Below are 72089 nucleotides of genomic sequence, written 5' to 3'. Positions count from 1 at the left end.
GAGTGAAAATTCCCTCAAAGATAAGGTATCCAAATGGGGCCTGATTGTACTTTCATTGGGTCATCTTGACAAAATATTCCATATCTCCTCACTCCTATGGAATTAGAGGGAGTGTCATATACCATTGGAAAGGTCTTAGAATAATATTTCCAACCATATATCCTATTATCTTATTTTACCTGGGTATTAGAATTTAAATTCCTTTAAAGATATGGTAGAATCAAAATTCCAAAAACAATATTTCCAGAAGTCTTCATTTTCCACTCTCTATCTTGGATATAAGTAGTCCATATATTTGACATTAATGAAAATAATTTTTCGAACAACTAATTAAATAAATTTCTATTGGGTGATGTTACTGTGTACTATTATCATTTACATAGTCTATTGGATTAATAGATAATGATATGCTCTTGTTAGTTGATCAATTGATTAGACCATGTTGTCGTGTTATCTGGTAAAATAATATGTGTCTGTGCTTTGGATAGAAATTGGGAGAAGCACAAGTTTAGGGGAACCATCCTTTTGTAATTGATGTCAAAAGGGAAGAGTTGCAAACATGGGTAATATTGCATCAAAGGGGACAATTATTTCTATTCCTAGTGGAGTATGTATTTCATTGCAGAATTGCCATCAATAACAAAGGGGGAATTATTGAACAAATTGTTATCCTTGACATCAAAGTTATTATATCATTGATATTATATATAAGTATCCAAGTATTTTAGAAGTAGGTTTCTCGTGAAAAATAAGGAGTCAAGGAGTGAAATGGTCATTCCAAACCCATGGTTTAGGAAGCCCATGGTATTTCTCATGGTTTTATCCCATGGTATTTGGAAAAATGGTATAAAAAGGGAAATTAATTATTTAATTAATAAATTGACATTATTTTTTGAATTAAATGTATTTTCATGAAGGGTTATGATAATATATAAAAGGAAAAATAATTGGAAGGAAAATGAGTGTAAGAAAAAATGTAATTCGTAGAGTGAACGAGTTAAAATGTTGAAATTTTTGCTATAACTATTTTTTTGGCCTCTTCAAATGGTGAAATTTTGAGCATATTGAGAAGAGAATGAGGATAAAATTTTATTAGAATTTAACACCTTGTTTCACTATACTTTGGAGATATACACTCTGGAAGTTAGGGTTTATGATTGGTCCTGAAATATGCTTCAAGTGAGTCATCTCAAGATTTTTTCTATAACTTATTATATGTGATGTTTTATACTGCAAAATTCTATGGAGACAAAGCCAATATATTGAAATGCCTCCACCCTAAATTTACCTAATTTCATTGGGCTGCCACGTTAAACATGAGACGAAGAGTTACTTTGACATGACCTGGCAAGGTCCTACAACTAAGACTTAATGACCACAAACTATCATCCTACGGGGACTACAGATCACCCAAGAGCTAAAGAAACACCCAAAGTCGTCAATCCCTGAGTTGGAACCTTGTTTCATAAACCTAGACCCCCAACCGCATGCATGAAATGCATAGGTGTGATTATAGGCATCCAACTGCATGCACAACATTGCCTCAATGCAGTTGTGACCCAACTTGCTCAGTTTAGAGGGTGTTGTCCTGAGATATGAGCCATAATTTTCGGTTAGCCTCTAGAACATTGCATAGAACTACCTGAGAATTTCCATAATCATAATAGACATGACAAAAAATCTAAGCACTCAATCTTGAGTTAGAAACTTGACCTAGATTGACCAAAACCTACAAGCCATTTTTCCAAACACATGATAAACATGTAAGCTACAGGTCATGAATGCATATCTGAGTGTAAATATTTATTCCTTAGTTTTGAATCACTAGGAGGTCTAATTCTCTCTCAAGTAGCTACAAAAACACTTGTTAGCCCACATAGTATTCAACCATTCATTAACTAATCAAAGCATAACAAGAGTCATAGCTAGAACATGTTATAGAACCATGCTTATAACCAACATATAATCATAAACCATGAAACAAAAACCATCAAAGCCACATAATAACAAGTATAAATTCTCATATAGTACAATATGAAAATAACTCTTTATTACTTATGCAAAATCCAAACAAATTAGGGACTTCCATGTACCATCCAACCATAGGTTGATTTGAACAAAATATTTCTTTTAGCCATTCAACCCCATGCCATATTCCAAGCATGAATGTGGGATATCATGGGATAAACCAAGACATAATCCACTAAGGGAATCCATATGTTAAACCACCTCCAACGTCAAACTACTGCAATCTTTCCAAAACCGGTTAAGAGATCGCAAAACTAAAACAAGCTTGGATGCCTCATAATTTCTTCACCATACCTTGAGGAATGTTCCTGTCTCCACCCACCTATCGAGGGATTCTAGGAGAAAACCATCTCCACCCCCAGCCCTTGGTACTTTTCCTGAGACAACCTCACCTGGTTCCAAAAACTTCAAACAATCCAAAGCTAAACCAATAATGAATCCCATCAACCATGACTATATAGGAAATGGCAAGCCAAGGATGAAACCACTGTCAAACCCGAAAAAACCCATGCCAATGACAAAAATTAAACCAAATAAATAAATGTATGTACCATGCATTCACACCTCAACTAGGAAATCACACAAGAAACCTATTACATGTAAAATACTCATGCCAAAGATGTAGATCCAACCTTCCCCTTGCTCCCTTTGCCTTCCTTGCTTGCTCTTGGTTCTCCTTTTCCTTCCTTTGCTTGCTCGCTTTCTTTGTCCTTTTGGTTCTCTTGTGTCTCTTTCTCACTAGTTCCAAAACAAAACTGACAAAAGGCTGTGAAATGATCCTCATAAGCCTTTTTGTCATTGAGGCCTCTATTTTCTTCATTTCCCTTCATTTTTCCTCTAATTTCCCTCTCATGCAAATATGTGTCTCTTCAACTTCCTTTTATCCTATTTCCCTTATTTTCATAAACAAATTACAATTAATGCTTCTTTCCCTTTTTCAATTTCCCTAGCCATTAATAAACTAAAATTTATTCCCACTATAGTGCTTTGGCAAACATTCAGTTTGGAATATGTGTCCCATGACCTTGGTCTTATTCTCTTTTCCCTGATTATCCTTTATTACATGAAATTTTAACCTGGGGTTGTTACAAACCCCTCCCCCTTAGGGGAACACCGTCCTCGGTTTTATATGACACATATGACCAAAAAACCATTGAAAACAATATATATTTCCCATGGAGCTTTATAACATAACACGATGCAATATTTACAATGAAAAACTACTGCAAACCATGATCAACATGACAACCATACTGATTATTGGAGCTTTATAACATAACTCATTGTGGTATCTACAACCATAAGCATATATACATACATATACCAAAACTCATTTTCTTTACCGAGCAAATAATGAAGGATACAAAGCTCGCATCTGATCAGCCATCTGCCATGTAAATTCATCGGGCCCAAAGTGCTTCCACTGCACTTTAACTTGATCGATTGCTCGGTTTCAAAGCATGAGTTGTTTCTACAGCAATATGCACTAAGGCTCTGGTTGGAATTCTCTCTCTGGCTCCACCTGCAATACAAACCAGTCAATCACATGATCAAAATCCTGGGCATGCTTTTTAAGAAATGAAACATGGAAAACATCATGGACTTTCATTGTCAAAGGTAGTGCAAATATGTAGGCCATTGGTCCAATCCTCTCAAGGATCTCCAAAGACCTGCAATACTGAGGTGCTAGCTTGGCACATTATCCAATCCTCAAGGATCTCCTCCTGGGCTTGATGTGTAAATACACATGCTCTGAAACCTGAAACTCCTTAAATACCCTGTCCACTGTATCACTCCAACTCATAGGAGTATTACAACTCCACCCATAAAGTGCCTCAAGCGAACTCATCTTCAAGGACTCCTAATACCCATTATTATATGCAAACTCTACAAGTGGAAGATACTCTTCCCACTTCTTGTATTGATGCATAACATACATCCTCAACATGTCCTCAAGAATCATGTTGACCCTCTTTGTTTGTCCATCTGTCTTCATATGATAAGCTATGCTGAAAGCCAACTCGGTCGCCAAACCTGCAAACAACTCCTTCCATAACCTGGAAGTGAACTTGGCACCTCTGTGTGATATAATCCTCTTAGGAACACCATGCAATCTCACTATCTCCCTTATCAAAATATGAGCTACCTCACTAGTTGAATTCGTAGATTTTATCGCAATGAAGTGAGCTACCTTACTTAACCTATCAACCACAACCATGATGGAATCATGCTGCTTCGATGTCCTTAGGAAACATGTAATGAAGTCCATGGAAATGACCTCCCATTTCCACTCTGGAATTGAAATTGATTGCAATAAAGCACCTAGATGCTTACACTCTTCTTTTACCTACTGAAATTCCAAATATCTTGCAACAAACTCAGCCACCTATTTCTTCAAGTTTGGCCAAAGGTAGAATTTCTTAATTGTTGTCAGTGTCTTCTGATATCCTAGGTGACCTGAATATGACTTGACATGAAGCTCCTTCAAGATAAGCTTCTTGAGCTCACTATCATCTGGCACGTAAATCCTGTTCTTAAATCTAACCAAGCCATATTCTCTGAGATGATACTCCTCGTCCCTATCACCCTCACCCTGTTGTTATAACCTATGCCTTAACTATTGATACATGTCATCATGTTGTCCTGCTACAATATTCACTTATGTAAGTATGTCCCATAAGAACTCACTGATGCAATGTGATTCACATGCACTCTCATACTAAGATCATATGCAATCTTGTTCTCATTTCTCTTGATGTACATAATCCAAAGTCAAACTCATCAAATAAGTACCTCAACCCACTATGATCACTCATAAATATGAATCGCTTTCCAAGAAGATAATGTCTCCACATACTCAAGGCATGAATGATAGCTTCCAACTCAAGATCGTGAGTCACATAATTCTTCCCATGCTCATTCATCTTCCTTGACTCATACCATACCACCTGTCCTTCGTGCATCATGAATCCAACAAGTCCCCTCTTGCAAGCATCTGTACATACCACAAACTCTTTATCTAAATCTACAGTCTTCAAGGTCAAATCATTTGTAAGAAAATGCTTCAAATTCTCAAAACTAGTTGCACACTCCTCAGTCCATTCAAACTTCTTCCCTTTTCACTGCAAAGATGTAATAGGATAGGAAATCCATGAGAAGTTGTTGATGAACCTCCTGTAATAACTTGCTAGTCCTATGAATGATCCAACCTCATCCACATTCCTAGGAGCTGCCCACTCCATGGTAGCTCTGATATTTTCCTAGTCTACTCCTATACCTTCCTTGGAAACAACATGCCCCAAGTAATGAACTCCAGTCTGAAAGAAACTGTATTTACTAAGCTCAACATACAATTGATTCTCTCTTAGTAATCTTAGCATTATTGTTAGGTTTTCTGCATGCTCTTCCTCATTATTAGAATATATCAATATGTCATCAATGAATACTATCACAAACTTGTCCAGATAAGGCTGCAACACATTATTCATAAAATATATGAAAGTAGTTTTTGAATTAGTAAGACCAAACTGAATCAATAAAAACTCATAATTCCCATACCTAGTGCGAAATGTTGCCTTGTAGATGTCCACTTCTTCTATGTGTACCTGATGATATCCTGATCTCAATTCAATCTTTGAAAACAATGTTGCTCCCTTTAACTAATCAAACAAGTCATCATTCTGAGGCAATGAGTACCTATTCTTGATCATCACCTTGTTCAACTACCTGTAATCAATGCACAACCTGAGAGCATCATCTTTCTTCTTCAAAAATAATACTGGTGCACCCCAAGGTTATACACTTGGCCTAATGTATTCCTTATCAAGCATTTCCTTAAGCTGCAACTTTAGTTCCACTAACTCTGGAGTGCTCATCTTGTACGGTGCCTTTAACGCCAGTGTTTCTCCTAATACCAAATTAATAGAAAATTACACTTCTCTATGAGGCAGTAACTCTGAAATATCTGCTAGAAATACATCTTGAAATTGTCATAAAACTAGACACCTCTTCAAGGCTTCAACATCCTTCCCTTTGTCACTGGAAATATGAGCTACAAACAATACACACCCTTTCGTGCAACTGTGGTTAGCCTGCATAGCTATAACCATTCTCACTAATGCAGGCTTCTTCTTTCCCTACAAGATTTCCTTCTCTCCATCATCATCCAAGCACTCTATAGTCTTCTCATGACAATCTCCCTTAATCCTATGAAGGTACAACCAATCCACACATAAAAGCATATTGTATGATCCCAAAGGAAGCACATCTAGATGTGATGATCTAGGAATACCATTAAACACAAATGCACAAGCTCTCACCCAATGATGAACTTTTTTCTTGGTCCTTGTAGCCAACTGCACCAACCAAGACTCTTTATGCACTTCTTTACTCAAGCCATACTTATCCACTAGGTTAGGATTAACATAACTATAATTAGATCTAAGATCAATCAAAATGGAAACAACTCGATGACATAGCTTACCTTTCATCTCAATAATGGATTCTAGGTGATCTGCCTTCTTGTTATCAAATGTTGCATAAATTTAAGGAATGCTTTGTCCAACATCCCCAAATATCTGTGCCTCCTGAGCACTGTAGATTTGAGGTCTACCACCCTCAAACAATGGAAAATCCTTCTTATGATGATCCTTGCCACATATCCAACACTATGATGGTTCTCTACCACTACCTTTATTATGCTTCTCTTCTGGCTGAGTTCCATGTCCCTTCTCTATTGTACTGAACTTCTTGTAAGGAGAAACATTCTCCTTCTCACCTGCATCCTGAGGTATTTCCTACTTCAGAGGCCATTTTCATTTAGTCTTTTCATTACATTTCCAATTGCACTTAGGCTCAGACTTATGCTTTGACTGCTCATAACAATGCTTCAATTTCCCATTGACTTCCTCCAATGACCGGGGCTCATCATACTCAATTTGATCCTTGAATGCTAATCAAAGTCCACTGATGAATATCTGAAATTTCATCTTCTTATCCTTGAGGTAAGGCATATGCCTCAACAACTACAAAAATTTAATCCTGTACTCTTCATTTGTCATAGATCCTATCTTCAACTCGTAGAATTCCTTAGCCTTACCGTCATAGTATCTTTATGGTAAGTACTTCTTCTTGAAGAGTCTCTTGAATTCATGCCAACTCAACTCCTTTGTCGTGATGCCTCTGACACGCTTCATATCTTCCCACCAAATTTCTTCTTTTCCTTTGAGACTGAAAATAACTATCCCAACCTTCATGTTCTCTATGTAGTCATGCAACTTGAATAACTTCTTCATCCCAAAAAACCATGCTTCTTAATCTTCTAGTTTCATTAGCTCTATATCAAATTTAGGAGGCTTGGCTTTCTTGAACTCATCTGGAAAGTATCCCCTCTCACTCCTCCAGAACTGGAATAGAACCCATAACCACTACCTCTCCTATTAAGTGTATTCATCCATCTGCCATCTCTAACCATGTCATCCATGTCTGACCTGTATCAACCATGACATCTACTACCATATGCCCCATTGGTCCTTTCCTCCCGTTCATAACTAATATGTTATTGTCCTTGTTTATGAAAATCTAATAAACTATGAAGGATCACCACATTGACCTCTGCTTCCTTTCCTTGTTCCCTGTAAATTCTTTCCCGTGATTGAATGATCTTGTCATTATCTGCTTTAAAACTTCTGATTTCTACCTTTGGACTTCTCAAGGTATCTGTTATATCAAAAGAGTACTCACCTTTGTGCTACTCATCTAATCTATAAAGAGAGTCACATGAACTATAATCCACCATTCTACTTGTCATTTCTGATCTTCCTCCTACCAACATACCATGTCAGATAAATCAAATATAAACATAATCCAATATACTTGAGTGACGTTCAAGGGAGGTTATCTCTTCTGCACAAATTAGTCCAGATTAACACAATACATATATATACATATTCATATCAACATATAAACATCATTCAAGATAACACTAACTACATATAATGACCTCATGCATGACAACCATAACCATGACAATGAATGCATAACAACATGCATCTAGCCCCTTTAGTTCAAGTATTTGAACCTGGAAGCTTTGATACCACCTTGTAATTCCTCCACCCCAAATTTACCCAATTTCATCGGCCTCCCAGGGTAAACATGAGATGAAGAGTTACTATGACATGACCCAACCTCCTAGTTCCAGTTAAGGAAGTGGGACCTACAACTGAGACTTACTAACCACAAAGTAATATCCTATGGGGACTACAGATCACCCAAGAGATGAAGAAACACCCCATGTGGTCAATCGTTGAGTTGGAACCTTGTTTCACTGAACTAGACATGCACAACATTGCATCCATGTGATTGTGACCCATTATTCCCAGTTTAGAGGGTGTGGTACCAATATTTTTGCTACAATTTCGGGTTAGCCACTTGTCCACTACCCAGAACTTCCGAAGACTTTCCTGAATCACAATAGACATGAAAACAAAGCTAAGCACTCAAACCTGATTTAGAAACTTGACCTAGACTGACCAGAAGATACTAGGCATTTCGTCAAACACATGGTAAACATGTATGCTATAGGTCATGAATGCATATCTTAGTGTAAATCTTTGTTCCTTAGTTTTGAATCACCGAGAAGGTTTAATTTGCTCTCAAGCAGCTACAATAACACTTGTTAGCCCATGTAGTCATCAACCATTCATCAATTAATCAAATCATAACAAGATCCATGGATAGAACATGTTATATAACCATGGTTATAACCAACATATAGTGATAATATTAACCATGATATAAAACCCATCAAAGCCACATAATAAAAAGTATAAATTCTCATAGAGTACAATAGAAAAATATCTCTTTATTACTTATGCAAAATCCAACCATTCAGGGACTTCCACATACCACTTGACCATAGATTGAGCTGAACCAAATCTTTCTTTCAGCCGATCACCCCCGTGCCATATTCCAAGTATGAATTTGGGATACCATGGGATAAATCACGACATAATAAACCAAGGGAATCCAGAGGTTAAACTACCTCCACCCTCAAACTATTTTGATCTCGCCAAAACAAGTCAAGAGAACACAAAACCAAAAAAAGCTTGGATACCTATGAATTTCTTCACTATACCTTGAGGAATATTCCTTTCTCCACCCACCCTTCGAGGGCTTCCTAGAGAAAAACATATCCACCCCAACCCATGGGAATTTTCTTGAGACCACCTCACTCAGTTCCAAAAACTTCTGGCAATCCAAAGTTCAACCAATAATGAATCCCATCACACCATGGTTATCTAGGAAATGGCAAGGAAAGGCTCAAACCATTGTCAAGCCCAACAAAGCCCATGCCAATGACAAAAAATGAACGAAATAAATAAATGCATGTACCATGCATTCACACCTCAACTAGGAAATCACATATGCAACTTGTTACTTGCAAAATCCTCTTGCTGACGCTGTTGATCCAAACTTCTCCTTTCTCCCTTTGTCTTCCTTGCTTGCTATTGCTTGTCATTTTCCTTCCTTTTCATTCTTGTTTGCTTTCTCCTTTTGGTTTTCTTATCTCTCTTTCTCATTAATTCCAAATCAAAACTGATAAAAGGTTGTGAATTGATCCTCATAAGCATTTTTGACATTGAGGCCTCTATTTTCTTCATTTTCTTTCTTTTCTCCTCTAATTTCCCTCTCATACAAATTTGTGTATCTTCACCTTCCTTTTCTCTTATTTCCTTATTTTCATAAATAAAATGCCAATTAATTTCTCTTTGTCTTTGCCAAATTCCTTAGCCATTAATAAACCTAAAGTGATGCCCACTATAGTGCTTTTCCCAACATTCAACTTGGAATATGTGTCCCATGGCCTTGGTCTTATTCTTTTTGCCTTTATTATCCTTTATTATGTGAACTTTTAACCTGGGGCTATTACATATATCTAGATACATGTGATCAAAATTTGAAAAATTGATTCATTATACTTTCTAAGATATTCCTTGTAGAAGTTATAGTTCTTGAATGCTCTTGAAATCAATTTTAAATAGGTCAATTTGAAATTTTCACTATCAATTACCTTTTGGGATGTTTCATACCATGAAATTGTGTAATTGAGGTGATATCTATGGGTACATGTAGTCAAAAGTTTAGACATTGTTTCATTGTACTTCTCAAATATGCCCTGTGAAATTTAGGGTTCCTAAATGCTCCTAAAATTAGTTTCAAACATGTCAATTTAGCATTTTCACTATAACATGTTTTCTTGGAAAATTCATAAGTGAAATTTTGAGGAGACAAGGGAGAGATATTTAAGTACATATTGTAAGAAATTCAAACTCGATTTCACTACATTTTCATAGATATTCTCTATGAAAGAGAGGGTTTATGAATGGTCTAGAAATCATTTTCAAATAGGTTAGATTGGGGTTTTTGATATGACTTCTTTTCTGGTACTTCATATTATACATTTTTTGGAGATATGACAAGACATATAGAAGTGTCTCCAAGTTAAAATTTCATAGTGAGATTTGCAAAGTTGGATATGTGACATTTTTTACCAGTTCATTCTTGGGAAGAGGCAAAAAAAATAACAAGCTTTAGGAGAAAATAATTATTCTGGATTAATCACACCAATAATTTTGTGTCAATATTTTGAACCAACCAATGTGGTTCATCATCAAGACATAAATGGAGAGTATGATCTATTCATAGGACTAAATAATGTAGAGATGCATCTCTACATTATTTAATCCTATGGATAGATAAGATTCTCCATGTATGTCCTAATGATGAACCACATTGGTTGGTTCAAAACGTCAACAAAAAATTGCTAGTGTGATTAATATGGAAGAACTATTTATAAACATTATGAATCACTTAAGCTTGAACTTAGAGAAGCTTTGGGCGGGTTACCATAAATTTCATTTGCAGATTCAAATTTTGGTTAAACCTAGTGAACGTAATGGTAGTAAGTAAACTTAGTGAAGGAAGAAGTAGCAAGTCGACCTAGAAAAGGAAGAAGTAGTGAGAATACCCTGGGAGGGAAAAAGTAACAAGAAAACTTGATGAAGTTAACATGAATGTGATTATATAATGAAGAATTTACATGCACTAAAGAAGATTTTTAATTGAAGGTTCTCGTTCAATCAAAGGGATTGTTGTATCTTGCTAAGTTGGTGCTTGGAAGTGGGGATTGGTGTCCCTAGTAGGTTGGTGCCTATGAATATTTGTGATAGTGGGGATTGGTATCTCTAGTAGGTTGGTACCTACGAATATTTGTAGCAATGGGAATTAGTGTTTCCAGTAGGTTGGTTCCTATGATTTTTTGCAATGGTGGGGTTTAGTGTCTCTAGTAGGTTGGTTCCTGTGAATATTTGTAGCAGTATGTGTTAGTGTCTGAAGTAGATTGGTGTATACAAATGTTTGTAAGAGTAGGTTGGCACTTACTAGAGTTTGTACCAATGGGGATTGGTGTCTCCATTAAGTTGTTGCCAACAAATATTTGTAACAATAGGTAGGTTCCTACAAAGAATTATAAAATTATGTTTTGTGGTTTTCTATTCAAATGATTTCAACATAAATCCATGTTTCATGTTTTATAGTTGATGTATCTCATATGTGATTGTTTTCTTATGGTTCATGAAGTTTTAAATAATTAAAAATTGCCCATGTTAAAATGATGGTACAACACATTCTTCCATACTTTATAAGAAATGTCCCCATTTATGGTACTTTATGGATATCATCCTCCATTCATAATATCACCCTTGGAAGGGACTATAAATGTTTAGGAAGTGGAATACCATAGAGGGCACCAACAAGAGGTTCTCAAAATATTGAAGGATAACTTGGTAATAACACAAAATAGGATGAAACGCCAAGTAGATCAACATCGCAGTGAAATGAAATTTGAAGTGGAGGATTAGCCTATATTTGTGAGACTACAACTATATAAACAAATGTCCCTCAAGAAAGAAAATAATGACAATAAATTAGGACCATGGTATTATGGCCCCTATAAAGTGTTGTAGAGAATTGGAGGTATGTCTTACAAAATGGAGTTTCCTCTTTCTTCACATGGACATCCAATATTTCATGTTTCTTGGTTAAAGGAGGTAATAAGCGACAAGACCCTAGTTTAAACTATTTTAACAGAGATTAATGAAGAAGGAAAAAAAATAGTAGAATTATAAACAATCCTAGAAATAAGGGCTAAGTAGTTGAGAAATCAAACACATACGAAGTCCCTCATCAAATGGAAGAATTTGCCAGTGGAAGGGGTGACATGAGAAGATGAGTTTTTCATGCTGAAACACTTGCAATTAGTCAAGTGTTAAGGAAAAAAAATATTTGAAAGGGAGTGGCACGCTAATCCCTATACAAGCCCCATGTTAACTTTAAAACCCCTTATTAACTCTAAAACGTTGAGTTAGTTTGTATGCTACCTTTTGTAGGGCATTGGTTATATTCTTTGGAATTCTCAATGGAAATTTAACTTGACAAAAAGATGAGAGATAAAAATTATGATAATAATTAAAATGAGAAAGCCTCAATGTCAAGAAGAAATGCTCATTTTCTTCTTATAAATAATGTGCAAGATTTCAAGCCATCATTTAGAGTTAATGAAATCAAACCCTGGGTTGGTTTGTATGTTATCTTTTGTAGGGAACAGGTTATATTCTTTGCATGTCTATCTCCACGTGTGATTCGTTGTGCCTAGTGTAGCAGGGGAAAAGCTCTCTTACATGAGGGTTAATGGGCAGCATTTTGTATCCTTTTTTGCGGTTTTTAACAAATGACTTTTGTTTTTAGTGATATGGGGTGCATAGTGATTCAACCCATTATTTTGTGATTACATTTAAGAAATTATGGTTTTATTCTAATCCAATATTAATGGATTGTGGGTTTATGAATGTTACACGATATGCATATTGTATTGTAACATTGTAAAGAATGTATATACTAAAAAAAATCTTTTTGATTTTTCAATTTATATTTTCAAAGTAAAATTTTTATGTTAATATATATATGTGTGTGTGCACTCCATTACATCTTTTATTGTTTTTATTAAAAATATTTGCAATAATTAATTATACATAGTTAAAGCTTATATATTTAATATTGATATTTTATTTGAAAGTAATATTATTATTTTGTTATTTCTATTGTTTATTTGTTATCTATATTTTGACTTTTTCGAAAATATTGTAAAGTAGTAATATTATTATTTATTTTTTATTTATAGTTAGATTTTTTAGGGGGGAAAAGTATTGATGTACTGTAATATTATTGAATTATAATAATGTTATCCATGTTGTTTTCCCTTATATATATATATATATATATATGTATGTATGTATGTATGTATGTATGTATGTATGTATGTATGTATGTATGTATGAAATTTGATTCATGTTTCCTGTTAAGTTTTTTCCTTTTTCTTTTTTTGAGGTGAATTGTATTGTCTTCAAAAAATTGGGATTTATGAAATGACTTAAAATAGTCTTGTTATAACAAGATCTAGAAAGAACTCTTCATAGAGAGGACAAAGATAATTGTATATTAAATACCATACAACGTGCATTCATATGGGGGGATATATATTGAGGAAAAAATGACATAGTATATTGAGGATATAATAGGGGGTAAAAGGTTTTTATATTGGAAGGTATAAAAAATGGAGCTCAAAGTTAATGAAAAATATAAAGGAGTATAAAAAATGTTAATGAAAACATAGGTACCTATAATATCTAGTGAAAGTAAAATTGGGAAGGTATATTGGTAGGGGGTTAAATAATGCAGTTTTTAGAGGTATTTTCCAATATATAGTCAAATTAAAGGTATTGTTTAGTATGCTATGAACACACGTGATATGTCAAAGGTTCATTGAGTGAATCCCCCATGCTCCTCCTTTGTAGCTAGAAGCTCCTCCTCTAGTGGTATGCTCAGCTCTCGCTCTAGAGAACTCCTCATGGATTTCTCTTCATCAAATCTCACATCTCTCCTCATAAAAATCATCCTGAGTGAGAGCATGTACACCCTCATAAATATGAGGTGTCTCAGAATGGCCCACAGATATCCCACTCTTTGTAGTGGGCTCCAACTTTTTCCTGCTATCGTTGGAGACATGACAATAGACTATGGATCAAAAAAAGTGAAAATGTGAGGCATTTGGCTTCCTCACATTGAAAGCCTCTTCAAGTGTAATCATTCCAAGAATTTTGTGAGGGTTCTTGTTCTGCAAGTAAAATTTTGTATTGCAAGCTTATGCCCACAGGGATAGTGGCAACCCCTGGTCGTGCAACATTACTGTAGAAACTCCTACAATACTTCTATTTTTCCTCTTTACAACCCCATTTTGTTGTGGGTTGTGGAGTGCAATCAACTCCCTTCTAATACCCTCCTTGGCACATAATTCTTTGAAGGCATTAGACACAGACTCTCCTCCATTATCACTTCTCAAGGATTTAATTTTCTTTCCAGTCTCATTTTCAACTATGGCTTTAAATTCAACAAACTTTGAATAAAACTCATCTTTCTTCTTCATAAAGTGGTTCCAACATTTGCAGAAAAATCACTTATGCTTTGTAATTGAGACTGTGGAAAGAGGTCCACACACATCTGAGTGAAGTCACTCCAAGATGGCTCCAACTCTACTATCTCAACCCTGGAAGGAGGATTTAACATATTTCACAAGAATGCATCCCTTGCAAACATCATGTTGATCAAGGGTGCATTTTGGATATCCAATGGTGATCTGTTGCATTGTTTTCAAAGCTCGATGGTGTAGGTTTCCCATGCACATATGCCAAATCTCTCCAACAACTCAACCCTCAATATGTTGTTCCTTCCTACTTAATGTAACACATGCATCAACCTCCAGCTTGTAGAAATTTTTAATCCTAAAACCAATCTGCTTAACCTATCCATAAGCAACATGCTTCAAATAGGCCTTCCCTTTACTAAGCACCACTTCATATCCTCTTTCTTCAAGTACAACTACATAAACTAGATTTTTCTTCAGACTAAGAACATACATTACATTCTTTAGGTGAAGATGGGAGCTTGACTCCCTCTTAAATGTGACAATTCCAATATCTTTGGTGTTATACCTTCCATCATCTCCAAGCTCTATGTGTAATTGTAGGTCTTTCTCCTCTAAGATGTTGAAGAGTCTAAGTACCACACACCACCTCGAACAATGCATGTCATACAAGCAAAGAGGGTGAAATACAACTTGAATTGTGATATGAGAGCACCACCTCCTCCTCCTCCTACATGCTTCTTACTTGATTTCTTATGTGGAAACTTGGTTGCATAATGTCCATACTCATGGTAGTGAAAGAATTTAATTTTACTGAGGTATTTCTTCTTGCCATGTTTCTGGTTGGATTTTTCCTTGCCTAATTGGCCCTTCTTTCATTTTCCAGCTAAAGTAAAGTTTTCTTCCTCATTAGTTCTGGATGAGACTCCATCTCTAGTGTTTCTTCTAATCTCCTCCTGCACCAAGTCAAACCAAAGTCTCTCCCAATCTGGGAGCTTATCTCTTCCATTAAATACATCTTGATAGTTGTGTTAGGACTTTGGAAGACCGGGGAGTGCTAATCTCACAAGTTTAGGTGGTTGCACAATCTCTCCAACTCCTCCAAGTTCATGTCTCGCATGAGTGAATCTGGATAGGTATTGACCAATAGTTTCATTTTTATTCGTTCAAATGCTCTTGACCTTATCTTTCAATGCCAGCTTCCTATCACCACTATTGCTTTCAAATAACTTAGTGAGGGTTTTCCACATTGCATAAGTAGTCTCCTTTCCATGCAAATTTGAAATCACATGGTGTCTAACTCACTCTAGGATAATCTTCTTGGGTTTTGTTGTATCTTTCTTCCACTGAGCCAGTTGTTGTGCATCTCATGTTGCTGGTTTTGGAATATTTATTTTTGTGTACTCTCATACTCCATTGTCATCCAGCACAAATTCCATTATGTCTTTCCAAGCACATAAATTCAAAGTTCCCTTTAATGCATACTCAAGCCTCAATTGATTGAAAGACATTGTTCCCACACTGAAGAAATACCTGCACCACAAACTCGGTTATTCGAAATTTCTTTGAGAGATGATCAGGAACCTGGTTTCTATGTAGTTTTCAATAGCTCTCATACCATGTAGAAAAACTCAAAGTTTTGTAGTCGCTACTGAATTCAACTGAAATCAAAAGAAACAGAACTTCATTTACTCAATCTACGAAAGGGAAAAAATAAAATAAAAACATAATCAACATTCAATCACCTTAACACAATTTTTATTAGGGAACCCAAATGGGAAAAACCCCTCCTCTATTTGTATTATATCATATGAGAATAATGATTTATTACAATGAATGCTTTAGTGCTTGAAGCTCCCTCAACACTGCAATATTGATCTCTCTCCTTGAGTCTGCTCTGCCCAATACTTAAATTAAATAGGCCTTCCTACTTCCTCCTATTTCCCTGCGTAATTCATCTCCTACAGAATAGGTAAAACTCATATTTCCTCGCACAATTCCAAAGGAAAATAGCTCACCTGCATGCAAAAAACTCTGTACACTCTCTAGTATACAATAATAATTACAATATGTCTTTTCCCCCAACTTCACTATGTAATTCAAATTGCATGCATGACTACGGATATTTTTAGTAAATGAACTAGATAACTCAGAGTTAGTTGAGTTTACAACAGTTCCTCTACTCAACTGAACTCCTAACTCACTCTATTCAAGACTAGAGCTCAGGCAAATGTTAAACACTAAAGATAACACCACTAGATAGCTAGAACTTAGCCATCAACTTGTACACAATTCTACCACTGGCCACAAACTCAAATTGACTGACTTAACTGAGTGATTTGGCTATGTCACTCCTGCTAACTGCCTGTCAACTCATCATGCTTGAAGCTGAATTTGAATTTCCTCATTTGACTAAGGCACAAGTCAAATGAAGCATTTTCTTGCTACAATTTAACACTTTTCTAGAAAAAGAGACACGGGACATGGACATAACACAACTATAATAAGGGATTTGAGTCCAAGAAAATAACGTGGATGGATTCTTTTGGTTCCTCGAATGTTCTCCCTGCCACAAGAAATATATCGAGATGTTGATCTATTCTCTCCATTTTGTGATCTAAATACCTCAAATACTGATGCAAGTGCTCAAGGGATTGGAGAATGACCACATGGTGCTCATGTCAATCTAAGAGAGTACACCTCAGCATAAACTTATATTCTAGTAGAGGTCCACAATTTACATATATTGATTGAACCAACCCTTCTTGTGCCCTATGTCCATGATCCAATCTACCCATTCTATAAGAACCTCTATATCTAAGAGGGGAATTCTTTGAGTGGAAGCTTCCCTCTCAGCCCGAGTGAGTTCTTTCTGGATGGGTCTTGGTATGAGGTCACAATAGCGTGTAGAAAAATCCTCCAATCGATGGTGCTCGTGATTATTTACACTGTGGACCCGCTCTTGGTAATATGTGGCCCCCCTTCGAACCCATACCCATTAACGAGGAATGGAGGAGAGAATAGCAAGACAGGAAGACTAGAGTAGAGGCCAGGAGAGGCTAAGTATTTTAGGAGTATAGGAGGGATGCCACATAAGATAAGTGATAGGTAAGATATAACTACAAGCAGTGGGGATGCCTAGGAGGGATATCAGAAATGCCATCACAGGAGTGAAGGAGAGAAGGAGGATGAACCCCCACATGCACCAACTCACCACTAGACCTTAGAAAAGAGGCTTACAAGGAGTCTAGGTTGAGAGCAGAGTGAGCACCACTGAAAAACCAAAAGAGGGACAAAGACTCAACACCACATGGGAGAATTAAATCTCATATCCATTGGAAACAAAAAGGCACTAGGGAAGAGAGATAAGACCACAAAGAACCGGGGGGGAGGGAGAAGACCTTGCAAAGCGCCCAGGGACAAAGAACCAAGACAAGAAAAGGTAAGATCTCAATCACCCAAACAAAGAATGCGCTGACAATGTGCAAGTTATCAAAGAAGATTGTTTGAAAAAAAATATGAGGAAAATTGAAATTACCAATTCCCAATCAATGCTACATAGCATGGGAGAAAATAACGTCAACAAATTTTTGGAATCCCATTTGGTGAGGTAGTTTCACGATAATTAAGGTTACTTCATGATTTTTATAGTTGCATAACCACACTGGCTCTGCTCCATAACCTGCATTCGCTACCCACGACGTCCTCTATAAGCGTCCCACTATAGGAACACTCGCAAAAAATGTTTGCAAACGAAGTGCCATTGGAGGAGTCTTAATGTAATGTCAATTTCCATCACCCGAGTGCCCAAGTCGATTGGTACGAAAACGTCATGCCACCAACTATTGCTCGATTTCAATCATGGTTTTGCAGGCCTTAATGATATTCACCTGTAATAACTCCACTACGTTTAACATTCGTGAGGGCATGTTGCCACGTCAAGTGTTATTTAATTAAAAACTATATCAGTAAGACATCAAATGTGTTAAAAAAATGTTAAAGAGAATATTTTTTTATGTGTATCTTCATCTATATTCATATTTAATTAAAAATATTAAATTATGGAATACACAATTAAATTTTAATATATATGGTATGTTGTTTTGTAAATTGATTTTAAAAATTTAATAAAAATTAAAAATTAAAAATATTAAATTATGGAATACACAATTAAATTTTAATATATATGGTATGTTGTTTTGTAAATTGATTTTAAAAATTTAATAAAAATTAAAAATTAAAAATATTAAATTATGGAATACACAATTAAATTTTAATATATATTATAGGTTGTTTTTTAAATTTGTTTTAAAAATAAAATAATTAAAATAATAATAATAATAATAATTTAATTTAATTTTAAAAATATATTAAATGAAATTTAAATAATATAATTTATTTTAAAGTTATAACTAAATTTAGATTATTAATTTTACAAAGATGAAAATATTTTCTCCAAATTTTAACTTATGATTTATTACGTTTATATAATAAAAAAAATTACTTACAATTTAACATTTAAATTATTAAAAATATAATATTTTTTATGATTAAATATTTAAATCATTATTATAAAATATAAAATATATTTATACTAATAATTTGAAAATCGTCAATGATGTATTAGATTTCAATCCATCGCCATGTCCTCCAGATTTCCATGGGAGAAGAGCGAAATCAATGACATGGAGATAGCCGAATTCACGTAAACTCCTAGACTCAAAATGGAATGTCATATTTGCATTCATCTGTGTGGGTTTCGAGTTTAACATTTGATAGTGAGATTAGAATGAAAATGAAAATTAATCATTGAACATATCTTTGTTTCATCTAAAATTTTTCATTCAATTTTAATATATATCCAACTAAAATTTAAATAAAAATTACAAACAAAACGCCTAATCTAGTAAGACTCATCGTTTTGCCGACAGATGGAGTAACACTTTTTTCTTTGAGTGGCTGTTTTAAAAGAGGGTGTAGATTATTTTTTTAATAAATAAACATTCTAGTTAAGAAAATATTAAACTCTATATACTAAGTCAATAATGGGTTCGGTGTCCTTACACTTTTTTCATTGTATGAGAATAAATTGATGTTGGATATACTAGATGAAAAATGTAGTGAACTTATTATTATAGTATAGCGCTTAGTATTTACTTTTTAGCTATCTCTTTATACTCTAACTTTACTTTAGTCAAATAATAAATTTTATTTCTCTAAAAATTGTTATTATTATTAAAAATATTGACTTATTTTTCATAGAGAATATGTTTCAATGTTACATTTAATTAAAAAATAATAAATAAATAAAAAATTAAATGTAGAAATGGAAATTTGCCAGTTAGAGAAGGACAAGTACAAAAGGACTACGTATCTCACTTCGAGTAATGATTAATGTCTTATAAATGTGGAACTCGTTATTAAAATATTGATTAGTTAGACAACAGTTAAGTAATGAACGGCGTCCTGTTCATGTGGAATTCGTTATAAAATATTTTCGAACACTATTTCCACCTCCATAGAAACATAAATGCCCGTGCTTACACCCCTCCTTATGTCAACATGCGATGGATGCATGGTTGGGAACATGCGATGACGTAAGGAGGAGGGGTCTCTGGGCTATAAAGGACGGGCATTTATGTTTCTATGGAGGTGGAAATAACGCTTGCCTAAAATATTGATCAATTGGCCAAAAGTACGCATACATCTTGGAAAAAATAAAGTTTGAAAATGGGAATTTTCAAGAAGCACACATCCTCTGATGTTAATGTTTGAGGTTAATGTTGATATTTAAACATAGAATTTGTCATTTCAATATTGAACAACTGGCCAAAAGTACGCATACATCTTGGAAAAATGGAAATTTTCAAGATTGAGGCGTAGTAGCCTCTGACTTTTGAGGTTAATGTCTATATTTAAACATAGAATTTGTGATTTCAAGATATAGGATGGTTGAATTTGATTGTAAGTTTTAGGAATAATTTAGAATTTAAGGAATGAAAGTGAAGTTGATTGTTTCACGTTATTCCTATCTATTATTTTTCAGAATATAAAACAATTTTAATATTCCTTTAGAACGTTTTTTTGAATAGACATTATTCACCATGTTACAACCCATTTATTACAACTTAAGCAATACACAGAAATTTACAGCTCACATGTTACCCTCAGGTGCAGTAAATGTAAATGTGCTGCAACCAAATGTTTATTGTTTGCTATTCTCCCTATCATCTTAGGTATCTGCCAAGCAACAAGAGAGTAGTGCGGAAAGTTACTGAAAAACGAACGTGCAAGGCAGACTCTATCTTCAGCGAAGTGTTGAAGGTCTGAGATGTCTTTCTGAACTGTCTGACTTTTTCCGAAAACAATAATTTCTACAAATATTACAAGAGATACAGAACAGATCAACTACAGAGGGTGAAATATCAAGAGCCACTCCTTAGTAAATGAAGGGCAACAGGAATGCTATTGGCATCCAAAATCTTTGTCCTTAGACCAAATGGATAGCTACCTCTCTCGCTGTGGCGTAGCCAGCTTGTGTAGGGTTCAAGAATTGAGTTAGTTATTTTATACGATGCGAAAACAGTGACCATCGTAAACACAGTAGACCCTCAATGATTAGAGATTCAGTGAAGTATGAAACTTCCCATCAAAACAGGGAGTGTAGAACAAAAGCAAAGAGAGATAACAAAAGCAAAGAGTAGTTCCTGCACTGAGTTTCCTTGGCAATATATGTGCTCTGAAAATTCACATTAGGAAGCTATATTGTATATATTCCAATCTTGTATATATGTTATAGCCTAATTACAATGAACGTTGCTTTGCGGGAGTGATAAGAATGTTAAGCTAGATATACAGAAAGCAAAGTCCCAGCGATCTCAATATTAATCGTGAATACCAATTTTTTTAGTAGTCTGATCATCTTACTGTAATGGCATATCCATAAGGTGAAATTTTGTTCCACCTTTATACTCTCATTCCTTCTATGATCTCCCTGAAATTAATGACGATGGATTCCTTAAACTTAAGGATGATGAATTACCGTGAAAAAGTTCCAAGAGACAAGTTTCGAGCTCCTCAGGTGTGTACTTTATATACATCTCATAGTGTCTCCCACTTTCCAACCACTTGCGCACTCTACCCAAGAAGGACGGATAGGCTAGTATCATTTTCTCAGCGATTGAAATCCTAATCTCCTCCCGGAGCTCCATATCCGGCACCAGCCAACCAGAATGCCTCATGAGTGCCTCTTCAATTGCAAAATTGAAACCCTTGAATCAATCTTTGAGGGCCTACTGTGACATCCAAGTGGAAGAACTCCCACTCACATGAAACCCATCATCCCTTACTGTGACATCCAAGTGGAAGAACTCCCACTCACATGAAACCCGTCATCCCTCAAACAATTGAGAAGCTTCATCCAGGCCACTCACTCATAATTTGCCGCATATTAGAAAATTTCGCAATTCAGAGGAGAGGAGTTTGGCTCAGTTGCGAAAGGTAAGTTTTATGTTGCAGCAAGGATATCGTAACTACACATAAGCTTAAATAATACACAGGAAATAACTCATGGCAAAGTAGAAACAAAAGGTTGCGGTAAATTTACTCATAAAGGTTTAAGACCGCATCGCAACCTAACATACTTTGTATTATATTTCAAAACATAGGAAAATACATTTGCGTGATAAATGGAGGTTGCAGCTCCAAGTGAAAACACAAAAGACTTTAATACATGACAGAGAAAATATTTAATACACAACATGGACGCTTTTTCATAATAAATGGTTTTGTGAACTTGCACGTGTTGTGGAGTGTGGGCAACAGTCGCAGAGTGAATGCTTGCCCATACTTATTTACCAAACTTCATTAAGTGTCTTAACTTCTCTGTTGTATTGTGGAATGGTGAGCGATGTACTTCTGCCCAGACTTTAGTCCTTCCGCTTGCAAACAAAATCGCAACCCTGTAGTAGTTGACTAGGCAAGCATGGTGTTTGTCAGTGTTTTTAAGATGGTGGTTGGGATTATTATTTCCAACACTCCCCCTTAATCACAACTGCCACCATTGACAATTCCCAAACAGTCTCTGAGATAAACAAAACTTTCACGTGCCAATGACTTTGTGAAAATATCAACAAATTGTTCCTGTGACCTGCAGTGCTGCAACACAATTTCATCATTGTTAATCAACTCTCTGATAAAATGATATTTAACATCAATATGCTTGGTCCTCTTGTGAAAAACAAAATTATTTGACAATGCAATTGCTGAAGTGTTGTCACAGAAAATAGTTGTCGTTCCCCCTTGGTCGTGGCGAAGATCCCTCAACATCCTTCTCATCCAAACTGCTTGACATGTTGTTGCTGTTGCAACAACATATTTAGTTTGAAACTATTGGTTGCTTCTTGGAGGCCCAAGAAATGGCTCCGAAACCTAAATGAAAAACATATCCTAACGTGCTCTTTCTGTCATCGACACTTCCTGCCCAATCACTGTCATTATAACCAACCAACCTGAAATCATTTGGTGCAGCGTACAAAACGCCATATTGTTTTGTCCCATTGACATACCTTAGAATCCTTTTCGTTGCTTGTCAATGTGTTTCCTTGGGTGTCTCCATGAACCTCAACACTAGACTCGTTGCATACATTATAGCCGACTTAGTGGTGGTCAAATACATCAAGCTGCCTATCATACTTTTGTATAATGTCGGATTGACATTATTGCTGCAATCTTCTTTGCTCAATTTCAACCCCGTGACAGTTGGAGTTGTTGCAGGCTTGCTTTTTTGCATATTAAACCTCTCCAAAATGTCTACCACATACTTTTCTTGAGAAATAAAAATGTCATTTTTTGTTTGCTTCAATTCTATGTCCAAAAAATATCTTAACAATCCCAAGTCAGTGGTTTCAAATTCATTCTTCATGACATGTTTAAAATCAGTGATGAGGAAATCATCACTGCCCGTAAAAATCAAATCATCTACATATAAGATGACAATAAGAATCTTACCATCTCTCTCTTTGACGTAGAGGGTAGGCTCTCTGTCACATTTGTCAAAACCATTGTCCAACAAGTAGGCATCTATCCTATTGTACCATGCACGAGGTGCTTACTTCAACCCATAAAGAGCTTTCCTCAACCAATACACTTTGTCTTCTTTGCCTTCTACCTCATAACCAGGCGGTTGCGCAAGATACACTTTCTCTTTCACCTCTCCATTCAAGAACATTGATTTTATGTCCACTTGATACATTTTCCATTTATGTTGCACGGAAATCGCCACAACTGTACCCACTGTCTCCATCATCGCGATTGGCGCAAACGTCTCTGCATAATCTCATCCATACCGCTGCTTGTATCCTTTGACAACTAGCCTTGCTTTGTTCCTTTCAATCTTACCATCGACATTGATCTTGGTCTTATAGACTCACTTCACTCCAATGACTTCTTTTCCTTGTGGAAGGTTCACTAACTCCCATGTGTCATTCTTTTCTATTGCTTCTATTTCTTCCTCGATTGCTACAACGCATTTTTCTTCTTTGACTGCATCTTCAAAATGGATTCGGCCATCTACATGACAAAATAATGCAAATAAGGAATTTAGACCAACACTGTTATCAACTTCATATTTCTCATCAATTTCATTTAAATTTCTGAGTTTTGGTCTTCTTGTGTTTGCTGAAGATGGGCTTGACACGTCACTTAGTGTTGTGCTTTGGGGCGTGCTTGGAGAAACACTTGCTTGACTGCGCGACGTTGTCCTATTATTTGTTGATGGTGTTACTTGTTGCCTGTTTTGTTGCACTTAAATAGGTGTAGAGGGAGTCACTGTTGAGGAATTACTTGTTGCTGTCAATTCCTCTTTGTCCTCATGTGGTATACAGGCTTTGGCATTAACTGTCTTCTCTAAACTTCCATCTCATGCTTCCTCTTCTATGAACTACACATATCCGCTGATTATAACCTTCTTGGTTAATCAATTGTAGAGTTTGTATGCCTTGGATTCGTCACTATATCCAACAAATATACATTTTCCCCCCTTGTTATCCAACTTCTTCCTCAACACATCTGGGACATGTGCATATGCCACACATCCAAAGACTCTCATGTGAGTGACACTATGCTTCCTTCCACTCCATGTCTCTTCAGGAACCACATTCTGGATGCTTTTGGTTGGACATATATTCAAGATATATGTTGCACAAGCAACAACTTCAGCCCAATAATCATTTGGCAAATGCTTTTCCTTCAACATACTCCTTGCCATTTCAGTAATGGTCATATTCTTCCTTTCCGCGACACCATTTTGCTGAGGTGTATATCTTGTTGTAAATTTCTTGTGAATTCCATGCTCCCTGCAAAATCAAAGGAAATCATTTGAGATGTATTTGCCACCTCTGTTAGTCTTGAGGACTTTGATGTAGTGTTCACTCTGCTTCTCAACAAGAGCTTTGTATCAGTGAAAGCGCTCAAACTTTTCACTTTTCTGTTTTAGGAGATAGACCCATGTCTTCCTTATGTAGTCATCTATGAAGGTCAATAAATAGTGGTTGCCACCAATTGATGGTGTTTGCATTGGTCCACATAATTCTGAATGGACAATCTCCAAAGGTTCCTTTTCCCTTGCTGACTTTCCTGCTGGAAATGTCCCTCTATGTTGCTTGCCCAAGATGCATCCTTCACATAGGTTGTCTAGTTTTTCTATGAGTGGCAATTCCTTCACCATGCCTTTCCTATTCAGAAAATTCAAACCTCCAAAGTTGAGATGTCCAAATATCAAATGCCATTACCAATTTTCATCTTTGACCTCTGCTTGATAGTTCACTTCTGTGGCAGCTGCATCTTTTCTTCCATCCTCTTGTGAGTTCATTGATAGTTGTTCTTGTGCACCTTCTTCCTTCAAATCTGATCTTATCTTTAGGGGAAACATTCTATTGTTTGTCATCTGAACCTTTCCAATCAACTGTCTGCTTGGAGGCCTATCCAAAATTGTGCACACATCATTTTTGAAAACATTGTAGCCCTTTTGCATGAGTTTTCCAATGCTTATGAGGTTATGCTTTAGACCGAGGACAAAGTAAACATATGAGATGTACCTCTTCTCCCCCTTCTTTGTTAGGATATTAACTCTTCCTTTTCCCATGATAGAGACTTTGCTATCAGTCCCTAATGTCACTTCAGATTTCAGACTTTCATCTAGGTTGGAAAACATTTCTATGTTCCCTGTGTATAAATTCCCACTGTAGATCAACAGATTATGCAATATACTAAAGAAAAATACAAGATCTACTTCTACAAAAAACTTTGCGGAAGCTTAATCGAATATGAGCAAGATCAATTAGAACACATATAACTGAGAATGAGAAATCGATCACACATGAACATAGAAGAATAACCCGGGAAAGCCTGAGCCTAAAACCCCAATCTCTGTATTATCATGCAAGTGGAAATATGTTCAAGTTACAAAAAGAATCAGCTCTCAAGCTATCCTGCTCTCTCTGCAATCAAAACAATACATCTCACAGATTGAATAGACACTCAATATGCCTTCCCTCATCCCTCCAAGCCTCCTATTTCCTTGCATAGTTTTCCTTGGGGTCCAGTGATGCCACATGTGTGAATTGGCCTCATCACATTCACTAAAACTGAAGAAGTAACTGTGCAATCTCCAAGGAATGAATTCCTTCTGCATGCAAGAGATATTCACAATGAAATATTCCTGCAACTGATAGTACGTTGTCCCTCCATCTGATCTCAACTGGGTCTCTGTCTGAACTGACATGCATGAGTTATTTATGAGAGAATATTCAATTATCTAAAGTGCAGCAGTTACATGCAAGCATGCATTAACTAACTGAACTCACAATTAATTCAACAAACTGTTTGAATTAATCTAACTGAACTTGACTCAGTTAACTGAGCCAACTAATTACAACTCATCCTTATCTCTTTAACCGATGGATAAATTCCTCAATCAATGGAGAAACTGTTGCATGTCCCCACATAGACTTCATGTTTGATTTTCTACAACTAATTAACTCAAGATGAATTAATTAATTATTTTACAAATAGCTGCTAAGATCAAATTCGAAATTTTACTTCTCTATTTTAGTTCAGGGACTAGCTAAAATAGGAAGGTATCCCGAAATGCTATTTATAGCAATACTAAATTTAGCACTTCTATATTTAGCATTTCGTGTTGCTATTTTCAACACTCCCTCTCAACAAGAAAGGGATTATTAGTAATCCCAATCCTGTCTCTGTGGAACTCGAACTTGCATTTTGACAATGCCTTCATCAATATATCTGCATCCTATTCCTTGGTCGAAACATACCGCAACAACATGATCCTCTTGACCACACAGTCTCGAAGATGGTGATACCAGATATCAATGTGCTTGGACCTGTCATGAAAAATTGGATGCTCAGAGAGTTTGATACAACTCTGATTATCGCAGTAGATCATAGTTGGATCCATTCTCTAACCAAACAATCCCACTAGAATCTTTCGCATCCAAATGGCCTCACATACAGCCTAACTAGCAGCCATGTATTCAACCTCTCCTGAGCTAAGTGCAACTGACCTCTGTTTCCTGCTATACCAGGAAACTGCAGCTGAACCAAGGTTGAAGATTCCTCCAGAAGTGATCTTCTTGTCTAATGGACTCCCTACCCAATCTGCGTTTGTGAAGCCTTGAAGCTTCACTCCCTTTGTCCGTCTGTATCACAATCCAAACTGAGATGTGCCTCTGAGGTATCTCGGTACATGCTTTGCTGCCTTCCAAAATAGCTTGGTAGGCTGAACCATAGCTTGACTCAGCCGGTTCACTGCAAAGTATAAGTCAGGTCGTGTGTTCACCAGATACATAAGTGAACCCACCAGCTGCCGATAAACAGTGGCAGCTACTACCTCACCTGAAGTAGCATCCTCCTTCCTCCAGTTCCCAGCTAGAGGAGTCTGCATGGGCTTGCACTTCTCCATGTGAAAGCGCCTGAGTATATCATTAACATACTTGCCTTGAGACGCAAATACTTCACCATCTTTCTGCCACACCTCCATGCCTAGAAAGTAGTGCATAAGACCCATGTCTTTCATTTTTAACTCTCTTGCAAGGTCCTCCTTGCAAGACTAGATCAGCTGATCATCACCTGTCAAAATTAGATCATCAACATAAAGAACAATGATCAATGGCTTACCTTCTACCATGATGTGGTAAAGGTTCGCATCTGCTTCACTCTTGGTGAAGCCCAACCTGGTGAAATAGTTATCGATCCTGGTGTACCAAGCACAGGGTGCTTGCGTCAACCCATACAAAGCCCTCTTGAGTCGGCACACATGCGACTCACGATCGAAGGTCTCGAAACCCTCTGGCTGCTTAATGTACACCTCCTCCTCAATCTTCCCATTGAGGAATGTTGTCTTCACGTCCATCTGATGGATCTTCCAACCCATCTGAGCTAATAGTGCCAACATTGATATGATAGATGAGTACCTTTCTACAAGAGAAAAGGTCTCATCATAATCAATCCCCTTGACCTGTGAGAAACCATAGGCAACAAACCTTGCCTTATGTTTCTCAACACTGCCATCAGCTGCTTGCTTTACCTTGTAAAGCCATCTGGAACTCACCATTGGCTTGCCCTGAGGTTTTGGGACAACATCCCACACACTGTTCCAAATGATAGAGTCATACTCCTCTACCATTGCATCAACCCAGACTGGTTGTTGCACTGCCTCCTCGAATGAAGAGGGTTCGGTATCTACACACTCCCCAACCAAGGCCATGTACCCAGTGTAATGCTCTGGTGACCTCCTCTGTCTGCGCTGAGAAGATGGCTATCTCACATTCTCCCGCGCATCCAACATCAACCTGTCAGCTTCCCTTGAGCATTTCCGCCCATCTTTGGAAGTCTTAGCATGAGTGGATGTCTCCGCTCCCAAATCCTCTGCACGTGGTTGTTCCGCATCAATCTGAGGCTCCTCCTCCTTAGGGACTGAAAGTTCCTCCTCTGCATGAAACTTGAACTCCCTCTCAAGTGATACTCGCATGGCTTTCTTCTCGTCGAACTTCAGATCCCTGCGTACCACTGTCCTCTGACTAGTAGGTAGGTACACCCGATAGTTGTGGGGTGTATCCGTGTACCCCACAAGTATTCCTAACTCAGCTGTTGGATCTAGCCTCTTCCGGGCATCTTTGGTCACATGATAGCAAATTGATGATCCAAAGATTCGGAAATGACTCACATCTGGTTGCTTCCCGGAAAAGGTCTCCATAGGTGTCTTCATTCCCAGTATATGGTGCAGGCTTTTGTTATGCAAGTATACTACTGTATTTCATGCCTCAGCCCACAAATGTAGTGGTAGGCTTTGGTCATGCAACATCGCTCGAGCTGCCCCCACAATCGATCTGCTCTCCCTTTCGGCCACCCCATTCTGTTGTGGGTTATGCGGTGTCATCAATTCCCTTTTAATTCCTTCTGCAGCGCAGAAGTCTTTAAACTGTTGGGAGACATACTCTCCACCATTGTCGCTACGCAAGGCTTTTATTTTCTTTCTAGATTCTTTCTCTGCCAAGGCTTTAAACTCACAAAACCTCAAGAAGGTTTGATCCTTCTTTTGCATAAAGTAGATCTAGCACCTACGAGAAAAATCAACAATAAAAATAACATAGTACCTTTGTTTAGCACTGGAGGCTGTAGAGAAAGGTCCAAAAACATCTGAGTGAGCTTGCTCCAGGATTGCTCCAGCTCTACTGTCTCGATCAGGAAAGGAAGATTTCACATACTTACCCAAGGTACAACCTTTGCATGTATTCGTCTACTCTAGTTTTCCCTTGGGAAGTTCGGTAGAAATTTGCTGCATGATCTTCAAGGCTCCATGGTGCAAGTGGCCCAATCTTCTATGCCATAGCTCGCTAACATCTTGGCTCTGCATCATCTCAGCGTTGGAACTCAATGCAGCACAGTGGCCTACCTCCAGCTTGTAGAGATTCTTTACTCGAATACCAATTTTCTTAGTCTGTCTAGTGTCGATATGCCTCAGGAATACCTTTCCTTTACTAAAGACTACATCATAGCCTTTATCTTCTAGCATAGCAATGGACACAAGATTCTTCTTCAGACTTGGTACATACTTTACATCAGTCAGGGTGAGGGGAGCTCCATGCTCCCTCTGAAACACAATCGTACCTTCACCTAAAACACGATACTTTCCATCATCGCCCATCTCGATCCGCATTTGGAGATCGTTTTCCTCCAAGGTACTGAAAAGATTCTTGTCACCTGACATGTGGAATGAAGCTCCACTATCTAGGTACCACACACATCCCACCATGGATGAAACCATGCATGCGATAAGAGAGAAATCCAACTCGAACTGTGAGGCAAGTGCCTCAGCATCAGATCCCTTCGAGGAACCCTTATTGGATTTCTTCTATGGACAATTCATAGCATAATGGCCCACTTCATGACAATGAAAGCATTGCACTTTCGATTTGTCAAACTTCTTCCCACCATGGGAAGAACCGGATTTGGGATGGGACGCCTTCCCTTTCCCTTTCCTCACCTTACTCGCTAAGGCTAGATTTTCCTCATCATCTTGCTTTGATGAGGGTCCATCTCTGGTGCTTCTTCTTATTTCCTCCTGCATCAGATTTGACCAAAGTCATTCCCAATCTGGCAGTTTTTCTCTTCCATTAATCGAGTCTTGGTAGCTACGCCAACTCTTAGGAAGACCGAGGAGTGCAAGACTCACCATGTCATCATCGGTTGTGATGATCCCTACATTTCCAAGCTCATCCCTGCAAGTGGTGAGCTTGTTCAGATATGTAGAGATCATCTCGCCCTTTTCACACTTGATTTTCCAAAGCTTGTCTTTCAGTGCCAACTTCCTCTGATCGCTTCTATTCTGATATAGATCTTTCAATGTTTTCCACATCGAAAACAGTGTCTCCTTCCCATCGAAACTCAAGACTATGTGGTCTCGAACTCCCTCCAGAAGGATTCTCCTTGCTCTAGCCACACATTTCTTCCATTCCACCAATTCTGTAGCATCAGTCGGCTTGGGGACTTCTTGATCAATGAATTCCTTTAGACCGTTATCCTCTAATACTGCTTCCATGCGATCCTTCCAGGCTATATAATTCGAGCTGCCATCAAGGGCATACTCAAGTCTTAAACTGTTGAACGCCATTGGTGAAATTGAGATGTGATAAGAACTCGATTTCTATATTCAAGAACTTCAAACTTCGAACTTCTCCCTTCTTGTATACTGTTCTTTGCTTTGATCACCTTTGCTCTGATACCATGTAGAAATTCCCACTGTAGATCAACAGATTATGCAATATACTAAAGCAAAATACAAGATCTACTTCTACAACAAACTTTGTGGAAGCTTAATCGAATATGAGCAAGATCAATTAGAACACATATAACTGAGAATGAGAAATCAATCACACATGAACACAGAAGAATAACCCAGGGAAAGCCTCAGCCTAAAACCCCAATCTCTGTATTATCATACAAGTGGAAATATGTTCAAGTTACAAAAAGAATAAGCTCACAAGCTATCCTGCTCTCTCTACAATCAAAACAATACAACTCATAGACTGAATAGACACTAGATATGCCTTCCCTCAGCCCTCCAAGCCTCCTATTTCCTTGCTCAGTTTTCCTTGGGGTCCAGTGATGCCACATGTGTGAATTGGCCTCATCACATTAACTAAAATTGAAGAAGTAACTGCGCAATCTCCAAGGAATGAATTCCTTCTGCATGCAAGAGATATTCACAATGGAATATTCCTGCAACTGATAGTACACTGTCTCTCCATCTGATCTCAACTAGGTCTTTGTTTGAACTGACATGCATGAGTTATTTATGAGAGAATATTCAGTTATCTGAAGTGCAGCAGTTACATGCATGCATGCATTAACTAACTGAACTCACAATTAATTCAACAAACTATTTGAATTAATCTAACTGGACTTGACTCAGTTAACTGAGCTAACTAATTACAACTCATTCTTATCTCTTTAACTGATGGATAAATTCCTCAATCAATGGAGAAACTAGATACCATATATCACTTTGTTTTTCTTGTGCTACATTACAAGCTAAAAAATGCTATCATGGCTCTGATTTTCTTTTGTGAAATTTACACTTGGTTTGTTACTAATGTCATATTGCTTCTTTCTACATTCATTTGCATAATGACCATACTTCTTACATTAATGACATTGAACTTGAGATTTATCATTCCTCTAACCTTGTGATTGATTTTGGCTTGGGCCTTGACTTGGATTTTTATTGCTGTCTCTTCCACTTGAGCTTCAAGGGTTGTTTCTTCCATCTCTATGTGGGCTTCTTCCTCTTCCTCTAGCATATGATCTTCCTCTGCCTCTACCTTAACCAAATGAAACTTGTGTCTTGAAGGCATGCTCCAATGAGGAGCTTGTTGCTCTATTCAGTCTATGTTCATGAGAAATTAGTTATGCATGAAGCTCATCCACTGAGAACTGTGAGAGATATTTTGTCTCTTCTATGGCCACAACAGTGGCATCAAACCTTGTTGACAACTTCTCAAAACTTTCTCAACTATTCACCTTTCCTCAAGTGTCTCACCATGAGACTTGATTTAAGTAACCAGCCCAATTACATGTGTAAAAAAGGAGTCTAGATTCTCAGACTGTTTCATACAAAGTGTTTCAAAGTCTCTTCTCAAAATTTGCAGCTTTGTTGTCTTGACTTTTGCCATGCCTTGGTAGGCTGTCTGGAGGGTGTCCCATGCTTGCTTGGACTTCGTTGCTGCTACAACCCTTGGGAAAATACTTTCATGAACTACTTGAAAAATGTAGAAGAGGGCTTTTGCATCCTTCTTCCTGTTGTCCCTCAAAAATCCCTTTCTTCTTGAGACAAGGCATTGTATGTTGTTGCATCTACTAGTTCTTGAAAATCATTCTCCACCAAATCTCAAATGTCTTGAGAAGAAAACAAGGCCTTAATTGTAATATCCCAATAGTCATAATTTTTGCCATTAAACTGAGGTATCTAAGGATTAGTCAAGATTTTGGTTGAAGTTTCCATTTCTGAGTGTAAAATAAAACTTTATACCTGCTCGTAAATACACTTCAAAAATTTTCCCTCAAAACAATTTTAATTGCTAGTAAAAAAAACACTTGTTTTTACACTATAAAAGTTTAACCTTCTTTGATACCATATTAGAAAATTTTCGCAGGGGCAGAGGAGAGGAGTCTGGCTCACAATTCAGTTGCAGCAAGGTAAGTCTTATGTTGCAGCAAGGATATCACAACTACACAAAGGCTTAAATAATACACAAGAAATAACTCACGACAAAACAGAGTAGAAACAAAAGGTTGCGGTAAATTTACTCATGAAGGTTTAAGACCACATCGCAACATAACATACTTTGTATTATATTTCAAAACATAGGAAAATACATTCACGTGATAAATGGAGGCTGCAGCTCCAAGTGAAAACACAAAAGACTTACTGCGATTTACGCATCACTGGGGTTGCAGAGTAAATGTCTATAAAACTCCGTAAAACTGGTTTTCACATGCCCACCAATATTTCCTCCACAATTTTCTCCTCACTACCTCACAGACTTTCACCCTCTCTCGCTCTCTAACTTTCCCAACTATGCAAATGACTTTTACATTCATATTTATCTCAACATACAAATTTGACATTAATACATGACAAAGAAAATATTTAATACACAGCATGGGTGATTTTACATAATAAATGGTTTTCTGAACTTGCAGGTGTTGTGGAGTGTGGGCAACAATCACGGAGTGAATTCTTGCCCATACTTATTTACCAAAATTCATTAAGTGCCTTAACTTCTTTGTTGTGTTGCGAAATGGTCAACAATGTACTGCTGCCCAGACTTCAGCCCTTTCGCCTGCAAACAAAATCACAACCCTACAATGGTTGACTGGGCAAGCATGTTGTTTGTGAGTGTTTTTAAGGCGATGGTTGGGATATTATTTCCAACATATTTTTCCTAAGCCGACCATAACATAACAACCCTAAAAGCTTTGAACCTTTGACCTTCTTCACAATGTAATGAAGATTGTTCATGAGAAACATGTATGACAGAGCAGCATTCTTGTAGAGGTTAGATTTTGAACCTATCTTACATTGGAGGATTTGGTGATAATACATCCCAATTTCGCAAACAGAGCAGAGGTCGGGCTACCCGACTCATTATCATGATGGCTATCCAAGTCCCCAAACATACCATGAGGCCATCAGGCAGGGCCAGCTTGGGGATATCAATTGGTGCATTGGCCATTATGTTCCTGAGAGCCTCCTTGTAATCAGATAGAAAGCTCAGATAATTCATAGCATGCCTTGTAAGCGGATGAATTGTCCCTCCTGGGACCGAGGTTTTTGAATTTTTCATGTGGACTGCATTCTCGAATTGCTTCAAAAACCCTTGTGCCAACTCCCGGAGCCGAATTATGATCTTAGAGACTTTCATCCTCACAGTTGCGCACAATTCTTGGCTTAACACGGTGTCGATGTCAGGCATAAGGTCTAATAGAAACACATACATGTCAAGCACCCTGAAGATCCTTTCGTTGGAATTTTTTCTGATGGCCACAGAACACCAAAATCTAGAATCTTTGTCGTTAACCCCTTGACATCCTTAGCAAAACAGGAATCCATGACGTTATTAAAACCTGAAAAAAATCTCGTCAAAGAGACGTTTCTCACTCGCGAACATAATTCTCACTGCAATTCTCATGACGCGTATCCAGTTATTGATCCTATTGTCTAGAATTCCCCATTCCATCTTCTGTACATCGCTCGTATTAAGATGGTCGACGCCAATTCTGTTGAGACACCCTTCAGTGACAGGGTTTCTAGTCATCCCATAGATTTGAACGGACTCCCTCCCGTACCCGCTGATAGCCATGCGCTTCGCTATACTGTGCAGGTCTAGCATGGCTTCCAACGGCATCATGTCGATTTCACAAATTTCGTCTGCGTTAGAACTTCAAGTCCAACGGGGTTTGCCGCTTCTCCCTTCTTCATCCGTCAGCTCCTCACCCTTCAAGATTTCGTTGTCCAACAACATGATCGTCTTGACATTGGCCAACAGAATTCCGTGAAAGTCTACTTTCATCAGGACCATCGACATCTCCATGAGGCACTGCACATGCATCAGTTTGGTTGAGCTGTTGTCAGTGACAACTAGATTTTCCATGAGTTTCCGGAGACTGTCCACGACGACGATATACTCGTAGGCTTCCTTTTTGTTGCTCTTGAACAATTTCATGGATTTGGCTTCGTTCGAGTTCCTAGAATGAAATTATGCAGTTTGCGAAGGCCAAATTGTCCCCCAAGTTGGCCAATTTCCCAGGTCGGTTGTTGAGATTTTGGTGACTTATGGCGGAAGGCTACTTGTTGGAGGTGGAAGGGACCATGAGGATGTCTCTCATTATGTGATCTGAGCAGCACAAAGATTTCACAGTATGACGTTCAGTGGCCACTACTTTGCCTTCTCCTTCTCCTCCTCCTCAATCTGTTGTTGCTTCTTCTATTTCCATTGATGTATAATGAAGACACATTATCAACATAATGCCTGTGATGCTTCAGAATCCAGCAGAGAATCAAGGGAATGGAGAAATGAATAGTGAACGGAGAAATGCAGAATACTCTGGTTGGTTTTATACAAAGGGTGGTTATGAAAGGTCTAGGGTGTCGATAAACATGAGAGTGTGGTGTGACACTCAGAGTTTTAATGCTTCTATTTGAAGTGGTCTAAATGTTTTGGGGTGATGTGGTCTACATAGTTTGTCCCCCTTTTGCGTGTGGCTGAGCTATTAGTCCCATTTTAACTCTGCTACAGTAAGAAGTTGAAAGAGGTGTCGTTGAAAGATTCTAAGTCAAGTCAAATTAATAATATAAATAATATTTGGTACTAGGGTGTCGAGTCGTGCGCAATTTTAGTGTCTGCCCCGTACACTTGAACTCTCATGAATATAACGGTATAATGTTTGTTGATTTTTATGCATTACTTAAGCTAACATTAATTGTTTGAGCAGAAACATTGGGCTCAAACATTATTGTTGATGTTGATAATGAGACATCAAACATTATTGTTGATGTTGCTAACGAGTCTTTCCGCGATCGTCTGAACCCTCTTTCCACAATCCCCTAAGCCCGCTAACTAGTCTTGCCACGCTCTCCTGAGACCTCTACACGCAACTGCCTAGATTGGGAACATGTTCTTGGGAAATATTGTCTCTTCTTTTCTTCACCTTATGCTCAAGCTATCTTAAAATTAGGGAGATGGAAAGCGAACATCTGAAGCTCAGGGAACATTTGAAATTCCAATTGAGGACTTGCCTTGTAGAGTTTGTGTATTGTTGTGAAACTATTAGTGCTCGGTGATTGTTCTAGGGTGAATGTTGAATGTGAGGTAAGTACGAGTACTATAATAGTTGGTACTAGTTTTTAGTTTTTCTAGAGTACAGGTGAGAGTGTATTAAAATCCTTCTCTGAGATGCTACCTAGCGAGACTGTGTGTTGTTGTTCAAGGCGTCACTGGCGAGTTTCGTGCTCAAGGCAGTGTTCCAAGCCTAGCTGTATTTTGTCTGAGCAAGTTTGGACATATTTTGTCTTTGAAAAATCTATGTTAGGAATAGAAATGAAATAAAATGGAAAAAATCCATAATGCAATCAAACTAATGAAAAGCATGTGTTCTCTCATGTTTTCATTATTTAAACTTAGGTTTAAAACAAAAATGTCTCATAAATTTCTCATGAATTTAAACTAAAATAAATGAAATCTACACTAAATATTCACTCTTAAGTTTGCCAACATAAGTCTATGTTCATTATTATGTTTTCTCATCCTATATGTATATTTTCTCCATTTACATTTAGATTTAAAACAAAAATGTCTAGTAAATTTCTCATGAATTTAAACTAAAACCAACGAAATTTGCATTGTTATGTTTCTTCATCCTCAACATATGTTTTAAAAGAACATTGTTCCCTACATTTTCACTATTTTAAACTAAATTACACTCTTCGAATTTTTTGAAAGCAAAGGTAAGAATCAACTACCTCTACTAAATTATGAACTCAACTATACAGCAAAACAATATAACCGTACACTACAAAGCACACTAACCAACCTACAAGCAAGCAACCTTAGACCAACTACTAGATCAAAATAATCGAGAAGATCGACTAACTCACTTTTATTTCCTGCTGCTGCTGGTCTGGCTAGTTCTAGCAGTAGCAACCTTTTTTCCTTTAGCTGACTTTTTGGCTTCATGTCTTTTCCTATTACACTGAGAAGATATATTCATGTTCTTTCTCCCGTCCTAAATCCTATTTTATAGCTAGTAACATCCCTCCTAGATCAAAGCTTGTTGAGCATCCAGTGAGAGCTAGCCTATCTTAATCTTATGCTGCCTATGTCAAGACGATCGACTATCTTGGCGTATTAGCTAGGATTCCAAATTGAATATTATGATAAGTTGTTGTGGTTCAATTTGATACGACACACCCTTGATTTCATGCCATTAGTTGGGGCGGTTCATACTAAAGAGACATTTAGTTAGGGGAACAGCTGAACAACCTCAACAAAATACCATGCTTTTTTGCATTGTCAGCGTGTAATAAAGAAAAATCCCTAAACTGACTGTCAATTTAAGTTCATTTTCTGGACACCAGAGGGCACTTCGCGCTAAATCCCAAACACTATTTAGACAAGCGAATGAACAGGGAAAATGACTTTGCGTAAGGATGGATTCCAGATAAAGCAGGATGATAGACCGGATAATAAATTGGCCATTTCGTTCACTTTGCCGGCCACCTAGGAATCAATGTTGATTTGGACTATCCTTCATCTATAAAATCCCTCTCGATCTGGGTATTGATCTTGATAGTGTCAAACCGCCATCCAATGTTGCATTTTCAAAGAGGATGTTATCAATCACAACTCTGAAATTAAATCAAAATAGAAAGACCTGCTCAAAAATTAGAGTTGACTTTTATTCAAAACACTGTAGTACGTTATAATGTTGTGAAGCGTCTCAACATTATATATATTTAAGATTGGGTAATTTTTATATAAACTAAAATAAATTAATTATTTTAATTAATTTTATAGCAAACATAATTTTAAGTTTATTAATATATTTATATTAATCTTCAATATAGTTAAATTTTTGTAACTATAAAGTTTTAAATTAACCACCTTTACACTTTACATAAACTAAATAAGACATCATATTACATTAATATAGTAAATATATTTTATTTGGTTTTTGTTTGAGTTTTGCATAATCTAAATTAAATTGTATTTTTTTCTAATCTATATATTGAAATTTAAAAAATAACAATTTTTAAAATTAACTAAAATTTTAAATTAATAATAATAAATAAATCATTATTTTTATATGTAATACTTTATTATATTATTACATTATAATTATTATAAATAAATTATATCTATATTTAGATTTATTTTAATATTGGATTTAAAAATAATGTAAATTTTTCTTAAAATTTTCAATTTAAAAATAAAAATAAAAATAAAAAATAAAAAATATTGTTGATATACTTTCATAAGATAATTATATATTGAGTATATAAATATGAAAATAATTATATTTTTTTTAATATATAAAATATTAAAATTAAAATAGTTTATATATAATAAATATTAAAATTAAAATAACTTATATATAATAAATATTAAAATTAAAATAGTTTATATATAATAAATATTAAAATTAAAATAACTTATATATAATAAATATTAAAATTAAAATAGTTTATATATAATAAATATTAAAATATTATTTTTAAATTTTCAATTATATATAAATTAAAAATAGAATAACATCTCTTTTATATTAAGAAAAATGAAACTTATTAAAATAATAAATTTTTAATTCAATCCAATAATAAAATTTTAATTGAAGAAACAATTTGATAACCTAGTTTACATTTTAATGAATTTTAAAAATAAAATGAAGTTATGTTTAATTAATTATATAAAATTAAAAATTAGTTTAGATTCATCTTTATTTTAAATCTATCAAACACTTAAAAGGATCAAATCTTTGAAGTTGCAAACATCTCTAATGTTTGCACTTCTAGAGATTTTGATCTCTCTCAACCCTTGTCCTGAACCTAAACTAGTTTAATAGTTATATATTAAAAATAAATTATTTTATTATAAATTTATATTTATATATTAAAAATAAATTATTTTATTATAAATTTATATTTATATATTAAAAATAAATTATTTTATTATAAAATTATATTTATATGTTTTTTATATAAATATATTTAATATAGATTAAAATATATATGTAATTATATCGAGAGTATACCAAAAAAAAATTACGTCTTCTTAATAAAAAAATTTAAGATAAATATAAATTAATTATAAATTTATATTTTTTTTAAATTTCAATTTATTAAAAAAACTTATATATTAAAAAATATGTTTTTAAGATAAAATGAATTTAATTTTTAAAATATTATCAAATATATACATAAATATTTATTTATTTTTTATTTTTAATATAATAATAAATGGTAAATCCTGACAACTTGTTTCTATAATCATAATATAAACTAAGTATAAATACATCTCACCTCTCCTTTAATTGCCTATTAGGCATAGAAGATAACTCCTAACGAAGTTCTAATTAAGTAAAACATGACACAATGAAATAATATATATGAGCATTATATGGATTTGCAATATATTTATTTATTGCGTTATGTTTCCATGAGTTCGTTTTTTCCATTTCATGAGGTTGTTTTCGTTTCCGGCTGCTCTCACGTCTGCTGCTGACGTGCAATTTCGTTACTTCAATCATATCAAAGCTTTTTATATATATATATATATATATATACACTGATAATATTTTTCTGACTCGTTGCTTTCCTGCGATACGGTGGATAAGTTTGGGATATATATATATATAGTATGCGCCTTTGCGTAAAATTCAGTGATCAAATATTTGTGAAGTACCGACTTGATAATATCACGCGGGTATAACACCCTGTCTTCTCAACCTAATATTTTAAAATACGAACATATTCGAAAATAAAATTTGCATGTTATTGACATACACTTATGTCTGTTTCTACGTTAAAAGGGTTTGAAGAAAATACCGAAACTGAAGTCCTCGATTCTAGATATTTCTTACTTTGACTCTGGCCGTGTAAATATTTCAAAGTTAGGGATTACGGCTCAGTGCCCAGAGGAGGTTTCCTGATAAATCATGTGATGTATATTTTTTATAATATTTTCTTTCAACCGTAGAAAAAAATAGTCGGAAAAACTTAGGTTGTTAAAATTTCGAATCCGAAAACGCTCATGCTTATATAACCTAAAAACATTCTTCTGTACTGAGTTGGATAATATCTCATAAAATGTTGGTTGAATTGAAAGCAGAAACGGACACGATTAAATATTTTATAAATAAATTTTATCGAATTTAATAGTCTGTAGAAATCTAGATTTGGATGTATAAAATATTTCGATTTTTTTAACTTGCGGATCAATTTCCACACCTCATTGTGTTTGTATCTCTCGAAAGAAAAGTCAATGTGTGCGTGAAAGAAACACCTAAAAAAAGTCAATGTGTGTAAGAAACACCAAAAATGTGTAATTACATTATCCAACTTCTTATATGGTTATTAATTTTATAAAGATGATGAAGTTCTAGAAACACCTTAGCTATTTCAACCATGCAATTAAATGTATAAATATGTTTTTGTTTATTTCAACCATGCAATTAAATGTATATTTTTTGTTTTTTTTTTTATAAAAAAATTAATTAGTTTAGATAATTTTAAATTCGGATTTATCAAGTTTTAAATTCGGATTTACCAAGTGTCAAAAGAAATCAAGTTTGGAGATGAATCTAAGCCGGTATTTTGCATTTTATAATAGATTTCCAGCTTCATCATAATAAATATCTAGACAAACACCATAGCCAAAATACCATAAACTTGTATAAACCCATCAAACTTTTATTCTAATTTTTTATTTTTTAAATTTAATTTTAACTGAGTAAATATAACATTACATTATATTACACCTTAAATAAAGTTTTATAACATGACTTCCATAATGGGTTGTAGTGCATCTCTCCACACAATTAACAAATGTATTTTGAAGTAGGGGAAGGAGATGTCTAAGAGAACAGATTGTGGATTAACTGTAAAATGGAAAGTGAAGTGTATTTTTTATAATAATGGATCAATGCATCGCATGGAAAGTATGTAGTTTGTCAAGATAATAAGAAAGATGTTTATGTAAAATTCATAGTGAGACATCAATTATAAAAAATATGGTTAAGTAAATCTTATGATATTGTCAATATTGCAAAATTGATAAGTGATGGGTACTTACCAATTCTAATGCAACACTTACCAATAGACCAATGGATCACATTATTTAATAGTGAAAGGGCTATACTTGGGTAGGGCAATTTTCCCCTCTTACAAGAATTATATATATGGTCACATGGAGATGAAGATAGAACAATGAATAAAAACAATCTTATTCAAACATAGTGTGTTTTTGAGAAGAAACATATGGATGCCCACATGTTAATGGAGTTTCAACTGATTACATTAGGAATTTTGATCACCCACTTTCTTCACTCTCGATTACCTTACCAATTTATAATGCGAATGGGGAGGAGAGATGCATTGAATTCAAATTAGTGAAATGAAAATGGTTAATTCTAGCATGTAGCAAGTAACATATTGTCAAGCCAAAAATGCCAATTGTAAAGCTAGTGTAACATATTATCACACCACCAATGCTAATTTCTTAAAACATGTAAAATATTATTACACCATAAATCTTGACTAAAAAAGAGAATAATATTTGTTTAGATCTCATAATAGATGTCAAAGAATCATAGTCCCATATATTTCAAAAGGGGTTTCCAATCTTTTATTGTGATAAAACCACAAGTTCTTAGTTTAAACACAAATCTTAAAAAATATTTTAAAACATTATAAAGAAATATCATAGGTTTGTTTGGTTTGTTTTTGTTGAAAATTCTAATTTAGAGATAAGACACAAGTGAAAAATGACCAAAGCATGCATCTATCGCATGAAGTTGAGAAATTGTAGGGGAGATCACCAATTGACAATCATAACCCTCTCTAAACTCCAAGATGGAGTAGTTCATCTCAACTCGCAAGAGTCCCATACATTTATAATGGTTTACCATAAGATTTATACTATGTTGAAAGTACGGGATATATCTGAATCCTAAAAAGAGTGTATTTTGTCTGAGGGAAACCTCCTTGGGCATATCATCGCCAAGAGTGGGATCAAGGTTGATCCGGACCAAGTTCGGACTATCACGCAGATTCCTCACCCAATCAACAAGAAAGCTATGTAGTCTTTCTTGGGAAAGATAAACTTCCTCTGGAAGTTGATCTCACATTATGCACAACTTGTTAAACCTATCCAAGACATGATCAAGAAGGATGTGGTCAACAACTGGGGGAAGAAGGAAAAGGATGTGTTCACCTATATAAAGCAAGCAATAATAGATGCACCTGCCTATACAACCAAGATTTCAACAAATATTTCTTGCTTTATACTTTCGCTTCTGACAATTCACTCACTTCAGTGCTCACACAAAAGGATAGGTTGAACAACGAACTCCCATCTCCTTCATGAGGGCGAGCATGCAAGGACCCGAGCTCAACTTTCCCGCCATGGATAAACAAGCATATGTTGCATACAAGGCGGTAAAACACTTAAGACCATACCTGCTGAAAAGTCATTGCATAGTCTTTGTGCCACACCCAGCAGTCAGAGCGCTGCTTGTTCAAAAAGAGCTGGGTGAGAGACGTGCGAACTAGATGAAAGGACTGCAAGAGTATGATATTTATATCAATCCAGTTCACACTATTAATGGTCATGGTCTCTGCAAACTTATTGCAGAAGTGGTACACACGCAAGAGGAAGAAGAAGAGCTCGTCGATTGGGAGCAAGAAATCGACATGTACAATGTAGAGCAAGCACTACCCACTTTGCATGAAAACTCTTGGTATGAAGAAGTGTGCTAGTACCTTGAGTACGACAACATGCCCTCTCACTTTTCCATGTGGCAGAAGAGGGCACTTCGACTTAAATCCTTATCTTACCAGTTGGTGCACGGAGTGCTTTACAGAAAGCACAACAATGGAATTTTGCTAAGGTGCCTGGAGGCACAAGATTCAGAGAATGTGTTACACAAAATACATGATGGACAATCCGGAGGTCATCTCACGGGTAACACAACTGTGCACAAAGTCATGAGAGTCGGTTTCTACTAGCCCACTATTTAAAGATGCACACGCTTATGCCCACAAGTGCCCATTTTGTCAGCAATGCGCTGGCAGAACTCGAAGCTCAACAATCCTGCTACAGCCTGTTGCAGTGGATGAACCATTCCAATAGTGGGGCTTAGACATCATTGGGTAAATCTTCTCACATTCATCAAAGAAGCACCACTACATTCTGACTGCTATAGATTACTTCACGCGGTGCACAGAAGCAGTTCCACTTAAACAAGTGAATGACAAGGAAGTCATCGCTTTCCTTTAGAAGAACATCATCTCGAGGTTTGGCGTTCCTGTATCACTTGTTTTTGACAATGCAACTTACATCTCTTCATTGAAACTCTAATATTTTGCATTGCAATATGGTATTGTGCTAAACATTCAACTAAGTACTACCCACAAGGAAATGGTCTTACCAAATCTACAAACAAGAATCTCATTCACATCATAAAAAATACCATTTACTCTGAGCAGCGAAACTGGCATTCAGCTCTGGTGAATGCACTTTAGGCTGACCGAGTTACACCCAAGCCCTCTCTGAACACATCTACATACTTCCTTGTATGTAGAAAAGAAATCATCCTTTCACCTAAGATCTACTTGCCTGCTCTCAAGTTATCCCAAGAATCCTGAGGTAAGCCGTGTCTCTTAGTTCAACGTAGGATGGACACATTACACAAGTTACAGGTAGAACAGATGAAAGAAAAATAATTTTTTTCACTCCACCAAAAATGTATCAAGAGATGGTTCGACCAAAAGTCTGCAGGGAACATGAGCTTCACTATGGGTGAATTAGTCTTGAAGTGGGATAAACTCCATGAAGACAAAGGAAAATATACGAAGTTCTAGTATCTGTGGATTGGTCCATACATGGTTCACGAAAAACGTGACCCACACATGTATCACTTACAATCACTTGACGGGAGGTTTGACAATCTTATTTCCAATAGCCAAGATTTAAAATGTTATTTTCAATGATCCGGGGCCACACCTCGCCTTTGTACATAGCATGCTTACTTTTTGTTATGTTGTTTTACTTTGTTGTTTTGATTCACTTCTCTTTGATTTGTTTTGTTTGTCTTTTCATTTTTGTTTTGTAAATAAGTGTTTTCCTATACTGCGTTCTGGCTTTTGAATAAGTATGTGGCTAACTTTAAAGAGCATTGTGACACTACAGCACTTGGTCAATCCTATGTCTATCTTCTCTGTGATTGGTTGTAACTTTTGGCCGATGAAGCCTTAACGGAAAATACGATCCGTCTGTAAGGGAAGCTTTGGTCAAACCATGAACCTACGTCCAAACTAGGAAACCCCATGCCTGTACTCAGTCTTCTGCTCTATGTGTTCAAGCTTATCCAACTAGTAGAAACAGAGAAGGGGGAAAATCTAAATGAGCAAACCTAAATAAGAGGTATTACATGCTTCTCTAAAGGAAGAACCTCTTATGCTCTCGATAATTTTGGATCCATATTCCGCCCCAAAAATAAATAAGTGCCTATGCACAATCCTCTTTCAAAAAAAAAAATTACAAACACGAAAGAAGAGAAAGGCTTCATACGCAGAGAGGTGAAGCAGAAAACTCCATCGGGGTACTGACCAGGCTTGTTGGTAGTGGAGCAATGTTTGTGTTCCTGCGTGACTCTTCCAAGGTACTGTCTAGGCCTGCTGGCAGTGGAGCAACACCATAGATGAAAATTTATACTCTACAAATCCTAAGCTCGCAAATCCAAATACCCTTCCCAATTTTGAAACACTATGATGTAGCCGAAAATTTTACTGTGTTTGACTGAGTTGGTCCAAGGTGAACCATGTATGTCCATGGGGTAAGTGGGGAAGCCAAATTAACCTACGCAATGAATCAATACTCCTTGAAAGGCCAAGGCCCTATGCTATAAATGAACCGAAACAGAGAAGTTGGTATTCAACCAGTGTGTCGCCAAGTGTTGTAGCGACTGCAACACCCTCCAAAAATTTTGGCCTGCATCCAAATTTTGGAGCCTTCCTTGGTTTTTCCCCTTAATGGTTGCAAACACTTGGGCTCATCCCATTAGCTCTTGTCGAGTATTTTCACCCTTTTTGCTTGATCGCCAATCAGTCATGTTTTGGCATGCTGATTACTATGTCATGCTTGTGAGTTTGTTCTAGAAATTTTGAAGGTTTGTCTTTGTGTTCATGAGAGTTTTTCACTCTGTTAACATCATTCGTACTCACAAACAAAGTTACATGCACTATCGCGCAAGTGTCGTGAAATTCGTTTGAAGACATATCTGAAGTGTCGCACTTAGTGCTCTTAACCTTTGAATCAGTCTCACTGAGCACAAGTTTGTCTTGTTGGTTTGAGGTATCTTATTGTTAAGTCGTGCTAAGTGTGTGATCACAATGTCATGTGTGAATAAGTCCACTTGCTTTCACACTTAGTCATTTTTCCTCAAAATCTGTCGATTAGACAACCCTCCTTCAACCAGGCCTCGATCTCAATGACCTTGCACTGCTGCCCAGAACTACACAGAGCTTGAGGTTGTCCTCCTGGCAGTCTACACTAAACAATTCTGGAAATGAGCCAACTTACTGTCTCCTAGAACTACGCAGAAGTTTTCCTAGAACCCGATTCATTCTATGCTTCCCACAAGATCACCCATCAAGCCTCCCTCTAATCAACCGAAAAAAACTGACTTGAGTTGTAACCTAGGGCTGCACTAATATCCAAAGTTGCGCATAACTTGGCTAGCCTTTCTACCTTGCATTGCTTGCAGAAACTACCTAGACATGTGGGACAAGCCTCTGTTGCCTGTCATTGCACTTCCCGGGAAATTGCACAGATCTGACAGGCAGGCCCCCCTGCTGGCCTGCTCTGCTCTCCCTCACAAAATTGTGCAGTTTTGACTGGAAACCTCTATGTTGCCCCACTCTGCACTCATCCCGAAAACTGCGTAGAAATGACTACCCAACACTGTCTCTCAGAAATGTGCAGTTCTGACTAGTAGCTCCTGTAGCCTGATCCTGTCCTCCTCTGGAAAACTATGCAAATTTTCCAAGCAGGGCCTCTTACTGCCTGCTCTGTCTTCCCTAGAGAAACTGTGCAGATCCTAGCTGGATGACCTGCCCAGTGCTCCCCTTCAAAATTATACAAATTGGCTCAACAGTTCCCCAACACCTTGTCTGGTCTTCCTCCCAGAAACTACGCAATTCTACCTCTCAGCTGGATTTTACCCCGCAGGTGTCACTACTATCCCGGATTGCACAAATTTGACTTCCAGTGACATCTGCGCAATTTTTCTTGACAATGCTCTAGAACCTCACATCCAGGCCTGAATTGTGCTCTATGTAGTTTCAGTGCCTTGTCCCTCTCCCAGTCACCTGCACCGAAATGAAAAGCAATGCATCATGTTAGACTAGGATATTTTTGGATTTAATGTCGTCTCGTCATGAGCGATTGCAGGAACAGGTACATTGATGAAACATGGTGCGATGACGAATGAGATGAAGAAGGGGTGCATGCTAGAAGGCTTGCTAATAGTTGAACGAACGCACGAAGCACATTGAGCAGCGAGCGAAAGGGACACATACACACGCACCATCAAGCAAAGACCAAGACCATCGAAGACCCCACGTACTTTACCACGCGGACGTGAAAACATGTTACATTGAGAGCACACCATCACTTAGTAGCACAACAACTCAAAACGGTCACCACAGTCAGCTAGTACATGTCAGCAATGTCATGTCGAGTTGTGTCATGAGTTGTCTCGATCACATCACTACTATGGTCCATACTTGTTGTAATCAAATGTAATTTAATGTGAAAGTACAAGAGACACACATATGAAGTTAAAGACTCATGTAATTCAAAAATTCGTAGGAAGTCAAATAGTCATGAGGGAAGTCGAAGAGTAGAGTCACAAGGGTCAATTATTCCCCCTTGGCTATATATACCCCTTCATTGAATAAGAAAGGGGATTTTCACCTTGGCTCCTCCCACATAGTCTTGAGAGTCCGTGGTATGTTCTTTGAGGAGCGAGGAGTGACTCCAATGTCCCACTACTAGGGCTAGTGATGTATGGAGTACAGATGTGTCTTGGAAATTTTTCTTAATTCAAAAGCCTGTCTCAGGCCAGCACATTTTCACACATGTTTTGTATCTGTTTGTAAGACTATTTTTTAAACGTTTGTAATGCATGTTTGTTTAACCTATATTAAAATAGTTGAGGGGGTCGGCTGGGTGTGGGGGCGAAGGTTAGGAGGGGTCGAGGTGGGGGGAAGAGGGGAGGGCTGGTGGGAGGGGGAGCGGTGGGCCCGAGTTTTTAATATTTTTTTAATTGTTTTTTTATTATTTATTTTTTTCTTTTTTTTCTTTTTTTTAATGTTTTTATATTTTTTAATTTTTAAATTTAATTTATTTATTAATTTATTTATTTATTTTATTTTTTAATTTTTAAATTAAATATTTTTAATTTTTTTACAATTTAAATTTTATAATATAAATTTTTTTATTTTTAACAAAATCTTTCGGTAAAAATCACATCCAAGATATTCTCATTGACGCGTTTCGAACCAGCCAGTGTGGTTCATCTTCAGGACAAGATGCAGAACCAGATCCAGGCAATGAGATAAATAGATGAAGAGAGCAGCTAACTAGCCATTAGCAGGTAACAACTAGTTTGACTAAGGGCAAAAAATAGTCAAGGTCTGGACCCAAAAAAGGGGAAGGGAAATGAAGAAAAGAATAATTTTGATCAAATAATATTATAAAAAGTTATAAAAATAATTAATTAAATATTTTAATAATTCCTTATAACCATATTAATGAATATTCTAAAAAGAATTAATGGTTTAATCTTATATAAATATTAAATAATTTTAGGGTCATGAATTAGAAAATATTAACATATCTTTTTATATATAATATTCTAAAAAGAATTAATGATTTAATATTATTCTTATAAAAATAATAATAGGGGCTAAACAAATAATAGAACTATAAAAACATATAAAGTATAATATTCTAAAAAGAATTTAATGATTTAATATTATTCCTATAAAAATTAAATAATAGGGGCTAAACAAATAATAGTATTATATAAAGTAATAATATTGTTCAGGGTAATAAAGTTAGAAAGGGTTTTGACCGAAAAAGTTAAGGGAAAATTATTTTGCTAGAATAAAACTCTAAAACAAGACGTTATATTAAGATGATTTAATTAATTATTGTTAAAAAAAATTTAACCCCTAATAACATTATTAATGAATATTCTAAAATATTAAGGTCTAATCTTATTCATATCCAAATATAAAAACCAAATATAGAGAGCACTAAACTAATCGCAATGTGGATTAACCAATAATAATAATAATATAAATCACAAAGAAAAGAGACAAATTATTATTAGGAAGAAATCGTAGGAATCTAGCGTCTGCTGATACTCCAGCCATCATCCCTATTTAAATTAACATATCTCTTTTCAATTTCTAAGGCCTCCCTAAATTTATGATGATGAAAATGGTCAATCCTTGCAATGACCTTAGCCTCTTCAATGCAGATGTGATGATTGGTTTTTTCTGCATGCTCTGCCAAAGCAGAGGAGTGAGACCTTCCATGTCTGATGTCGGCAGCGTGCTCACAAATCCTTTGGTTTATGGATCGACCGGTCTCACCAATATAAGGAGTTCCACAAGAACAAGGAATGATGTAAACACCCTTCCCATCTTTAGGGTTAATCGGGTCCTTAACAGAACGAAGAGAACTCCGGATAGTGCTAAGGGGTCTAAAAGAAGAATGAATCTTATGTTTCCTCAAGATCCTAGCGATTTTATCTGTGGTCCCCTGAATAAAAGGGAGATGGACACTAGAAGACCAATCCTTGGGGTCAATCTTACTCTTAGGAACTTTTTCAGCATTTAGAAAAGCCCTAAGACCTTGAGACTTACTATAACCATTCTTATTAAGAAAATTAAGGAGGTAGGTTTTCTCACCTTGAAGGTGACTTTCGTCAGAAACTCACTTACTTTATATAATACTATTATTTGTTTAGCCCCTATTATTTAATCTTTATAGGAATAATATTAAATCATTAAATTCTTTTTAGAATATTATACTTTATATGTTTTTACAGTTATATTATTTGTTTAGCCCCTATTATTATTTTTATAGGAATAATATTAAATCATTAATTCTTTTTAGAATATTATATATAAAAATATACATTAATATTTTTCTAATTCATGACCTTAAAATTATTCAATATTAATATAAGATTAAACCATTAATTCTTTTTAGAATATTCATTAATATGGTTATAAGGAATTATTAAAATATTTAATTAATTATTTTTATAATATTATTTGATCAAAATTATTCTTTTCTTCATTTCCTTGCCCCTTTTTCAGGTCCAAACTTTGACTATTTACTGCCCTTAGTCAAACTATATGTTACTAGCTAACGGCTAGTTAGCTGCTCTCTTCATCTATTTATCTCATTGCCTAGATCTGGTTCCGCATCTTGTCCTGAAGATGAACCACACTGGCTGGTTCGAAATGTGTCGACGAGAATATCTCGGATGTGATTTTTACCGAAAGATTTTGTTAAAATTATTATGGATCACAGAAGTCTTAATTCAAATTTTTTTTTTTATTTAAAAAAAATAATAATTGCTTTGAATATATATATATATATATATATATATATATATATATATATATATATTATTTAGTGGTTATTATTCAACTTTTTTTTAAATGATTTTTTATTTTTTACTTAAAAAAATGGTTTTTTTTTAATTATACATATTTTAAAAAATTTCATATATATATATATATATATATATATATATATATATATATTATTTTTTGTTTTATTTATTTTTCATTTTTACAAGTTAATTCCGTTTTTTTCTGTTTTTTCTTTTTTTCTTTTTCTTTTTTCTCTTTTTATGAAATTTAATTTATGTTTTGTCATGAATCGTCCCCTTGCCAACCCGAGCTGGTTAACCTGCCTCGGGGTGGTCAGGGAAATTTATCTTCTTTTTTTAATGTTGTATTTTATTTTTGTAATTTGTAATATTTTTTTTAACTACATGGTATGGTTAATTTTTTTACATTTTATAATTTTTTTAATTGCTTTTTGAAATAATTTTTTTATGTTTTTTTTTTCATTATTTATTTTTAATTATTTTTTTAATCTTTTTTTGTTTTTTTGTTTTTTATTTTTCTAATTTAATTTTATATATATATATATATATATATATTATATATATATATTTATTATTATATATAATCTAATTTTTTGGTAATTATTTAACATTTTTTTTAAATGATCTTTTTACTTTTTATTTTTAACTTTAAAAAATGGTTTTTTTTTTTCTTTTTTTTAAATCCCCTTTCCACCCCTCCGGTTGGGCCTCAGGGTGGTCGGGATTTTTTTTAAGTTTTTACTTTTTTTTTAATGTTGTATTTTATTTTTTATTTTTCTTATTTTTCTTGTTTTTTATTTTTTATTTCGTTTTTATTTTATTTTACTCTTTGTTTTTCTTTTCTTTTTTTAATTTTACGTGGTATGGTTAATTTTTAACATTTTATAGTTTTTTTATGTCATTACTATATATTTTTTATATTTGAATTTTTTTGTCATGTTCTTTTTTGTGTTTTATTACTTGTTATTATTTTTTATTTTATTTTTTTTTCAATATTTGAATTTTTGTTTTCTTTTGTATTTTTGTGTTTATTTTATTTTTATTTTTTTCAATATTTAAAATTTTGTTTTCATATATATATATATATATATAGGGTCCGTGTCGATGGTTGTCTAGCAAACCGATTCCATTATGTGTAATTTGATAGTTGATTTAAAAATTTTCTTTATAATGAATCGAGTCTGCTCCATAATGTGTTAATTTCATGGTTGGTCTTTAAGTTTTCATTACAATAGGTTAAGCTCACCTACACTGCGTATCAATTTGATAGTTGATTTTTAAATTTGTTTTGCAATGTATCAAGTTGTCTTAGTCTAAGATTTTAAAATCGTTATACATTTAGCATTTAAAAAAATTACTCTTGGTATAATAACTCTTTCATTCAAGTGTTCATTTTTAAAGTTTTTTTAGTCATAAAAATTTTTCCATAATGTCATGCTTCAAATATTTTGAAAATTTAAGATTTTTTTGTAGTGATAATCTTTGGTTTTAATTCCATGGTTGAAAATTTGTCAAGATTTTAATATTTTTCTAAGTCGTGATATTTTATCTTTAATGTTATGGTTGAAAATAGTTAAAAATATTTTTTCCTAGCACCATTCTTGAAATTTTTTGGAATTTTAAGGTTTTTCAAAGAAGTGATATTTTAATTTTAATGTCATCCTTAAGAATCGTTGGAATTTTAAGGCTTTTCAAAGACGTGATATTTTATCATTAATATCATGCTTGAAAATCGTTGGAAATTTAATGTTTTTCAAAGTCATGATATTTTATTTTTAACGTCATTATTAAAAAATGTTGAAAATGTACCCTGAAAAAAAAATTAAATAAATAAATAAAAATAAAATAAAATGATGTTGTTCCGGCATCAACACTTTTTGATTTCAAATTGTTTTTTGCACCAAAGAAAATGGATTTTATTTTTTTTTACTATTATTTTTAAAAAATATTGAAAATTTACTCTGAAAAAAATGGTGATCCAGAATCAACACTTTTTATTTTTGGGTTGTTTTTTCATGTTTTTTTTTTTTATTTTTGAGCTCGATTACCCATTTTGAGGTAATAGTTCTCGTTTGATCGGTAACTATTTTCTACTCAAAGGGAAATGGTCTTGTCGAATCTATAAACAAGAATCTCATTCGTATCATAAAAAATACCATTTACTCTGAGTAGTGAAACTAGCATTCTACTCTTGTGAATGCACTTTGGGCTGACCGAGTTACAACCAAGCCCTCTCTAAACACATATCCATACTTCTTTGTATACGGAAAAGAAGCCATCCTTATGGCTAATATCTACTTGTCTACTCTCCAATTATCCCAAGAATCCCAAGGCAAGCCATGTCTATTTGTTCAACGGAGGATGGACACATTACACAAGTTACAGGAAGAACGGATGAAAGCAAAAGAAAAAAATTCACTCCACCAGAATCGTACCAAGAGATGGTTCGATTGAAAGTTTGTAGGTAACGCGAGCTTCGTTGTGGGTGACTTAGTCTTGAAATGGGATAAACCCTACGAGGACAAAGGCAAACATATGAAGTTCCAGTCCATGTGTCTGTCTTCTCTGTGATTGGTTTTAACTTTTGGCTGATGAAGCCTTGACGAAAAATATGATCCATCTGTAAGGGAAGCTCTAGACAAACCATGAACCTTTGTCCAAACTAGGAAGCCCCATGCATGTACTCAGTCTTCTACTTTGTGTGTTCAAGCTTATCCAACTAGTAGAAACAAAGAAGGGGAAAAATCTAAACGAGCAAACCTAAATCAGAGGTCTTACATGCTTCTCTGAAGGAACAACCTCTTTTGTTCTCAATAAGTCAGGATCCCTCTTCCACCCCAAAAATAAATAAGTTCCTCTGCAAAATCCTCTTTCAAAAAAAAAATGCAAAGGGGAAAGAAGAGAAAGGCATCCTGCGCAGATAGGTGAAGCAGGCAACTCCACCGGGGTACTAACTAGGCTCACTGGAAGTGTATCAAGGCTTGTGTTCCTATGTGACTTCGCCAGGGTACTGTCCAAGCCTGTTAGCAGCGAAGCAACACTACAGATGAAAAATTATACTCTGCAAATCTTAAGCTCGCGAACCCAACTACCCTTCCTGATTTTGAAACATTGTGATCTAGATGAAAATTTTGTTATGTTTGACTGATTTGGTACAAGGTGAACCATGTATGTCCATGGGGTCAGTAGGGAAGCCAAAATAACCTACACAATGAATCAATACTCCCTGGAAGGCCAAGGCCCTGTGCTGTAAATGAATCGAAACAGAGAAGCTGGTATTTAACTAGTGTGTCGCCAAGTGTTGTAGCAGCTACAACACCCTCCAAAAATTTTGGCCTGTATCCAAATTTCAGAGCCTTCCTTGGTTTTTCCCCTTGATGGTTGCAAACACTTGGGATCATCCCATGAGCTCTTATTGAGTCTTAACACCCTTTTTTCTTGATTGACCATCGATCATCTTTTGGCATGTTGATTGTTATGTCATGCTTGCGAGTTTGTTCTGACAATTTTGAAGGTTTGTCTTTGTGTGCATGAGTTGTTTTCACTCTGTGAACATCGTTCGTGTCAAGAAAGTATCGTCACATTCTTTCGAAGACATATCTCAAGTGTCGCACTTCTCCCTCTTAAACTTTGAGTCAACCTCATTGATCACAAGTTTGTCTTGTTGGTTTGAGGTGTCTTGTCGTCGAGTCCTGCTAAGTGTGTGATCATAATGTCATGTATGCACAAGTCCACTTGCTTTCACACTTAGTCATTTTTTCTCAAAATCTGTCGACCAGATAACCCTCCTTCAACCGCACCTTGATCTTAGTGATCTTGCACTGCTACCCAAAACTACGTAGAGCTTGATGTTGTCCTCATGTCAGCCTGCACTGCGAAATTCCAGAAATGAGCTAGCTAATTGTCTCCCATAACTACATAGAAGTTTTCCCAGAACCCGATCCATTTTGCGCTTCCTGCAAGATCACCCATCAAGCCTCCCTTTGGTCAACCAGAAAAAACTGGCTTGAGATGTGACCCAGGGCTGCACTGATCTCCGAAAATGCACAGAACTTGTCCAGCATGCCTGCCTTGCACTGCCTGCAGAAACTGCACAGACATGTGGGACATGCCTCTATTTCCTGTCATTACACCTTCCCGGGAAATTGCATAGATTTGACAGGCAGGCACCCTAATGGCCTGCTCTGCTCTCCCTTAGAAAATTGTGTATTTTTGACTGGAAACCTCTTTGCTTCTCCACTCTACACTCATCCTGGAAACTACGTAGAAATGACTACCCGACACTGTCTCTCAGAAATGCATAGTTATGACTAGCAACTCCTACAGGCTGATCCTGTTGTCCTTTAGAAAACTGCTCATGTTTTCCTGCCAGTGCCCCCTACTTCCCACTCTCTCTTCCCCATAGAAACTACGCAGATACTAGCTAGATGACCTCCCTATTTCTCCCCTTGAAAATTGAGAAGATTAGCCTAACAGTTCCTTGACACCCTGTCTAGTCTTCCTCCCAAAAACTACGCAATTCTGCCTCCCAGCTGGGTTTTACCCCGCAGTTGTCACAACTATCTCGAATTGTGCAAATATTCCTCCTAGTGACATCTGCGCAATTTTTCCCAACATTGCTCTGGAGCCTCGCATTGTGGCCTGAGTTGTGCTCTGCGTAATTTCAGTGCCTTGTCCCTCTCCCGGTCACCTGCACTGAAATAGAAAACAATGCATAATTTTATACTAGGTTATTTTTGGATTTGATATCCTCTCGTCATGAGTGATTGCAGGAACAGGTATATTGATGAAACATGGCGATATGATGAACGGGATGAAGAAATGGTGCATGCTTGAAGACTTTCTCATAATTGAACAAATGCACGAAGCACATCGAGTAGTGAGCGAAAGGGGCACATACACATGCACCATCAAGCAAAGACAAAGACCATCGAAGACCCCACACACTTTTCCATGTGAAGGTGAAGACATGTTACACCAAGAGCACACCATCACTCAATAGCACAACAACTCAACATGGACACCATAGTCATCCAATACATGTCAGCAGTGTCATGTTGAGTTGTGTCATGAGTTGTCTCGGCCACAGGAAGTCAAACAATAATGAGGGAAGTCGAAGAGTCACAAGGGTCAATTATTCCCCCTTGCCTATATATACCCCCTCATTGTATGAGCAAGGGAATTTTCACCTTGGTTCCTCCCACATAGAATTGAGAGTTTGTGGTTTGTTCTTTGAGGAGCGAGGAGTGGCTCCAATGTCCCACTACTGGGGCTAGTGATGTATGGTGTACAAATGTGTCTTGGAAATTTTTCTTAATTTAGAAGCTTGTCTAAGGCCATCACGTTTTCACACATGTTTTGTATTCGTTTGTAAGACTATTCTTTAAATGTTTGTAATGCATGTTTGCTTAACCTATACTAAGATAATTGAACTACTTTGGTTATTTTAGTATTCTATTGTTGTAGATGTCTTGTATTGTTTATCGTTGTTGTCCCATCCATGTGGACTACTCCGCCAAACATTAGACAAACCATCTTTGTGTTTTCATATTTTAACGACCATCACCCCCGTGTTGACTACTCTGTTGGACGATGTATGTTTTTTTCCCTTGAACTTTTGTTTTCACGACTGCCGCATCCTTTGTGGACTATTTAGTAAGATACTAGACATATGCTTGTTGTTGTTCACGTGTGTTTCTTCTTGTGTTGGGACTATTCCCTCTCATCAAGAGGCTCACTTTAATTCCCCCTTTTGACGGTAAGAGAACCTGGACATAGAGTTACATTACACACTCACCAGGCATACTCACCTCGCTTTCTTGAGGTTACAAGCATAACACTCTCATGTGTTGAACAATAAGAGCAAAGGAAAATCTCTAAGATAATGGCAACCGGGTCATCGTACCAGATGGGACTCCTACACCAAACAGTGTGAGGTCTAGTTGGAACTTCATACCGGGGAGATCCCCTTAATGTTGGCGGGTCTAGCACCGTCAATAGAACCAAATAAAAAAATCCATGTACCATGCATTCACACCTCAACTAGGAAATCACACATGCAACTTGTTACTTGCGAATTCCTCTTGTTGAAGTTATTGATCCAACCTTCTCCCTTCTCCCTTTTCCTTCCTCGCTTGATCTTTCTTGTCGTTTTTCTTCCTTTTCTTTCTTTCTTGCATTCTCCTTTTTGTGCTCTTCTCTCTCTTTCTCACTAATTCAAAAACAAAACTAACAAAAGGTTGTGAACTGATTCTCATACCCATTTTTATCATTGAGGCCTCTATTTTCTTCATTTTCCCTCTAATTTCCCTCTCATGCAAATTTATGTCTCTTCACCTTCCTTTTCTCTTATTTATTATATTTTCATAAATAAAATGTTAATTAATGTCTCTTTGTATTTTCCAATTTCCTTAGTCATTAATAAACCAAAAGTGATATCCACTATAGTGCTTTGCCCAACATTCGACTTGGAATTTGTGTCCCATGTCCTTGGTCTTATTATTTTTTCCTTTATTATCCTTTATTACATGAACATTTAACCTGGGGCTATTACATATATCTAGACACATGTGATCAAAATTTCAAAAATTGATTCATTATACTTTCTAAGATATTCCTTGTAGAATTTACTGTTCTTGAATGGTCCTAAAATCAATTTTAAATAAGTCAATTTCAAATATTCATTATAAGTTATCTTTTGGGATGTTTCATAACATGAAAATGTGTAATTGGGGGTGATAGCTCTCGGTACATGTAATCAAAATTTTGGACATGTTTTCATTGTACTTCTAATATTCCCTATGAAATTTAAGGTTCCTAAATGCTCTTGAAATTAGTTTCAAACATGTCAATTTAGCATTTTCACTATAACATGTTTTCTTGGAAATTTTAGAAGTGAAATTTTGAGGAGACAAGGGAGAGATATTTAATTACATATTGTAAAAGATTCAAACTCGAGTTCACTACATTTTCATAGATACGCTCTTTGAAAGAGAGGGTTTATGAATGGTCCATAAATCATTTTAATATAGGTTAGACTGGGGCTTTTGCTATCACTTCTTTTCTGGTACTCCAGACTATAAAATTTTTGGAGATATGACAAGACATATAGCAGTGTCTCCAACTTAAAATTTCATATTCATATTTGCAAATTTGGATATGTGACATTGTGTACAAGTTCATTCTTGGGAAGAGGCCAAAAAATAACAAACTTTAGGAGATAATAGTTATTCTGGATTAATCACACCAATAATTTTTTGTTGACATTTTGAATCAACCAATGTGGTTCATAATCTAGAAAAAGATGGAGAATATGATCTATCCATAGGATTAAATAATGTAGAGTTGCATCTCTACATTATTTAATCCTATGGATAGATTATATTCTCCATCTATGTCCTTATGATGAACCACGTTGGTTGGTTCAAAACATCGATAAAAAAATGCTAGTGTGATTAATATGGAAGAACTATTTCTAAACATTATGAATCACAGCAGATTGAACTTAGAGAAGCTTTGGGTGGCTTACCATAAATTTCATTTGGAGATTAAAATTTTTGTTAAACCTAGTGAAGGTAATGGTAGTAAGTAAACTTAGTGAAGGAAGAAGTATCAAGTGGACCTAGCAAAGGAAGAAGTAGTTAGAAGACCTGGGGAGGGAAAAAGTAACAAGAAAACTTGATGAAGTTAACATGGATGTGATTATATTTTGAAAAAATTACATGCACTAAAAAGGGTTTTAATTGAAGGTTCTCGTCCAATCAATGGGATTGTTGTATCTGACTAAGTTGGTGCTTAGAAGTGGGGATTGGTGTCTCTAGTAGGTTGGTGCCTATGAATATTTTCGATAGTGGGGATTGGTATCTCTAGTAGGTTGGTACCTACAAATATTTATAGCGATGGGGATTAGTGTTTCTAGTAGGTTGGTTCCTATGAGTTTTTGCAGTGGTCGGGATTAGTGTCTCTAGTAGGTTGGTTCCTATGAATATTTTTAGCAGTAGGTGTTGGTGTCCCAAGTAGATTGGTGTATACAAATGTTTGTAAGAGTAGGTTGGAACCTACCAGAGTTTGTACCAATGGGGATTTGTGTCTCGAGTAAGTTGTTTCCTACAAATATTTGTAACAATAGGTAGGTTCCTACAAAGAATTAGAAAAATATGTTTTTTGGTTTTCTCTTCAAAGGATTTCAACATAAATCTCATGTTTCATGTTCTATAATTGATATATCTCATATGTGATTGATTTCTTATGGTTAATGAAGGTTTAAATAAGTAAAAGTTGCCATTGTTAAAATGGTGGTACAACACATCCTTCCATATTTTTTAAGAAATGTCTCTATTTATGCTACTTTATGGATACCATCCTCCATCCATCATATTACCCTTGGAAGGGACTATACATATTTAGGAAGTGGAAGACCATATAGGGCACCAATAAGAGGTTCTCAAAATATTGAAAGATAACTTGGTAATAACACAAAAAAAAAGACGAAACACAAAGAAAATCAACATCGCAATGAAACAAAATTTGAAGTGGGGGATTAGCCTGTAGCCTGTATACAACCATATAAACAAATGTCCCTCAAGAAACAAAATAATGACAATAAATTAGGACCATGGTATTATGGCCCCGATAAAGTGTTACAGAGAATTGGAAGTATGACTTACGAAATGGAGTTTCCTCCTTCACATGTACATCCAGTATTTTGTGTGTCTTGGTTAAAGAAGGTAATCAATGACAAGATCCTAGTTTAAACTATTTTAACAGAGATTAATGAAGAAGGAAAAAAGATAGTAGAGTTATAAACAATCCTTGAAATAAGGATTAAGTAGTTGAGAAATTGAGCACTTACTGAGTACCTTATCAAATGGAAGAATCTGCCAATGAAAGGGGCGACATGGGAAGATGAGCTTTTGATGTGGAAACACTTACAATTAGTCAAGTGTTAAGGAAAACAACTATTTTAAAGGGAGTGGAATGTCAATCCCTATACAAGCCCCATGTTAACTTTAAAACCCCTTATTAACTCTAAAACCTTGAGTTAGTTTGTATGCTACCTTTTGTAGGGCATTGGTTATATTATTTGGAATTATAAATGTAAATTTAACTTGACAAAAGGAAGAGAGATACAAAATTATGATAATAATTAAAATGAGAAAGCCTCAATGTCAAGTGGAAATGCTCATTTTATTCTTATAAATGATGTACCTTGAGTTGGTTTGTATGTTATCTTTTGTAGGGTATGGGTTATATTCTTTGCATGTATATCTCCACGTGTGATTCATTGTGCCTATTGCAGCAGAGGAAAAGCTCTCTTACATGAGGGTTCATGCGCAGTACCCCGAATCATTTGTTTTTGGAGGATTTTTGTATTAGTTTTTTTTTTTTTTAGTTTTCAACAAATGAATTTTTTTTTTGGTGATATAGGGTGCATGGCAATTCAACCCATGATTTTGTAATTACATTTAAAGAATTATGGTTGTATTCTAATCCAATGTTAATGGATTAGGATTTTATGGATGTTACAAGATATGCATATTTTATTGCAACATTGTAAAGAATGTATATACTAAAAAAATCTTTTTAATTTTTCAATTTAGATTTTCAAAGTAAACTTTTTATGTTAATATGTATGTGTGTGTGTCTCATTACTTATTTTATTATTTATATTAAAAATATTTGCAATAATTAATCATACATAGTTAAATCTTATGTATTTAATATTGATATTTTATTTTAAAGTAATATTATTATTTTGTTATTTTTATCGTTTATTTGTTATTTATAGTTAGAGTTGTTTTTGGGCAAAGTATTTATGCAATGTAATATTGTTTAATTAAATAATGTTATCACATGTTGTTTTCTCTTTATATATATATATATATATAGCATGTTAAGATTTTTCTTTTTTCTTCTTTTAAGGTGAATTGTATTGTCTTAAAAAATTTGGATTTACGAAATGATTTAAAATAGTATCGTTAGCCTCTCACTAGGGAAGCATAACAAGATCTAGAAAAGAACTCTTAGTAGAGAGGACAAAGATAATTGTATACTAAAAGGTACAAAATTAAACAAACTAATTCTATATGACTGGCCTAAACGACTTTACATGATAAACTTTTGTATAAAAACTCGAAGTTCTGTAGATGCTAATGAAGTCAACTAAAATCAAAAGACACAAAACTTCATCTACTCAATCTGCGGAAGGGAAAACATACAATAAAAACACAATCAACATTCAATACATGAACATGGTTTTTACTAGGGAACCCAACTAGGAAAAACCCCTCCTTTGTTGTATTATATCATATCAGAACAATGATCTATTACAGTGATTTTTTCAATGCTTGAATCTCCCTCTGCATTACAATATTGATCTCTCTCCTTGATTTTTCACTGCCCAATACTTAAACAAAATAGGCCTTCCTACTTCCTCATATTTCCTTGTGCAACTCAGCTCCTAAAGAATAGGGAAATCTCTTATTTCTTTGCACAACCCAAGGAAAATAGCTCACTTGCATCCAAAAAACTTTGTACACTCTCTAGTATACAATAATAATTACAATATTCATTTTCCTCCAACTTCACTAGGCAATTCGAATTGCATGCATGACTAGGGCTATTTTTAGTAAATGAACTAGTTAATTGAGAGTGAGTTGAGTTTACAACAATTCCACTACTCAATTGAACTCTGAATTGACTCTCTTCTAGACTAGATCTTAGTTAATTATCAATCACTAAAGATAACACCAGTAGATAGCTATAAATAAGCCATCAACTTGTACACAACTCTACTACTTGTCCACAAACTCGAATTGACTAACTTAACTAAGTGATTTGGCCATGTCGCTCCTACTGACTGCTGTGAACTTATCTTGCTTGAAGTTGAATTTGAATCTCTTCATTTGAATAAAGCACAAGACAAATGCATCCTTTTTTTGCTACAATTTAACACTCCCTCTTATCAAGAAAAGGGTTCTCAACAACCCCAATCCTGCTCCTATGTAACTCGAACTTTTCTCTTGACAAATCCTTTGTCAAGATGTCTGCATCCTGCTCCTCTGTAGGAATGTACTGTAACATAAAAATCCTCCTCTGCAAACAATCTCTTAGATGATGGTACATGATGTCTATATGCTTGGACTTATCATGAAACACTAGATTTTTAGAGAGTTTTATACAACTTTGGTTGTCACAGTGGATCAATGTAGGCTCCATCCCATGGCTGAAGTGACCAACCATGATCTCCTCATCCAAATAACCTCAGATGTTGCTTGACTAGCAACCACATACTCTACCTATATTGAGTTGAGTGCTATATATCTTTATTTCCTATTATACAAAGAAATTGTTGTTGACCCAACACTAAAGATTTCTTTCGATATGCTCTTCCTATCAGAGGGATTCTCCACCTAGTCTACATCTGTGAAGCCTAGGAGCTTCACTCCATTAGTCTACTTGTGCCATAAACCAAAACTGGTTTTTCCTCAGAGGTATCTTAAAACATGTTTTTCTTCTTTCCAATGAAGCTTTGTAGGCTCCACCATGAATTGACTAAGTTGGTTCACTGCAAAACAAACATCGAGCCTTGTGTTCACCAAATACATTAAGGACCCCACCAACTGTTTATAGATAGTTCCATCTAATTCCTCTCCTACATAAGCATCCATGGGTTTGCAATCCTGCATGTGGAATCTCTGAAGTATTTCAGACGTGTAATTCCATTGTCCAATAAATATCTCTCCATCTCCCTGCCACACCTCCATGCCAAGGAAATAGTGCATCAAACTCATATCCTTCATCTCGAACTCCCTTGCAAGGTCCTCCTTGCAAGATCATCTACTGTCAATATCAAATAATCCACATATAGAACTAAGATGAGAAAACTACCATCTACCATATTGTAGTAGAGATTGACATCGACTTCACTCTTAATGAAGCCCAATCCACTGAGATAAGAATCTATGCAAGTATTCCAAGCACAAGGTGACTACTTGAGACCATAGAGGGATCTCTTGAGCCTACACACATGTGAATCCTTGCTAAAGGTATCAAATCCCTTAGGTTGCTCAATGTAGATCTCTTCCTCAACTACTCCATTGAGGAAGGCAGTCTTAACATCCATTTGGTGGATCCTCCACCCCAACTGTGCTACCAATGCAAATATCGTCTTGATAGATGAGCATCTTGCCACATGGGAAAATTTATCCTAATACTCAATCCCCTCCACCTATGAGAAGCCTTTGGCCACAAATATGGCCTTGTACTTCTCAACACTGCCATGAGATGCATGTTTCACCTTATACAACCACCTAGAACAAACAACTGACTTGTTCTCAAGTTTGGGCACCACCTCCCAAACATTTTTCCTCATTATCGAGTTATAATCCCCCACCATGGCATCTAACCAAACTTGTTGGGAGTCTTCCTCTTCGAAAGAATATGGCTCAGAATCAATCAAATCTGACATGAGTACCATATATCCTGTATATTTTTCTGATGATCTCCTTTGTCTACACAAGGAGCTAGGAGATCCAAACTACTCCTAAGCTTCCTACACTAACCTATCAACCATCTTAGTCCTCATCCTCCCTTCTTTAGGAGGCTCTGTGTGAGTGGGTGCCTCCATTCAACATGAGCTATGCTCCTCCACATGTGGTTGCTTCACATCATCCTCCTAGAAGGTCCTCTTTCCTTTAATCAAGATTTGACTATGTCAATCTAACTGAGGCTCCTCCTCATAGGGTCTTAAATGGGGGAGAAATACCATACCACGTACATTCATATTGGGGGATATATATTGAGAAGAAAATGGCATAGTATATTGAGCATATAATAGGGGGTAAAGGGTTTTTATATTGGCAGGTATAAAAAATGGAGCTCAAAGTTAATGAAAAAATATAAAGGAGTATAAAAAATGTTAATGAAAAAATAGGTACCTATAATATCTAGTGAAAGTAGGGGTTTTTTTAAATTGTGAAGGTGTATTGGGTTCGTATTGGTAGGGGGTTAAATAATGCAGGTTTTAGAGGTAATTTCCAATATATATAGTCAAATTAAGGGTATTGTTTAATATGCTACGAACACGTGTGATATGTCAAAGGTTCATTGAGTGAAGCCCTTGTGCTCCTCCTTTGGAGCTAGAAGCTCTTCCTTTGGTGGTAGACTCAGCTCTTGCTCTAGACAGATCCTCATGGATTTCTCCTCATCAAATCTCACATCTCTCCTCATAACAATCATCCTGAGGGAGAGCATGTACACCCAATAAATATGAGGTCTATCAGAATAGCCCACAAATATCTCACTCTCTGTAGTGGGCTCCAACTTTTTCCTGCTATCTTTGGAGACATGACAATAGACTATGGATCCAAAAATGTGAAAAATGTGAGACATCTGCCTTGCTCACAGTAAAAGTCTCTTCAAGTGTAATCATTCCAAGAATTTTGTTAAGCCTCCTATTTTGCAGGTAAACAATTGTAATGCAATCTTATGCCCACAGGGATAGTGGCAACCCCTGGTCATGTAACATTTCTCTACAAGCTCCTACAATATTTCTATTTTTCCTCTTTAGAACCCCATTTTTCTATGGGTTTTGGCATGCAATCACTCCCTTTTAATACCCTCCTTGGCACATAATTCTTTGAAGGCATTATACACATACTCTCCTCCATAATCACTTCTCAAGAGTTTAATTTTCTTTCTAGTCTAATTTTCAACTAAGGCTTTAAATTCAACAAACTTTGAATAAAACCCATCCTTCTTCTTCATAAAGTAGATCCAACATTTACAGAAAAAATCATCTATGAAGATCACATAACACCTGTGCTTTGTAGTTGACAATGTGGAAAATGGTCCACACACATCTGAGTGAACTCACCCCAAGATGGCTCCAGCTCTTCTATCTCAGCCCTGGAAGGAGGATTTAACATATTTTCTAAGAATGCATCCCTTGCAAACATCATGTTGATCAATGGTGCATTTTGGAAGTCCTATGGTGTTCTGCTGCATTGTTTTCAAAGCTCCATGGTGTAGGTGTCCCATGCACATATGCCAAAGCTCTCAACAAGCTCAACCCTGAATATGTTATGCATTCCTACTTAATGAAACACATGCATCAACCTCCATCTTGTAGAGATTTTTAATTCTGAAACCAATCTACTTGACATGTCTAGAAGAAAATTTCTTCAGATAGGCCTTCCCTTTACTAAGAACCACTTCATATCCTTTGTCTTCAAGAACAACTACACAAACTATATTTTTCTTCAAACCAGGCACATACATTACATTCTTTAGGTGAATACGAGAACCTGAATCCATCTTAAAGGTGAAAATGCCAATCCCTTTGGTGTTATATCTTCCATCATCTCCAAGCTCTATGTGTAATTGTAGGTCTTTCTCCTCTAAGCTGCTAAAGAAATCCTTATTTCCTATCATAAGAAATGAAGTACCAAAGTCTAAGTACCATACACTACCTCAAACAATGGTTGTCATACAAGCAAAGGGGGTGAAATCCAACTTGAATTGTGATGTGAGAGCATCTCCTCCTCCTGTCATTGTAGGCTTCTTACTGTATTTCTTATGTAGACACTTAGTTGCATAATGTCCATACTCATGGCAGTGGAAGCATTTAATTTTACTGAGGTCTTTCTTCTTGCCATGGTTCTGGTTGGATTTTTCCTTTCCTAATTGGGCCTTCTTTCCTTTTCCAGCTAAAGCAAATTTTTCTTCCTCAACAGTTCTGGATGAGACTCCATTTCTAGTGTTTCTTCTAATCTACTCCTATGCCAAGTCAAACTAAAGTCTCTCCCAATCTGGGAGCTTGTCTCTTCCACTAACTAAACCCTAATAGTTATGTTAGGACTTTGGAAGACCAGGGATTGCTAAGCTCACAAGTTCAGGTGGTCGTACAATCTCTCCAACTCCTCCAAGTTCATCTCTCACATGAGTGAATCTAGATAGGTATTAAACAATAATTTCACTTTTATTCATTCGAACGTTCTTCAGCTTATCTTTAATGTCAACTTCTCGGCATCATTATACTTTTCAAATAAATCATTGATAATCCTTTCCATGCAAATTTGAAACTCCATGGTCTCTCACTCCCTTCAGGATAATCCTCCTGGATTTTGTTGTATCTTTCTTCCACTGAGCTAGTTGTTGTGCATCTGATGCTGTTGGTTTTGGAATATTTATTTTTGTGTACTATAATACTCCATTTTCATCCAACACGGCTTCCATTATGTCTTTCCAAGCACACAAATTCAAATTTCCCTCCTATGCATACTCAAGCCTCAATCCATTGAAAGAAATTGTTCCCACAATGAAGAAATACCTGTACCACAAACCCTGTTATTCAAAATTTCTTTGAGAGATGCTCAAGAACCTGGGTTCTATGTATTTTTTAATAGCTTTGATACCATGTAGAAAAACTCAAAGTTATGTAGCTACTAATGAATTCAAGTGAAATCAAAAGAAGAAAAACTTCATTTACTCAATCTAGGAAAGGGAAAACATACAATAGAAACACAATCAACATTCAATCACATGAACGTAGTTTTTATTAGGGAACCCAACTAGGAAAAACGCCTCCTCTATTTGTATTATATGAGTGAGAACTGTTGGGTTGTGTACGGGGGGTTTTAGGAGGGCAGTTATCCCCCCTCTACGAGGTCCAGGGCAGCGCTGGGGGAATTTTTTTTGGATCCTATATTGGGTGCGCAAACCTACCTATGGTTTTGTGCATGGTTATCGCACATGGTTTTGGGCACGATGGTTTTCATTTCATGGTATTTTGTAGATCTAGTCAAGGGAACTACGATTATGTTCTAATCCAGGGTTAATGGATTAGGGTTTATAGATGCTTCGGCATGTATATATATCTATTGTAACATTCAAAGGAACATAATGAAAAATCAATCTGGTAGTCCTGGTTTTGGGATCCAGGGGAAAATCTTAGTGTATATTTGTTTTATGTGTTATGTTCTCACCATTGTTTATTTTCTATTTTTAGAATTCGTATGCACGTAATTTTTGTACGGGGTTAAAACCTACAAGAACAATGATCTATTACAATGAATGCTTCAATAGTTGAAGCTAGCTCAACACTACAATACTGATCTCTCTCCTTGAGTCTTCTCTGCCCAATACTTTAACAAAATAGGCCTTCCTGCTTCCTCCTATTTCCTTGCGTAATTCATCTCCTAAAGAATACAGAAAACTCATATTTCCTTGTGCAATTCCCAAGGAAAATAGCTCACCTGCCTGCAACAAACTATGTACACTCTCTAGTATACAATAATAATTACAATATGCCTTTTCCTCCAACTTCACTAGGCAATTCAAATTTCATGCATGACTAGGGATATTTTTAGTAAATGAACTAGATAACTGAGAGTTAGTTGAGTTTACAACAATTCCACTACTCAAGTGAACTCCTAAATCACTCTATTCTAGAGCTCATTCAACTATAAAACATTAAAATATCACACTACTAGATAGCTAGAACTTAGCCATCAACTTCTACATAACTCTACTACTAGCCCACAAACTCGAATTGACTAACTTAACTAAGTGATTTGGCTATGTCACTCCTGTTAACTTCCTGTCAACTCATCCTGCTTGAAGTTGAATTTGAATTTCCTCATTTGACTAAGGCACAAGTAAAATGAAGCATTTTCTTGCTACAATTTAACGTTTTGTAGAAAAAGAGACACGAGACATGGACATAACACAACTAGGCTAAGGGATTTGAGTCCAAGAAAATGACCTGGATAGGTTCTTTTGGGTCCTAAAATGTTTTCCCTGCCATAGGAGGTATGTCGAGATGTTGTTCTATTCTCTCCATTCCGTGATCTAAATCCCTCAAATATCGATGCAAGTGCTCAAGGTGTTATCACAAAATCTGACCCTCATAGGCTGCTGATCAAGTAGACTCTGAGTAACTCTTTCAAACCAATCTTTTGGTTGAGGCTTAGCCTCCTCAACCTGAGAGGGCTCTCTCAATAGGTTTAAGATTTTTGATTAATGATTAGATGGCTAACTCTAGGAATAAAAATGGACAAAAATGTATAACTGGTTGAATTAAAGATTAGAAAACATCTATTGGGCTATGGAGTCAAGATATTCTTCAATAAAACATCATGATCAGCAAAACATGGAAGTCAAGGCACTTGGAGTTTAGGTTTATAAGTAAAACAGTAACACAGTGAATCAACATAGTTTACAAGCATTTGAAGGAAGTTAGAGCATTTTCCAATGAATTCTAAGTATCACAAGCTCATACCACTGCAAATAAGTAATTGAAAAAGGCCATAGAAACATCAAATGTATAAACCCATTGTGAATCTTGAGTAGTAAAACTGATCTCTGTATTAAGTTTGAAAAAAAACACAGTCTCTTACAATAACACAGCTTTCTTTTGCTAATAAAATTACCAACCCTGAGGAACTCGATTCTCATGCTTTATATGGAGTTTTTACAACCTTGGATTCTATGATCCATCTTTAGGAGAATTCAAATTTCTAACATTGACACCTATATATTCATAAAACAAACTTCTTAATTACAAACTGATAGCTAACTGTCTTTAAGAGTCCTAATACAAATAGGAGTGAAACTCCTAAAACATGCTTCAACAACCTTATCTATGACTTAAATACATTCTTTAATCAGCTGCTAATCCATGTCTTCGAGCTTTATGATGTCTCCAGCATTGTTGCAAACCCTGCTGATTCATGACCTAACTATCCTAAAAACATGTTGGCATTATGACATAGGTTTGGTGCTATGACAAAGGTGTTGTCCTTGATGGTAACTCGCTCAGATGACAGATCACAGTTCAAGCTCACAGAATGAAGGAAAAAGAGATATACGAAGGTTCCCCTTGACCAAGCCGCGTATACATGTGAGCTCGCTGACCAAAAGGCGCGTATGCATATACATGCACTTTCTCGCGAGGGAAGGTCCATACATGTTGGAGAATTTGGTTTTGGTCCATGGTATTTGGACCATGGTATTTTGACCCATGGTATTGGTCTGAGGTATCTTGTCCGAAGTGTTGACCCCAGGTAATTGGTCCAAGGTATTGTTTCTAAGTGGTTTTGGACCATGGTATTGAGTAAGGCCTAAGACTATAAAAGGAGGAGGAGATCATTAGTAAAGGCACTCAAGTATTGAATATCTAATGAAGATCAAGATCTAGAATACTGATCATTGGGTTATGGTGCATAGATGGATCTGAATCAAGTAGGAGCCTGAGCACTTGAAGAAGGATAAATTCTATAGGTGGGTCAAGATCTTAAGGCTTGAAGAGAAGTATCTTTGTGTGGTTTTGATCTTTTATCTAAATAATTGGTGCATGTCATAATCTGTAAATCTGATGATCTTGGTATAACTGATGTCTGAATAGTGGAAAAGGTTAAATCACCTTTTATAGATATGTACGCAGGTTCAGTATAGCAAAGGCATGTATACATGCTGGTTGGACATTTCAAAACTGCATATATGTAGGTCCGCCTTACGAAAAGTGCGTACGCATGTAGGTTCGACACATTGAAGTAGCGTACTCCTCATAACATATGTTTTAGCTACTTTTGTTTACTATTGTAGTGTTCTGGTTCTGGATTGAGTTCTGGTTACTGTTACTTTATTCTGGTTACAGCATTCAGAAAAGTGACTATTTGATTCAGTTTTGGTTGGTACAAAGGAGATTGGTTGATGTAGATATATTTGATGTTTGATTGATGTTATTGATGGATCCAGTCTGAAAATTTATGAAACATGGTCCCTGGAAGAAAAGAGAAGGTTGTAGCCTTTTGTAGGTTAGCACCTACGTACTAGTAAACACATCAGCTAGTACAAGAGCAAAGGGGGTTGTAGCTCCCTTCCAGGAAAAGCTGGAGAATGAGAGAAGGTTATAACCTTCTGTAGGTAGAAGCCTGCGTACTGGTATAAGGCTGCACCAGTACAAAATTTGTAAAAAGAAGTTTCTTATTAAAGAAAGATAGAGACGATTGCAACAGGTGGTTTTCAACCACATTGGGTTTCCACCTTATATCTTGTGTTCATGTGTGTGATTGCCTGTTCGGTTTACTGCACCTGATTACTGGTTATATGGTTCTGATACATAGATTAAAGATCAACTAACTAAATTATAAGTTTGCAAGCTATACGCTGGTTGCTCTAAACACATTTGTGTATACACGCAAGTTTCATTAACAGAAGTAGCGTATATAAATCTGTTTATGGAAATGAAATATTGTTAAATTGCTAATATTGATTCACCACCACCCCGCCTCTCAGTATTATTTCCAACAAAACAAGGAGACAAAGTTCCTCCTTTTAAGCCCTTAATCCTTTATGCTTATCTTCGAGCAGTTTTGTTGGCATTTATGATTGTTTCATATATGTGGCATGTGTTAGTAATCCATTAAAACTTCATTTTTCCACCTGTGCAAAAAAAAAAGGGAACCTCGAACAGATGGAAAAGAGGATGAAACATGCTTGTGCTACGAAAATAGTCTATTTTCGTAGCGCAGCTTTTATATCACTTGTGAAATACTTTTTTGAACCATTCTTTCTGCATCACTACCATATGAAACTTCATCTATGATCTTCATATGTTTACCAGCAACATCAAAACTTAAAATTTATCAGACCTTACCTTCGAAATACATCTATAAAGTGGTAAAATTTCACCTTCAACAGTTTCATAGCACGCTATGGAACTGCTGTGTATGCTCTTTTTTCAACACAGTTTTCAAAAATCTGCAATTTGGGGATTTTCAAAATTTCATAAAGACTAATATGATCACCAAAAATCAAAACAACTTAACCTTATAAGATGTTCTTCACATATGACCTTCTTTTTAATACCAAAACTATTTTAAGATATATCCTTTACTGCCCTTTTTCATCACCCTGTTTCATTATTGTTGTAGCCTTTCTTTAGATTTTGTTAATTGTATTTCTAGGTCTTCAACCTGTCTCTTCAATCTCCTGTTAGTAGCTCTCAACTGAGCATTCATCATCCTTACAAATCTGGCTTCTTTAATTGCAGGAACAGTCCAAGTAAAGTATTGAGTTTCACTGTTGACTATTTCTGGTTTGGAAACTTTTTCAACTTCCCAGAGAGCCTTTATCCTTTTGAAATCTGTCTTCTCAGCAGCATGCCTTCTTGCTCTCATCCTTAGTCTAGCAATTTCATTATTATCTGCTCTTAACCTTTCTTCCATTTCTTCATAACTAGTTTTTTCTGTTTGAGTGGAAAAAACTCTATTTTTGTCACCTTCAGGTATTGGTGATGAAAGGTCTATCGACTCTTCCTGAACAGTGGAAGCTTCTTCGGGTTTCCCTAACTCAATATTGGACTCTTGCATCTTTTTATATTTCCTAGTGAAGGGCTTTCTAGGCTTGAACACAAATGTTGTAACATCATCCTCAAATTCCAGTTTCTTAGAAGATTTCATCTTCTTCGACTTTCCTTCATCAAATTCTATGACATCTGCCTACACCAAAGGGGATTCTGCAATATCTGTGGCTTTTAAAATATCATTTAAATTACCCTTCAAGCCTGGATCTTCTCCCGAGATCACTAATTTACCCTTCCCCTTTGCAATTTGACTTCTAGTCAATCTCCTTTGACCTGGTTTGTTAGCTAACTGTTCTTGTGTCATTTCCTTAACTTCAGCTATCTTTTCCTTTGTGGATTGAGGAGTCTCAAGAATAACCACTAATGTTTTACTCACTCGCTCTTTCACCTGCTTTCTTGGTTTCAGCTTAACAAATATTTTTGACCTGATCATTATAGGCTTACTGGTTTCTGCTGATGGAGTTTCGTTAGCCTTAGGGCTAATGCCTGTATCTTGATTTTCGACTCCAAAACCACATAAAAACAAAAATGAAGACCATTCTCTATTGATCCTTTTGAGTTCATGTAAAACTATCAGTTTAATTAGACCATGATGAAAAAGGTAAGTTTCATATCCTTGAGATTTCATTTGCACTTTATCTGCCATCTTAGCTATACTTTGATACAGGAAGAAAGGCAAATCTAAAGAAACCATACCAGTAAAATGCAACAGGAGTTTAAAATGATATGAATATACTTTATGATATCTTCCCTCACAGGTAAAATACCTTTGAATGTTGAAGAGCAAGTTGGCATAGATGTCTTTGATGTAGTTCCTTGGAATTGCCTTGGTTAAGTCTGTTTCTGCAAACTGTGGCTTTAGAAACACTTTACATGGTTCCATGTCAAATCTAAAGTTTTTGAACCATCTATCTTGTCCCCTAGGAATCTCTGTCATCAAAGCTATGATCTCAAGAGTAATTGGCAAGTGTAGGATTCCAATTTTCATGTCTGAGCCAGTGAAATGTAGGGAAAACTCTTTTGTCACCTAAGTGTGTCCTCCCTTCAATTTTCACAAAATTTCCAACATCCTGTTTTCTTGAAGGCTTCCATTACTGATTTATCTCTGGCTAAAACCTCAGTTTTTTCAGGCTCTATTCTTAAACAATGACTGGACCTGTGTTTCTTCCTTTCTTTTGTTATCTTTGCCTCTGAATTCCTGTAACAAATCAACCTCGCTTGTTAATGGTAATTAGCCTCGCTTGTTAATGGTAATCAACCTCACTTGAATTATATATGATAAAAACTTTGGTAAGGGATCACCATAAGCTTATCAGTCGAAAACGATATGTTTGAAGGTTTGCATGCAAACTACAATAAGAAACTAGACAGCCCTTTCGAATTTGAAATTACCTGTCATGATGACCCCTAAATTTGAAATGATGAATTTGGATGACTGCATGCTTAAGAACTGACTCTTGGTTAACACCTAATAATGAAGGATTAATGGTTTTTGAACGAATCGATGTTTTAACAGGACTGCCTACAAATCTGCATTTTTGTAGCGCGCTTAGTGAAGAGTGCTACAGAAAGAGCAGCATTTTCGTAGCGCAAAACAGACCTTTTACACTGTCTGCGCTATGAAAACGTGGTTTCGGGGTTAATTCCAAAAAAATTTCAAAATGGTTAAAGATATGGGTTCTAAACAGCATGCGAGACTTCTAGGACATGGAATAAGGCTGATTTAACTTTATTTGGATATGAAAATGAGACTCTTAACCTATCACCTACCCATTAAAACGTAAAATAACTTAACACTTATCTAAGACCATGATTAGGAACAATGTAAACTCTTATTTTGGTGATAACAGTGGCTCCACTTGGGATAGTATACCCCTGTGGCACACTAAGAACTCGTAGCTCTAGTGCTATCCAATTTTTGATAAAACAGGAAAAAAATTATTTGATCTTACAAGCATCTTCTTCAAACTGTTGGGCCTTCACCTCAAGCTTAAGCTCTCTGTTTCAGCTTATCATTATTAGCAATAAAAACTGACAAAGATGGAATATATACAATGTCATGAGTGATTGATAAAACTTCAGCAAGTATAATGCTTTAGG

The sequence above is a fragment of the Pinus tabuliformis genome, chromosome 3_1 (genome assembly GCF_031772625.1).
Source record: "Pinus tabuliformis cultivar Carrire ecotype Pingquan chromosome 3_1, CPIR1, whole genome shotgun sequence".
Classification (NCBI taxonomy): Eukaryota; Viridiplantae; Streptophyta; class Pinopsida; order Pinales; family Pinaceae; genus Pinus; species Pinus tabuliformis.
Note: the sequence above shows the minus strand (reverse complement) of the source record.